General features: G+C 29.7%; 2 protein-coding genes across 2 annotated transcripts; one reads left to right on the top strand and one right to left on the bottom strand.

Annotated features, from left to right (window-relative positions):
- Positions 1-18,746: 18,746 nt before the first annotated feature.
- Positions 18,747-21,221, bottom strand: LOC113871459 (flavanone 3-dioxygenase 3). The gene is made up of 3 exons (XM_027508555.1): positions 20,985-21,221; positions 20,382-20,629; positions 18,747-19,326 (listed from the first exon to the last, which is right to left on the bottom strand). Exons 1-3 carry the CDS (start codon positions 21,219-21,221, stop codon positions 18,747-18,749), a joined length of 1,065 nt encoding a protein of 354 aa, XP_027364356.1.
- Positions 21,222-43,831: 22,610 nt separating this feature from the next.
- LOC113873044 (histone-lysine N-methyltransferase, H3 lysine-9 specific SUVH5-like) lies at positions 43,832-46,689 on the top strand. Its single transcript, XM_027511002.1, has 4 exons — positions 43,832-43,877; positions 44,624-46,027; positions 46,094-46,366; positions 46,646-46,689. The coding sequence occupies exons 2-3, from the start codon at positions 44,635-44,637 to the stop codon at positions 46,363-46,365; spliced, it is 1,665 nt and encodes a 554-aa protein (XP_027366803.1). The 5' UTR covers positions 43,832-43,877; positions 44,624-44,634; the 3' UTR covers position 46,366; positions 46,646-46,689.
- Positions 46,690-72,089: the final 25,400 nt, after the last annotated feature.

The following is a 72,089-nucleotide window of genomic DNA, read 5'->3' on the forward strand; positions in this document are numbered from 1 at the left end:
TTTTTCTTTAATTCTAATCTTTCAGTGTTACAGGCCTAGTTTATTTTTAAGTATGACAAAATAAACCAACACGATGATCGAATTTTCAATGCAAGTTATTCGATCGGGTGTTGTTGTAAATCAATTAAAATGACACTTAAAACATGACAAGAAAAACCTAATGAAAATATTTAGAGTGATGAATGAAAACGCACGAGAGGCATGTCAAAAAGGCTTCGTCTGCGCTTCCTCGTCTCATATGTGCCCATTCTGAGGAAATACTTTTGTGCATGACTAGCAACTTGCGTTGGAGTCTTTGTCCTAACATAGTTCCTTGAGATTTCCTTCCAATTCCCCTTTCCAAGATGCTTTAAACCACACAAGAAATCCCTGTGCTCTTCCTCAGTCCATGGTTTCCCTGGTGGAACATTATTCATAATTTTTATTTTCATTTGATTAATTGTAATTGAAAATAAAAAAATAATAATTTTGTATCATAAAGCTTGGGTCATGCATGATTTAGTCTCCGGAATATTATTTTCTTACAATTTAGTCTCTTGATATTTAAAATGTTTATGTGATCCCTAATGTTTTAAATGCAAATATTAAGATAATTTATTTCCATCTAACTAATTAGTGAGAAAAGGGTTATTTTGCACATTTTAAAAATGTTTGAAAACAAATACACTATTTTAAATTTTAAAGATTAATTAAATCACGTATAGTTCAAATTAAAGAGTCCTAAATGGCCAATTTTCAATGTGAACACAACTTTATGAGTGTGGAAGCACGGAGCTAGTAAATTGAAGAATGAATTCTAGAAATTTTAAGTTACATATATCAACATGTTCTAAATAATATGACAACCAAATTAGTCTCCAAGGTGTAAAATACAAGTAGAATAATTCTCTAAAAATTTTATTATCAAATTCACTACTAAAAAAACTCTAAAATACCATATACTTCTAAACTAAAAAAGGTTCAAAGAATTGCTTTTTCTTGTGAAAAAATTTTGGTAACTAAATTTTTTAACTGAACTATATTTTAGTCCTTTTGTTGAATTTCATCTACCTGAATTAAAAACCTAAATTCTTATTTTGTATTTAAAATTTTTATAATCTAAGTTTAATTTGATGGTTTATTAACATAAAAAAAATCATAAACACTACGCGAAAACGTATTCTTAAGATAGTAATTAACAACTCGATAATGAATTTACAGAGTGCAAATTGTGATGGCAATAGTAGAAACAGACAGAAACATACCCTTATTTCCCTTGTCATGGAAGACATGTCGCCTCTTATTTTGAATAAGGAGATCAGATAAATACCCAGAATTTCCTTTATTGTTATTCTCCTTCTCTCTATGGCAATGAGTGAGGTTTACCATACTTAAACACTTCTTCATGGGGTCATCAACATTGATAGGGTTCTTTGCAAGAAGGTTGACACCAAACAGCATCAAACATCCTTCACTGTTCTCATTGCATGCCCTTGATTCCTTCTCCATCTTTTCTCTGTTCCCTCTCTTTAAACCTCTCCAGTTTCACAAGCTCTTATACTTTTGTGATAAGGTTTTTTGGCTGTGTCTATATTTATATAAACCCTTTTGTAATTGATTTTTACTCATTGCATTGCTTTTCTTATCCCACACGTTTTTCCCTTTTTGCTAGTTTTGTGGGATGAAAAGGTCCATTTTAGAAAACAGTACGCGTTTTCATATCCTAATTATCAATATTATATCTATTATCTAGGGGAAAATATTTGGTCAAACATCTATTTTTGGCATCGAATTATTTGATTGTTTATTTGAAGGATCTTTTCTTCTTTTATTAATGTAACCGAAAAATTAAGGTATTTTGTATTTTGATTCTTTGTGTGGACTGGAGAGGATTCGTGGGATCTGATTTTTTTAAAACAATAAAGTCCTATTATCTATATATGTGTTATGAACTATATGTTGGGGAGCGAATAAAGGGTAAGGATCTGAACTTTTTATGAGGATGATTCAAATCATGTTAAGCACTTAGCTCGAGGCATGTCAACATCTAAGGATAAACCTGTGAAACTGTATGTGGATATGCTAACATTAACTTTGATCCTTCGACAAAAGTGAAACTCTGAAAAGGAAAAACGCATGCTAAATTGGTAACGTTATTTTTTGGCAATACTGTTACTCTTAGGTTTTAGGTGATGAGTAACTCAATCACTTATGGTAATCTCCTTTATAAAGATTAGATGGTATTTACTATATTTAGGTTAACGTACATTAATTCGTTTTCTTAGTCTGGTCAAAAGTGAGTTTTAATTATCACCTTTATGTCGAGTGTAAGAATTTATATGTTTTACCTTAATTTGACCCACAAAGCACACGAAGGATTACATATTTATCCCCACACCCTTGAGGTTATTTAAATAATGAGAATTATTCTAACCATGTTAAAATTCTTGTCAGATAAGAGAAAAAGATGAAAAATTTTTACTCTCTTTTTTATCATTAAAAAAAATCTTATATTATTAAGGCAGATTATTCTTCTAAACAAGATAAGATTCTTAAAATAGGTAATATTAGATAGTATGACGAATAAAAAAATAATTTTTAAAAATAATATAAATAATTGGTTTAATTATATTTTTGTTATTTAAAATTTAATATTTTAAAAAATATTTAAAGATTTTATATTATTTTAAATAATTAATAATTAATTCATGCTTTTGCGTATCTTTCTTCCTCTTAGGCAAACCCTAGTTCCCAGCTCAAAAGAAACAACACCCGTTAAATCATTGGAAAATATGTGGAACCCGATTGAAGCATTTCGTGGAGCACCACCTAATTTCAATAAAATCCTCAGCAATGTTACAAGTTCCTAAATTCTCCGGTGCATTGTAAAATAAGAGAGACTCTACCTTCGGTGGGGTTAATGATTTATTAAAAAAAAATGTAAATAATTTTTAATTTCTAATATAAAGAAATCATAACTTCTTTATGTCTAAAGAAAATATACGATGTTCCTTCAAATTTAAAAGTGCCATAACAAGCACATGATATATAAATTTTATGGTATTTTGTATAATGAGAAGGTATTTGATACTTTTTTATACAGATAATAAATATGACCGTTATTATTTTTAAAATTTGAAAATGTGTACATTAATTTTCTTGAAACTTTCACTTTATATCGAGTTACTCAACGTAAAAGTTTCTACCACATATATAATATTTTATAAAATAAGTATATGTGTTTATTTAATAAAGTTAAATATTTAACTTTGTTCATGCTAGAGAGTTACTGATCTTCGTGTTTTCTCTGATTCGAGACGACGTCCTTCCTTCTATTGTTGATTCTATCTGACGTAGGGAGGTGTACTTGCAAAAGGTACTCCGATGATGAAGTCATGTATCGGTTTAGGCAATAAATGCTATTTAATATTCATAAGTCAACCTCTTACTTACACTTCTTACCTTTCTTTTATATGCATTATTATGAACTAATAGGCTTTATGAATCAGTCCTAGTTTTGGCCCTTTAATTAAAGTAGATAATGGTCTAATTATTACCCTTAATTGGGTTAATTACCTTTTAACTTGACCGAGAGGGTATTCGGCTATTTAGGCCGAAGGGGTATTCAGTTTCCTTTTTCTATTAGTAGGACCGAGTAGTGTCTTATCCAGTACACTAGCCCCTCAAGCCCGAGGAGGTATGAGCAAGGACTTTAATATCATTTTAACCGATAGTAGTCGGATTACTAAATCTTTTAGCCCGTGAAGGTATTCAGTTTAGACCGAGAAGGTAGGACGCAAGGTATCTTAAAAGTTATGGCAGCGCCAAATTAGGGTTTCAAAATGAATTTTTTAGGGTTTCCTTGTGGTTCGAGCCTCTGAAACGAAAGGTTGTTCAACCTTATTCGTAGATCTTGAGAAAGATCTAACGGTCGAGAAGGGACGTGACCCTTCATATGCCCGACACCTCGAGTTCTATAAATACGTGGTGAACCAACCCTCCTCTTACGCTTTTTTCGCACTAGACTGAGGGGATACGCTGGTGTTTTCTCTTAAAAGCTCATTCTTCCTTTCTTCCGACCAGACTACTTCAAGGTACGCCTAGTTTAATCTCCATATGAGATTGACTACTGTTGTTGAAGTGGGGGTCCTTGGTGAGATCGAAGGGTCTGGAGAAGTTTCTTCAAGACCGACTAGTATTAGGGAGGGTCCTGAGTTGGCAGTGAGGGAATGTGAGGAGACCACTGAGTCACCTGTCGTAGGAACCGACGTGTCTGAGTCGACTAGTACATTGCCAAATGCTAGCCCCCAAGAGAAAGACCCAACTTCCCCCTTGCATGATCCCTGGATATGAATGGGTGAATGGTGAGGTGGCCGCCTACTTCTCCTATTGTCAACAGAATAAACAACTTCAAGCCTTTGTAGACCACTGTGATATATCACTATGGGAGGCTTTGGATCTATATCCGATATCTATTAGTGTTTGCCGAGGAGATGGTTTCGGTAATCCCAAACTAGTATTTTTAGGGGACAATGTTGAAATGGTGAATACTTTCTTTGTATATGAATATATGTTTAGAGAATTAGGAATAAAATTTCTCTTTGACGACTTCCAAATGGGGGTGTTGAAGACCTTAAACATCGCACCAACCCAACTTCATCCAAATGGATGGGCGGCGATGTAAGCCTTTAGGATTTTGTGTAGATTCTATTATATAGAACCTAGTGTAGGTTTATTTCTTCATTTTTTCTGTACTCGTCCATCTGACAAGGCAAGATGGGTATCCTTAATAAGGCAAGCCGAATTGCCTTTGGTCAAACCTTATGTTTCATCTTTCAAGGGTTTCAAGACCAAGTACTTTAAGGTAACCGTGAACTCTGTAGGTAGGAAATATTTTTTTGATAGTGAAGGTAAATCTCTTTTCCCTTTCCATTGGATCCGAATACCTCGTCGGTACGATATTTTCCCTGAGGAGATGTTATCGGCTGAAGAATTGTCGGCTCTATAGTATATAAAGACTATTCCTAGGGAGCTACCTGTTCGGTCTTTTATTTTGTTGTTGAAGTCTTCCCAACCTCGGTTGGATATGGATGGTATGTTTCGTATTTTTGCTTGTACTTTGAATATTGGTTTATATTGATTTGATTTCTTATTTTCATTGTAGGCATAATGGCACAAAGAGGATCCAGCTTGGGCTACCATAAAGGTCTTAAGCTGAAAGCTCCTGAGAGCACTTCTACTACTAATCACCAACACCCAGTCATAGATCGAATTCCGTCGATCACCGAAGCTCGTTCCCCTCCCCGAGATCTCTCCCTTGCTGAAGGTCGACCCAAGAAAAGGAAGTACAAGGGCAAGAAGAAGGAGTCCGAGAAGGAAAAAAAGGCACAAACATACTCGAGATGTTGGGTCAAGTCGTCCGGGGGACTCCTCGGTTCAAACTGTAGTACCACCGGCCGCTGTGTCTGAATCCTTCTTTGCCATGGGATTTCGGGTCAACAGAGTGGTTTGTCCTGATTCATTATCAGAGTTGGGACGGGCACTTGTAAATAACCAAAATCATCGGACTTGTTGACAGTGGTACTGCGACTTTCAGGCCCATGCCATGGTGATGGCGCACAACTTTGCCTTGGAACCTTTATAGGAACTGGAAAGGGTTTAAAGTCGACTCTCCACCTCCAACAGGCCTTAGCAGAGAGTGAAGAGGTTCGGTCAAACTTGTCCGAGACCAATAAGTTGTTCGAGGGAGAAGTTGCTCAAATGAAGAAGCACTTCCACATAATGAAGAGTCGAGTGCACGCGACTGAGGAGGCATAAAGGAAAAAAAACTTGGAATGGAAGCAAAAAGTTTGTAGCTGAAGCAAGAGAAGCAAAAGTTTGAAATCGAACTAAAAACTTTAACTGACGAGTGTAATATAAAACTCATAGTGGAGCATGAGGCCGGTTTCAAACATGCCATTCGCCAAGCTTTTGAATTCTGTCAAGTCCCTTCCCACTTCAACTTTGACCCGTCCAGGGACTTCTTTGGTGGGAAATTTCTACCATATGAAGAGGTGCATGAGGAAGTAGAGCCTGACGCCGAGGCCCCAAGCCAAGCACAAGGTGCCATTGAAGAGGATGCCCTTGTGAAGCAAGGTCCCAAAGGGGGATATTAGTTTTTTCTTTTCACTTTTTGTAATTCATAGGCCAATAGTGCCTAAATTTTGTACATCCTTCGGCATTAATATAAATTCGGTTTCTTCAATTCGTGTTGTGTATATTTTGCTTATATTCCCTGCTGTTATTCATAATATAATTGAAGCGATGTTAATGACTACTTTCAACCGAATAAGTGTAACTATTTCATAATATAATTGATTCATCTTTGACTGAGTAAGTGATGACAACCACAAACCGTGTCGCCGAATTAAACAATCTTGAATTGGATTTCACACAATAAAAACGAAATTATTACGGCACAAATAAGAATTGAAATAAGAAGAAAATTAATAAAAAGTAAAAATAGAATAGAGATGGAAAATGGCGCCACAATCGCAAGATTGATAAGCCAAGGAACGATCGCCACAAGAGTTTTGGCCTCTTGATAAGATCAAAGAAAATTGGCTCACTCAAGAACCTAGAGTCACACGCTCTCACAAGAGTGTTCAATCTCAAATTATATTCAAAACTAATTAAAAGTGTGTTTACAAGAGCTTATATATGCCTAATGCTTGTAAACTAATACTAACACAAACCCTAATGAGCTTCTTGTACCAACAAGCCTAAATTCAAATAAACTAAATAAAATAACAAGATTTTATCCTAAATAAAAACTCAAAATAAGTAATGACTAATATTAAAATAAATAAACTAAACATAATAATTAAATCCTAATAAAACTCGTTAGAGTTCAAATCCTCTAAACATATGTAATTGATTATTTTGGGCTTTTCTAACTCTAAATTGAGCTCCCTTTCAAATAAAACAGCAACAATCTTTTCTAAGTCTCTATTTATTCTTTTTGCCCTTGCTCTTGTCATTGGTCCTTGAAGCTCTTCCAATGCCTTCAAGTCTTTGTCTTCAATGGGCCTTCCTTGATTCTCATCAGTAAGGGTACTTGGAAGGGTATTTAATTGATTCATCATTGATCGAGTGGGGGGGTACTTGGGAAGGTATATAATTGATTCATCCTTAGCCAAGTAAGTGTACTTGGGAGGGTATGATATAATTCGTTCATCCTTGGCCAAGTAAGGGTACTTGGGAGGGTATTTAATTGATTCATCATTTACCGAATGGGGGTACTCAGGAAGGTATATAATTGATTCATCCTTAGCCAAGTAAGAGTACTTAGGAGGGTATTTAATTGATTCATCCTTAGCCAAGTAAGGGTACTTGGGAGGGTATTTAATTAATTCATTCTTAACCGAGTAGGAGTACTCATAAGGGTATTTAATTGATTCATCTTTGACCGAGTGGGAGTACTCGAGAGGGTATTTAATTGATTCATCCTTGACTGAGTGGGAGTACTCAGGAGGATAAAAGTGATAATTCAAAATAACCGAATAACTGTAAAAGAGGTATTTTTATTGATGATGTATGCCTCATTAAAAACCTTCCTTAGGAAAAATCTCTTTTCACGTTCTTTAAAGAGGACAAAACCTGATTGAGGAAAAGAGTGCACCAATTACATATTACATTTGACTACTTGAAATAATGCTTTAAATGTGTGATATTCCAAGTCCCCGATATTGCCTTCCCTTCGAGTGTTTCAAGCTTGTACAATCTGTTGTCTAGCCATGCTGTTATCCGAAAGAGTCATTCCCAATTAGCAGCAAGTTTTCCTTCTCGTCGGTCTCAGTGTGCTTCTCATGTTGCCCTCCATACCAAATCTTCAACATAAAATTGCCTTGGATTTATTTTTGAGTTGAACTTTTTGGCCATTATTCTTCTGCTAGCCTCGGCCATGATTGCTGCTTGACCACGTACTTTGTCTAATAAATCCAAGTTAACAGCTAGAGATTCATCATTAGCCTGTTCCTCAAAGTGTTGCCTTCGAAATGACGGTTTCCCGATTTCAACTGACACCATGGCGCCAGTACCATAGGTTAACCGGAAAGGTGTTTCTTCTGTGGCTGTTTGAGAGGTACATCGATAAGCCCATAAGATCTCGGGTAATTTTTTTGCCCATTCTCCTTTTGTTGACCCCAACCTTCTTTTTAATTCATGTAGGATGACCTTGTTTGCAGCCTCAGCTTGTCCGTTCGACTGAGGGTGCTCAACAGATGTAATCTGGTGTTTAATTTGCAATCCTTCTAGGAATTCGTTAAAACGCCTATCTGTGAATTGTAGCTCGTTGTCTGTGATCAAGGCGTGAGGGATGCCGAAACGTGTGATTATATTTTTCTAAGTAAACTTCTACACATTGTTGGATGTAATGGTGGCTAGCGGCTCTACTTTAATCCACTTAGTAAAATAATTCACTGTAATTATAAAAAAATTTGCATTGTCCTTTTGCCAAGGGAAAAGGTCCAAGAAGGTCCATTCCCCAGATGGCAAAGGGCTAAGGCAAAGAAATAAGGTGAAGATTATCAGCATGTTGATCTATATGTGGACCATGTTGTTGACAGGGGATACATTTTTTTAACAAAAATGTCACAATCCTTGGATAGTGTTGGCCAAAAGTATCCGGCTCTCAGGATTTTGGCCGCCATTGTTCGTCCACCTGAGTGGGTACCACAAATTCCCTCATGAACTTCCCTCATCACATAACTGGCTTGGTCCTTGTCTAGACATTTCAACATAGGAGTTGAAATTCTTCTTTTATATAATTCCTTGCCGAGAAGGGTGTATTTGGCTGCCCACATTCTTATCTTCTTAGCCAAGGTCAAATCATTAGGCAGACGGCTACTAGTTAGATAGTGGATATTAGGGTTATCCAGTTTTGAGACATATCATCAATCTCCATGCATTCTTGTTTAGCAATATTGGGTTTATGAATCTCTTGATGAATTACATTTCACAACTTTCCTGCTTTCCTCTGGCTAGCCAACCTAGCGAGTTTATTAGTCTGTTCGTTCATTGTCCTTGGTGTATACCGAACACATACCTCATCGAACTCACCCTCCACATTCTTAAATTCTTGATAATATTGTAACATGACCGAGTCCCTCACTCAATAAGTGCCGCTAACTTGTTCAACTACCACCTGAGTCACTCCAACAAGTGATGCTTCTAACCCCGATTTCTTTTGCCAGTCTAAGGCTGGCTAGCAACGCCTCATATTCAGCATGATTGTTGGATGCTTTAAACCCAAACCAAATAGATTGTTCAATCATTATTGAGTTCGGTCCTTCCAATATAATCCCTGCCCACAACCTTATTGGTTTGATGATTCGTCAACATATAAATCCCACATATTAGTGGTAGTCTTTTCGTGTGTAGTGAATTCATTGACAAAGTTTGCGAGCACTTGAGCTTTAAGAGGTCCCCGGCTTTCAAAACGAATATCAAACTGGGATAGTTCGATCACCCAAGTCATAAACTGACCTACTAACTCTGGTTTTCTCAAAATTTTGGTGATTGGGTAGTCTGTACATACTATGAACCGATAGCTTTGCCAAAATAGGAGGAGCTACCAATATATTTTTATATTGGAGAAAAGTGGTTTCACATTCATCTGTCCATTTGAATTTTTGTGATTTTCTGAGTAGATTAATGAAAGGCCGAGATCTTTCCGCTATTGTGGGTAAGAACCTAGCAAGGGCAGCAATCCGGCCAGCTAATCTCTAAACTTCCTTTATATTTTGAGGGCTAGTCATTTCGATAATGGCCTGACATTTGTCTGAATTTGCCTGAATCCCCCTTTCAGAAAGCATGAACCCCACGAATTTTCCCCCGGCTACTCCAAACGTACATTTCTCTGGGTTGAATCTCATGTCGTGCCGCCTTGCCTCACCGAACACCTCATTTAAATGAGCGATATGCTTATCAATGGAGACGAACTTGACCACTATATCGTCCACGTAGACTTCTATGCACTTCCCAATTTGTTTTTCAAAGATTTTGTTCATGAGTCTTTGATAAGTCGCCCCTACGTTTTTAAGGCCGAAAGACATTACTTTGTAACAATAATTCACCGAGTCTATGATAAATGTCGTCCTTTTCTCATCTGGGTGATACATTTGAATTTGATTATATCCTGAATATGCGTCCAAGAAACTTAGTATCTTGTGGCCGGCGGCACCGTCGACTAAGGTGTCAATATTTGGAAGGGGGTAGGCATCCTTAGGACATGCCTTGTTTAAATCTGTGAAGTCAGTGCACATTCTCCACTTTCCATTGGCCTTTTTTACCATGACCACATTAGCTAACCAGGTGGAATATTGTACCTTTCGGATAAATCTAACTTGTAATAATTTATTAGTCTCCTCCTTTACCGCCCTTGCTCTATCTCCTCCAATTTTTCTCTTTTTCTGCGCCACTAGTTTGGCCCCCTGTAGACCGTCAAGTGATGACACAAGAATTCAAGATCTATTCCTGGCATGTCAGAGATCGACCAAGCAAACAGGTTGACATTTCGTTTTAACACATTTTGAAGATTCTGCTGCTCCTCCCTGGACAAATGGGTTCCAAGATAAGTGACCTGCTCGGGTTGTTTTCCTAGTTGAAAAAACTGCTTATTTTCACTAGGTTCAGCCCGAAGTCCCTCATTAATTCTTGGATCTAGTTCGATATCCAAGTCTGCTCCTAACCAGGGAGATACAATGTTAATATCTCGTCTGTATCCTTGGAATGACTTTAGACACAGACTTGCAAAGTACCATTCTCTAGCTGTCTTCTGATCGGCATGAACAGTAACAATTCGGCCTTTCTCAGATGGGAACTTCATAGCCAAGTGAGGAGTGGACACTATGGCTTTCAATTTATTAAGGGATGATCGCCCAAGTAGTATGTTGTACGAAGTGTTTGCATGGACTACTAGATAAGTGACCTTAATGCGTTTTTCTTCGTCTTCAGGACCGAAGGATGTATATAAGTCGATACAGCCACGCGTCTCCACTTGTTCTCCAGAAAAACTGACAAGTAGCTCATGGTACTCCTTCAATTCCTCCTTCGGTATTCCAAGTTGCTTGAAGGTATTCCAGTAAAAGATGTTGACCGAGCTCCCTTGGTCAATTTTCAGACTGTGCAATTGAGGATATCTACACTTATGACCATAGGATCGTCCTGAACCGGATCCACTCCTTGAAAGTCTTCGTCAGTGAATGTAATAGGAGGATTCTGATTCTACTGCCCAATGATTTATTGTTGACAGAGTAAACTTGTCTCAAGTGCCTCCTTCTAGCTGAGTTAGTGGGTCCTCCACCTGCAAACCTACCAGCTATGGTGTTAATAACTCGCTTAGGATATTTTTCACGCTCACCATAACATTTGACAGGGGGCTCTCTTGACCGGCTACGTTTTCGTTCAGGCTTTATGTCATGGTATCTTCTTGATGGTTCAGGGTAACGATCTCTACCCCTTTCAGCTTGACTGATGGGGTTTGTTTGAATAAACCCCCGCAAATGTCCTTCTTTAATCAAATCATCGATACAATCTTTTAGGGTCGTGCACTCCTCTGTGATATGTCCTTTATTCCGGTGGTATCGACAAGATTTGGACTTGTTTGCCTGAGGGGGGTATTGGCACGCTTAGGCATAGTTAGTATCTCTGTTGCAAGAGCTTGGTCGAGCACCCTTGAGTGATTGATGTTGAGGGTTGTGTAGGAAGGATATTTAGGTTCTCTAGGCGGCCTATCAGCATCACTTCTTCGATCTTTGTTTTCTTGCCTAATCTTAAAAGATTCTTTTTTTTCAATTTCTTTTGAGTTGGAACCTTGCTCCATTCGTACTTGACTATGGTACTCAACCAACTCCTCCATATGCATATACTTAGCGGCCTGGCTTCATAGTTCATCTAGGTCCATGGGTGATTTTTTGCATATGCTATTGATAAAAGGTCATGGTATGAGAGTTGTTGTGAGATGATGCATAGCCACAGCCGGCTCCAAGTTGTGGATTAAGAGGGTCACTTTGCCAAAGCGCTCCATGAACGCTATAAGTGTCTCTCTTTTTTCCTGACGAATGTTAACAAGTGCTAAAGACGTCAGAGGATGAGGGTGGCTTGCGGCAAATTGTAGGCTGAATCTTCTAGTGAGGGTTGCAAACAAATCAATGGATGAGGGGAGTAACTTAGTAAACCAGTTGAGGGCTGGTCCTCGAAGTGAAGTGAAAAATATTCTGCATAATAAAGCATCATTTTCTGTGTATAAACCGACTTGGGTTGTAAAAATATCCAAGTGTTCCCCAGGGTCGGATGTTCCATCATACTTTTCTAATGTTAATTATCTCCAATTGTGGGGTAATTTAGCCTCTAAGATAGGCTGAACAAAAGGGCTTCGGCTTGCAGTATCGTCCCGATCAGTTTGAGTTCCAGGTTGCTGAACCACCGTTGGTTTTTCTTGTAGCGCTGAGGACTCTCCCTGTTCCTGGGCAAAAGATGTAGTTTGGAAGGGTATATAGGTTCTAATTTCCTGCCTCAAATTAGCATTTTTCCTTCTCAAAATTGACAGTTTAAGGGCATGTTTTCTCTTCTCTTTTGCATCTCTAGCATTTCAGCTTTTAGTTGCCTTACTACTGCAAAAAGGCTTTCATCTCCTTTGCTTTCTATTAGAATTTCAGGGATCAGTTGGTTAGGTGTGACATCCTCCTGCTGCCGAGAAGTTCCTCTTTGGTGGGTCTGTCCTTCATGCTGACTTCTAGTGAGTACCATGGTGGTTCTAAAAAATTGAGGCAAATTGAGCCCCACGGTGGGCGCCAAAATGTTTTTGCTAGGGAATCACTGGTCTTCGTGTCTCCTCTGATTCGAGATGACATCTTTCCTTCTACTGCTGATTCTACCTAACGTAGGGGGTGTACCTACAAAAGATACTCTGATGATGAAGTCAGGTATCAATTTAGGTAATAAATGTTATTTAATATTAAGAAGTCAACCCCTTACCTGTACCTCCTACCTTCCTTTTATATGCATTATTATGGGCTTTATGAGTAAACCCTGGTTTTGGCCCTTTAATTAAAGTAGATAATGGTCTAATTATTACCTTTAATTAGGTTAATTACCTTTTAACCTGACTGAGAGGGTATTCAGCTATTTAGGCTGAATGGGTATTCGATTTTCTTTTTCTATTAGTAGGACCGAGTAGTATCTTATTCAGTACAAACTTCATTAGAGAAAGTATGTATTTATTTGATTAATTTTATTTGACAGTCTTAGTTTTTTAGTCAATATTTTATTTATTTTTTTTATCTAAAATTATGATTTTAAAATAAATAAATAAATAAATCATAACTATACTAAAATGGTAGGTAATTTAAAATAAACAGAGAAATTAAGTTTCTCAAAACTTTTGTCGTGTGTATAGTATTTCGAAGTCTTTACTTATTTTTAAAATTTGAAAATGCATACATTAATTTTCTTGAAACTTTCAATTTGTATCGAGTTAATCAAAGTAAACGTTACTAAATATATATAATATTTCATAAAATAAGTAGATAATGCATTAAATTTTTCAAATTAAAACTTTTGTCCTATGTAATAACCTTTTTAAAGTTTTCTCTACATGTATTATATATTTTTAAATATCTTATATATTTATATATATATAAATATATTAACTTTCTTGTAAACTCCGTCACAATACAATATAAAAGGTAGTAAGATTTTTCTAATCACTCACACACAGAATTTACAACTTGGAAAAGAGAATGAGCATAATATCTGCAACCACAAGAGTTGGAGCGACAGAAGTGTTTATCTTCATTGTCGAAGGTAAGTGTTTATTTAATTTGATGTCATATTTCTTTTCTAAAATTATGATCATGGTCTATTGTATTTTTTTATTTTAAAGTAAATTGAATATTGCCAACGCTTTCTCTCTATCTTTATCATTTTTATTTCTCAACTATTAATTTTCGAGTTAGGCTCTTTTTAATTTTCTAAATCCTGAATTGTTTTTGTTTTATAAAATAGGAATACTAAATTTTTTATGTTGGTGGTAGATGTACAGTGGCAGATTCGTGAAGAACTTGAAGATTCAACTATAGGATACGACTTTAATTCAAAAAATCAGAATCAAACACCGTCTCACAATGTACCGACGACCATAATCGAAGGATCGTTATTGCAAAACATTGTAACCATGAGAAAAAAATAGAAAAGGTGCAACCACAAAACTCAAAATCCTGGTAACAAATTGTCAAAAATTTCTATGAGAGTTGAACTGAAATTGAACCAGATACGAATTTAATATTTGGTTCAAAAGAAGTAAGACTATAAATTGGTTTGGTTCTCAAGGATAATCATAATGGAAGATCTGCTGCAACCTCACCGTTACTCTTTACCTACCCTCTTCTAATTCAGCCATGTCAAGTGGAAGAAAGAGGGCTTGGAAGGAGTGTAAAGTAGGAAAGGCAGATCCAGATCCAGTGAGTAAGTGTTATCTCTTGTTTAACCATAAGCATATCGGTTTGGATCTTACTTCCTTCAAGTGTTCAACTTGGTTAACTCTGAATGTATCAATGGATGAATATTTCAAAATGGTCGTATAGGCGTGGTGTATCTGTATTCAACACCAATACACATACAACACACTTGCATTCATATTTGCTGCGAATCTCAGGTTTTGACATCAAAGAAGAACATTTAAGATTGATGAAAAATGTTATGATACAAGGAGGACTTGATCAATTTCTTTATTTTATTTTTTTTATATACTTTAAGGAAACATTTTCAATCTTAGTTTTAAAAGAATAATATTGTAAACTACTAGAGTTATAGCTATTGAAGTGTTTATCTTCTTTGAGAAGATGTGTAATTTAATTTTATGTCTTAGTTTATTTTAATCACTATTTTATTGTTTTTATCTAAATTTATGATCATGGTGTTATTTGTCATGACCATTTACATATACCTTGTAATCTCTAATCTTGAAAAAAATATTTATAACTCTATTACAATGGTAGATAATATAAAGTAAATAGATAAATTAAGTATATTAAACAAATTTATTTGAATAATAAATTATTCAAAACAAATATTAATTAAAATTATTTCAACTAATACATGCTTAATTTTCTTTAATTATTAGATAAAAATATTTATATTTATTATTGTTTTAAATCAATTACTGATGACAAAATAATTAATTTGCTATATAATTTATAACATTTTGTACAATCAATTTAATTAAGTAAACAATTTAACTTTTATGTAACCAGTTCAATATTTATTTCTAAATCAAACAAATAAAGAGTTTCATGGCCAAACAATTAAATATAAGTAAATTCTGTGATATCCATAAAAAAATTTTAGAATATTGTACATGAAAAATTTTAACTAATAATATTTAGACACGTATTTAAATAATAAATTTATTTAATAATAAATTATTATATTTGTTATATTTAAATAAATTAAAAATTATTTAAGTTAAAATTAAATAAATTAAAATTTAAAAATAAAATAATATTATATTAATATATTTTTTATATTTTTAATTTTATTATTATTAATATTTAATTATTAAATTAATATATTGTTTATAATTCTTTTCATTTATGATAAATAAAAATTACTTAAATATAAATTACATTTTATTTGAAACTAAAAATTTAAAAAAAATAAAAAAAATAAGATAAGAAATTTAATATACAATATATATATATATATATAATAAAATGATATAATAAATAATATAAATAATATAATTTTAAATAAATTATATCTAATAATATTTTTTAACTTGTCACGTTTCTTTTTTTATTAATATAAATATTTTGGATATAATATCTATAAAAAAAATTTAAGATACCACAGCACATACCAATATATAATTTTGTATTTATTTTATAATCCTTTAAATATTTTACAAACGTTAACCTAAAAAGTTTTGATCAAATATTTTTTTACATATTTTAATAATATTTTTTTATAAATACATTAAGTAACATATATTTAGTAAATGTAATTTTAACTATATTAAATATTAATATTCTTCTACATAATAAACTAATCAATAGAAAAAATAATAAATAATATAGCTTATCTCATAAATGAGTTATAGTTCTCAAAACCAGAAAGAATCTTAAATGCATATTTAAGATTGATTCACCTTTAAGTATTTATAAATTTGAAATTATGTGTAAAACTATACATTAAAAACATTAAAAGTTTAACATAATATATATATATATATATATATATATAAATTTTTAACACTAGTGTAATATCTATATCTTATATATTTTTATGAGTAAAAATTTTTGTATTTTTATTTTTATTTTATGACAGACAAATTTTTAAACATCTTTATCTACACCTTATTTTTATTTTTATATTTATAACTAATTTTTTTTCTTTTGAAAAACATATTGAACTTATTAAGGTCTTTAAAATTGACTTACAAGTATAAAATTTATTAAAAATGATATTTTGGTTAACAAAACTTTAATGAAAAACTTAAAATAAATTAAATTTTGAGGCATTTAAATATTTTAAGGAATGAAGTTATAATATTTTAAAATAGAAAAAAGACAGTGTAATATATGTATTCTTTAAAGGAAGAAAAGAGTAAGTTAGTCTTTAAATAATTTAATTTATTTTAATTAATTTTATATAATAAAAGCGAGTCTATTATTTGTAAAATAAAATATTAATGAAGTTCTTCTCTTTCCTAAGTTGTCATATAAATATTTTGAAATTAAATGAATTAAAAATGACATGTAAATTATATGGCTTCACTTTTTACTTTAATTTCGATCTAAATTTAAGAGATTAAAGTTGTTATTTTAATTTTTTTATTTTATATAAATTTTTATATTTTTTGTAAATATTTATTTTTATATTTATAAAAAATTTATTTTTTTAATTTAAATTTTATTTTCAAGATTCTTATCTCATAAATTTATGATTTTTAATATATATTAATTATTGATATATAATTATTATTTTACACTATACAATAAAAATATTATTTTAAATTATTTAATTCTATTAAATCTTTATTATTTTGATATATACTATTTATAGTTATAAAGTTAAGTTAAAATAATATTTTAAAAATTATATTTTTTAAAATAATTTTATCATATATAAAATTATTTACAAAATATAAATTTTTTTACTTTAATTATCAAATTATATATATATATATATTTTTTTTTTTTTATTTAAAAAAAATAAAATAAAATACTATTGCATTGTATCCGCCACTAAGCTAGATAATTGAATGCCCAACATTATGTTTAAGAACTTAAAAAAAAAAAATTATGTTAAATTTGGATGCAAATATTTTCTTTCACCAGACTTTATGAATTTTTATTTTAAATATGTATGCACAAAACATCTATAATTAGAATATTGGTCCTTGAAAAATCTAAACTAACAGGTGACAAAAAAAAATATCTTTATATTAAAATGCTCTAAATTTTCTAAAATTAAAAACATGCTATCATGATACTAAAAATGAATTAACAATTTAACATGTGACTTTCCTTAGATAATTTTATCAAAACAAATAGAAATATTGTAACTTACACGTCTTAAAGAGTCGAGAGATAGAGGAAGATTTTTTAGAGTTTTTTTTCTTAGAAAAGGAAAGCTTCAAATTTAGTTTTGATAAAAGAATTTGTAACATCATATTTTTTACTAATTATTTATTGAACTCAGAAAATTTTATTTGACGTTATAAAATTTTCTAAGAATGATTTTAAATGGAAATTACTTTTTGCATTATTTTTTTTTACTTTTTGCATCATTTTTATTTTTTAAGTAACTTTTTCGTCAAAATTGTCTACTATAATAAGAAAAACAAAGTTTTATTTATTTTTAGCATAATACACCCTTACATAATCTATTAAAATAAAAGCATTTCTACTTCAAACATCTGATTTATTCTTCTTATTATAAAAGCGGCTTCAGTTACACATTTGACAATTTTATTTTCATTATTAACTTTATTCTATTACATAAACCAATTGATAATAATATTTCTTTAAGGTTAGAATATTGAAAGAATAAAATCATTGTCTTCTTCAATAAATTATAGAGTTTGACTCATAATTGCGTTGTATAATGAACTTGAAATTGTTCATGTGCTTTCAAAAGTTTGGATAAGCAAACTCTAATATGAAGTCAATAAATTTAAAAGAACTCCAATATCACATTCATTATTTTTATTTAATTCGCCATTTTTACATCTATTTAGAAAATCCAATGGCGAAATTCTTTGGTTTCATTAACCTGTTGGCTTAACAACAAAAATAATTTCATTTAAGTTATCATTTACCTATTGCTTGTTGAAAGATGTAAAACTACTATAATTTTTATCGCTGGCCAAAAAGAATGTGATTTTGAGTATTAATGAAAATGACAACAAAGGCATTTTCTAATGTTACAAATCTGAGACCTTACACTTTTATCTACCAAATTTATTTAATATCCCAAAAGATCGCGTTTACATTATCTTCATGCTAGTGCATTTATAAAAGGAATTACAAATTATTCACTAGGAAGGGCACAAATAGGTACTTTATTGATATGTAAGAACACCAAACCAGTGAAGTTTATTACATCAACCAAACTACACCAAAAGCTAGATCACTTTTTATCTCAAGATGACTAATTCATGCACTTAAATTTATGGAGGTGGGAACCACTGCATTTTTTTCATATGTATTTTATTTAAAGGACCATTAGTTATAGTTGATCTTGAGCATGTCAATGAAATTCTTCCCTTCAGCAATGTCATTGGATGCCAGAAAGTTAAGAAAATCTCTGAAGCTGCTTTCCCTATAGTTCTTAGGATGCTTATCATCCACAAGCTCTTTAGCTGTCTCCATTTTATCATCCATCCCCAAACTGAACAAACTAGTAATTGAGATCCTGGTCCTGTCCTTGTTAAGGGTTGCTCTGTGCACAATACTCTTGTACAAACCATTGCTCAATACCTCAAAATGGTCACCAACATGCACTTGAAGGGCACCAGCAACGTGTGGCACTACTTTCCATGTACCATCCTCCAAATCCATTATCTCAAGCCCAGGGCAATTTTGGTGCAAAATGGTTAGGCAACTATAGTCAGAATGTGGTGGTAAACCAAGCGCAATCTCTGGCTCAGGGCAGGGTGGGTAGCAATTCACTGCCATGACTTGCATCCCATCTTCAATCTTTGTGGTTAGAAGTGTAGGATCTAATTCCAGACTCTCAATGAGTGCTGTCATCACCTCTAAGCCCACTTTCTTCACTTCTTCACAATATCTTCCCATTTTTCCCCTGTAAATTTTGAAGGGTAAAATTTAACTTCTCTGTTAGTGTAAAACTTTTTACATTATCATTCAATGTATTATCATATTGTTAAAAGAGTTTAATTACAACACCACAATTACTTGAGGCGTTAAACCCTTTTTGAAAATATAATAATGCATGTTTGATTGATAATGTAAAAAAATTTTACACTCAGAAATCACTAGTTAAAATTCAGTAAAGTACATCAATTTTCCAAATGAATGAATAGTGAACAATGAAATATTGTTAGGTATGTGACATGGAATTCACGAGCTTCGAATATAAAATTTGATGGTTGTAGGTATCCATACCTTTAGGATTAACTCGAGTAATTCATGGAAGTTTTTCTAACCAGAACAAAGAGTAAGGAAAAGCTTTCCAAAATATATAGAAAAATGTCTTACATTAGTTGTCTTATGCAGACAATTGCCTCCTTAATATTTGTTTTGACTATGTATATTTTCAATGTCTATGAATCAAATGTTAAAGCTTATCCTCAGTGTCCAGAAAAGACCAACAGATGAGTTAATGACATATATAACACAACAAAAGATTTGTCACAGCATTCAAAGACTTCAGATTATACGGCAACGTGGCCAACATCCCATTAAGGTTGGAAATTGAGTTCAAACTTTCAAGTGGAATAAATAATATAAAATAATGATTGTAAATAAAACAGGTATGACTATGAAAAGTGTCTAATAAATTAAGAAACATACTTCCTCCTGTATTTTACAATTATGAAAGGAATCATGAGTTTAATATCAAAATTTTGCTTGAACTAAATATTTCAGTTGCATGATCATTGTTGTTTGAAAATTGGATTGATGTGGTTTCCAAGGATTGTGGAAAGCTCCCTACATACCACTTACAAAGTTATTGAAGTGTTTGTTTCTCTATATGAAGCCAACATATATATAGGTCAACCAATCTATTCTTCAAAGTTTAATTTGTTAAAAATGCAAAATAATATAACTTTTGCACTCCAATTTCGCTGTGAATTATCTTACTCAACTAGTTTGACATAAAAAAAATGAAAAAACCTGTACTCGGGTGGATTTTCTGGCCACATGTGAATCCAATCCTTCAAAGGGTAAGCATAGTGTTTGAGAAAAACCCTCCAAAACTGGACCTTATCAATTCCATCTCTTAAGCTCGTCCCATACCTCACTGGCTTGTGCACATCATTTGACAACAACTTCACCTTCTCCTTTGTCGGCAAATCAAAGAATTTGGAAGCCACGGATATGGCCTCATTAAGCACTGATTCGTTCACTCCATGGTTCACAACCTGAAAGTTTCCAGGTTCCAACATGGGGCGAAAGCATATATAGTCGATTGTTCTATATACGATAATAGCTATAAATATCATCCAAATAAAAGGACAACTAGAACTTCGCTACATATATAACATGTTTGAGACTTTATTGACCAACCTAGTATTATATAATAGAAAACCCATTTCAAGTCATTTTCATAAAATTTAGGAAACAATGAAATACTAATTGTAAAATAAAAATTGTATTTTGCTTGTTTGTAATACTAATTGTAAAAGAAAACGTTTTAGATTAAAAGGTAATTACAATTTTAACTTTTTAAAAAAGCTACTTATATCCATTAAAAAAACCCTGAAATAAAAAACTTACTTGAAAGAAACCCAAACGACGACAAGCATCTCTAATTTGTTGAATAGCACGAGACCTTGTTGCTAAGCCATTCTTAAGCGCAGCCACGTCAATAACAGCAACATTAGCATATTCTTTGGGTGCTAAGTTAGACCTATGCAAGGTTGGAATCACATATTGTTGAGGGACACAAGAGAGATCCTTCTCTTGAGCACTTTCTAAGGTGGAGAATGAGCTTGTGCTCTCATCACGCCCCATTTTCATTGTTACCTTTATGTTGAAAGACCAAAATATATTACAATGAGTCGCTACAGCATATAGCATTTTATAGCTCGAGTTGAAGCCAAGACTTGGTGACTAAGTTAGTTCATGCCTTGAATTGAGACCCATACAAATTGGTATAATGAAGAGCAATGTGTTCGAGAATGCAAGGCACAGCTTTCATTTTTGATTTACCATTAAGAATCTGAACTTGGTCTAGTTTCGTGAATAAGATTAATTAGAACAATTTAAAACTAGATAGCATTCACGTTCAGCCAATTTTGCTGTTGTGTTGTATTCCCCTTTTTATATTAAGTGTATCCAACTATAAGGGGACAAAACGGCTCTAATGAGCAAGAGACAAAATGCTTATATGCACCAAATTAAATAATATTTGAGCCATTTATGCATGCAAAACGGGCCTGAATCAAGTGACATCAAGGAATTTAATGTCATATGTAGTTATGAAATGTTCCAAATGTGATGATGTTTGAATCGTAACACCGTTAAACAGTGTTCATGCTTATCCACAGATGTTTTTCTTTTTCTGCGTCTAGATAGTCCACCTCACTTCCAATTGTTTTTCTTTCGCAATAAAATCTTTTTAATTTCAGTTTAAAAATTAAATATTTGAAAAAATATCTTATTTTCTCCTTGAACAATAATGAGTTAAGAAAAATTTGTATTATATGGAAAGAATAGTGAAATTTGACCCAGATGAGGTCATGTTGTATTTTTCATTTGAGTTTATCTCTCTTTTGTCATTATTTATTTATCTGTGTTGCTCTCTTCCTTTAGTCCAATTTTGCACATTTTTCTTAAAACGGACTTTAAGCTTTTCACATTTTCAAAATTTATATTTTCTTGAAGAATAAAATTATTTCTTTTTTAAATTTATTTTTCTAAACTAAGGTATTTTTTAAATTAGAATTAATCATTCTAAAAACTTTTAACAGAACTGCATGATTTTGAATCTCTCGTTGCACCTCAAACATGTGTGAGAACCCTGTCAAGCTCAAAATAAAGTCTTTTTTAATTTAGGCTTTAATTATAAAACAATAAAAATCTCTTTTTTTGTGTAAATATTTTCTTAGCTAATTTTGAATTTAAAAATACCAAAAATTAATTTTAAAACTTTTTATTTTCTGAAATTAAAAGTGAAAAATGTTTTTTAATAATTTTTTACCTAATTTGAAATAAAAATATATATATATTTCAAAATGATTTTTTTAAAATCCCTTTCTTTTACCCCAAAATAAAAAAAGAAAACAATAATTCATATAAATAATTTATTTATTTAATCCAAACTTAAATTAACAAAAAGGAATTTAAAAAGAATCTTAGAGAAACTAAATTCTCATAAATCATCATGTACTTTAAATAAAAAAAATGAAAAAATACAAATTATTCTTTTTTTAGTGAAATATTTTTTGAAAGCTAAATTAATTTTATACAATTATAGATATTAATCCATTCTGATTTAGGTTTAATATCGATAAAAGCAAAACATCAATGAGAATTCAGTATATTTTCTCTTATTCAAATTTTGAAAAAGTTCTTTCCACATTCATTCCTTTTTATTTATATAATTTTTAGAGAACAGTACGCAACAAAGGGTGCAAATATGGATGCAGTTCACTCCGCCAAGCGAACCTGTAGTTGAATATGCACCTCTTCTCAGCGTCTTTGGCATAGGCCTTATCCAACACCTCAGAGAAACTTCATTGTTTTCTTCATTCTCTCCGAACCAAAAGCTAAAGAATTTCAAATTTTGATAACTTAACAATTTCATGTTCTCTTTCTTTGTCCCTCACATTGTGAAAGGAAAACGTGAAATTTTATTTTATTTTTTTACTATCCTTTCTCGTCACATTAGCCTTCATTTTTTAAAAGGTTAAATTATACATTTCATCCCTATACTTATACAAACTTACAAAACAGTCCCTCACCTGAAAAAAGTTACACTTAATTTCTATATACATGTAAAAAGTTACAAAATAATTTATGTCTCCCTTTCCTGTCTTCGCAGCATTAGAAGAAATATAACGTGGAGAATGTGGAGGACATGGAGGATTTACAACTTTGACTCAGCTTTAGGAATCCTAATTTCTTAGTTGCATCACCAGTTCATGGCAACTTATGCTTTTGAATGGATGATGGAAAACAAAGGAAGTGCTGTGAGTTGTAGCCGATGAGGGAAAATGGTAACGTATTGTAAATGTGAAGGTAGAGTAAAAATGTACACATACAAAATTACACAAAACTATAGAGGCATATTTTTAGGTGTCTAAACTATAAGGTATGTTTGCCTTGTTGATTTATGATTTTTTATTTTGAGTTGTTTGATACAAAAAGTGTTGTGGGTTTTTTCGATGGATGGACCAACTATATCTAAACAAGACACACAACTGAGACAAGAAGTAAAGAGTTATAGAAAATTTGAAAAAAAGAATTTGAGTTTTGAAGTTGTTGTTATGTTGTTCATGAAGATTGTTTTCGTTTCTTGTAATTTTTGATATAATGGTAGTAATATATTATGTAAAATTTGTAAACTAAATTTCACATATTTGGAGAAAATTGTTTTAGGAACCAATTGAGGGATGTTTGTCATTGTAATGGGAAATAGGTTTGGAAAATAAGTCTCAATGTCTAATATATCTTCAATCTACACTTTAATGAATGACATATCTTATTTTGTTAATGTATTGATTTATGAGTTATTTTATTTTAATGTTCATATTTAAATGTAGCATTTGAATAATGACTTAACGAGCTGTAAAAATAAAACAGTCCATAATTAGTTAATGAATAAAAGGAGACAAAAACACACATGTCAAATTAAAGTGGTTCAAACTAACATTATTTAAAATATAGGCATATAGGCCAATATGCAAGTACTTCTTTTTGCAAAACAAGTCAAAATAACAAAAATCAAAAGGTAGATTCAGTTCCTAAACTTCAAGTTTACTTCTCTCCTTCAAAAGGTGGTTTATTTTTCACAACTTGAGTAATAACATTCTACAATTGTTGTACAATTATGGCTAACTTTCCTTTCCACTTTTCCATGGTCCATTTGATTTGTAATTTAGGTCTGACAATTTTTTTTATAGCCTCAGCAAGTTTCTTCTTCAATCATGAAATGGTAGATGCGATCAACCTTGGTGCAATGGTACAAGGTTGTTCAGAAGGAACAAAAATTATAGTGTCATCGCAAAAGTAGAAAAAAGGGCTTTTTACATTGGTTTAAAAAGGCATTTTACGTCAGTTTCGCATCTACATCGGTTGTTAATAATCAATGTAAAATGTGTTAATTTCTTGTAATTGATATAAAAAGTGTATTTTTTACATCGATTATATACGCTCTTTATATCAGTTGTTCATAATAATCGATGTAGAAAATGTTCTTCATGTTCATGTTTGTCTTCTCAATGATGTTGATTTTTTGTCTCTGACAGTTTTAACGTTTGCATTTTTAATATTATCAATATATATTTGTCGTGTTCATCTTGTTCATTGTATTCGTCATTGTTCATCTTTGTTTGTATCTGTAACATAAAGAATATGTAGTGTTCATCAAATTGTTTAATGAAGAAGCAAATACAAAAAATGAAGCAAAATAAAACCATTGATATACCTGAAAAACTATTGTCAAGTTCGTTGTCCATGCATGTTCCTAATTAATAGAAACTTCAAAAACTTTAGAAAAGTCTTTGCACGTCTCCAATTTATGCTATTTCATTGGTGCATATTTGAAAATTTTAAATTTGAATTGGTTCTACACCAGTTCCTAGAAATAATAATGTAGAAAGAATATTTTACATTGTTTGTTTATTGAATCATGTAAAAAAATTTATAATTTTAAAAAGTTTAAAAGGCTATAACTTTCAATACAAAACTTTGATTTTTACTTATACACCTATTTTTGGGAAATGATAAAATAAAAAATAAAAAATTAGAAAAAAGAGAAAAAAAATATTAAAATTTTGAAAAATAGGTGGTCACAACCCCTTTAAGAAGTGGACAGATCTCAAAAAGTTATATAAAATTGACATAGAATTTGCATAAGTCAAAATCATTTACTAAAAATTATGCCTATTCAAAGTTTACAGTTATAAACATGAAAAATTGTAGTACTTTTTACATCATTATAAAAATAATTGATATAGAAAAGTTTACATAAATTTTAAAAATAATATCGTGTCTTTTTTTACCTTGGTTATTTTTAAAACTTAGTTAGAAATTGCTTTTTACATCACTTCCTTTGACAACTGACTTAGAATTTGTATAAATTTCAAAAATACTATCGCATCTTCTTCTAATTTAAGATTTTATTTATTTTAAAATTTAATTTACTTAATATAATATTATATTATAAGTTTTATATAAATTTATTTAATATAATATTACAAATTTTAAATTTTGATAAAAATTTAATATTTTTAAAGTTAACTTATTTTAACTTATTTAATTAATTAAATTTTTTAAAAATTTTAAATTAAACTTATTATTTAAACAAGTGAAACTAAACTAAGTTAAACCATACGGCTAGCCTTCCTATTAAGGAGGACAAAAAAGCATTAGAGAGAAAATTATAAAAAACATTAGAAGCAAACAAAATCATTATAATAAAATTATTAAAAATAAAATTAAATATTAAAAAATAATAAAATTTTAAAATAAGTTTTTAATATTTATTTGTAATAAAGTAATTAAAACACAACTACACTCTGATTTTTTATTTCTTTATTTTTTTGGTTTTTTCTCTCTCAGCTCTGACATAGAAGCACATTCCCTCACAACACTTGCTCACGGACGATACCCACAGAAGGGGCTAGAAAAGAAAAGGACTTGAAGATTCTTTTGCAAAGGGTATACAAGGCACACGAGATACCAACTCTTAATCAATTAAAACTATGTAGGAGTTGTAATTAAAACTCAACACATTTTATTATTTTTCTTGTAACCTCCTCTTTCTCCCAATTAACTGTAATGTTTTGCCCATGCCTTGTTTTGTTTGTTTCAACTGAAAACAAAACAAAGAAAGTATGTTTCTTTTGCGGTTAGGTGCAACGAACCTATTGTCTCATTAAGGACAGAATGTAGGGTCTATGGACGGGTACACTTCAAAAACAATATAAAAAAAATAAAAATACTGAAATGGACTTTTGCTATAAATATTTATCAAATTGAACCTTTTTATTGTTGAAGTACAGAATTTGTGTCCTCAGGAACCGAATTCTGATATTTTATTTTATGTGTTTGAGATAAATTTGTTGATGAAATTCGATTTTAGGAAACTGAATTTTAGAAAGAATTTTAATTTTTTTCATTTTAGTTTTTTGTTTTTATATAATAAAAAAATATTATGTAGTATTTTATGTTTATATAATTATATATTGTCAAATTTAATAATAAAAATATTGTTTTAAATAATAAAACAAATTTTATTATTTGAATTATATTTTTATTTTTATATTATGTGAAAATGTATATTTATATTATGTTAATTTGTATGAAATAATAATTATATATTTATATTATGTGAAATAATAAAGAATATTATATTGAATATATATTTAAATTTTAAAAAAATATTTGTATATCAAATTAATAAAAATAATAAAGAATATTTGGGTATATATTTATTTGAATATGTAAATGATAAAATATTTTTGAATCAGTATTTTATTAAATTAAAAAAATTTGTAAATAAGATGAATAAAAATAATAAAAAATATGATGTAGAAATTTAAAAGTATATTTAAAAGAAATTATAATTCATTAAATATTTAATAATAAAAATAACACATAACACAATATTGATAACAACATTCAATAGTGATTTTCAGTATCATTATCTCCGTAATGATGTCCAGTTCCACAACGAAGACGACGTCTGTTACATGTTGGGTTTCATCGTTGTGTTTGATGTTGTAGAAATTCAAGATGAACTTGTGGAGGATTATCAAGTTCTAGTTGTTGGAATGTAGCTGAAGAATTACCAGGTTCATTAGAAAAATATGGTTGGTAAAGAGACTACATGTAACTTTGTACTGAAGATGGAGTTGTAAAATCAACTCCAAATAAGTTTGTAAAAAAATCCTCTAAAGTTGTTGCAAACGAATGTCTTGTGTCCATTATGTTTGCATGTGGTGTGATATCTAGTGGAGGAATTAATGCAGTCTTGTGATACAAACGGTATGAAAGTTGTACCAGTGGCAAATGTTGTGGTAGTGTTTAGCGGTTGGTGGCTCCTCCTTGGATCTTGTAGTAGTGGTGGCACAGATTGAAAATAGATAGAATTGGCAATGTACCATTCCATGTAATCTTGTGTGTGACACAATGGGCCTGACATTAGATGACCCTTTAATGTCGTTAATGTCGGGTCACGTCTATTGTTCCACACATCAATCCATCGAGCATGTGTTATGATCCAATTTTCATCCTATTTTCCTCTCATGTCAATTATGCGGAGATCATGCAAATTATTGGGTGGACAAGGGACTTCTTGTAAGAGCTGAAACTGTAATTTCACTCTATCTGATTAGTGCCATTTAACAATTGCAAAAAAAGTCCACATTTAGACATCTCTGTAAGCTTTCATAGGCATTGATGTTTGTAATTCTTGATATGATACCCATAAAAACTACAAATAAAATTAACTTTGTTAAATAAGATAATATATAAAATAAAATAAAATAAGAAAAAATTAAAATTTTATTTATGAAGATTTACCTGATTAGGTTGAATATGGTCAAACATTGATCTGTACCTTACGACATCATTATGAGATTTATTCTGAAAGTTGAGGACTCTACCCTCGCTCCATCTGCACACTAGAGGGTATGTTGGTGGATTATTGGAAATTGGTGCAATATATGGCATGCGATACCATGCTTAGGATATTAACAGTGATGCACAACCACCTATTATTTTGCTCCTGACTTCTGTGGCCTTGCACATTTTCCTGTACAACATAGCTAAACAAGCAGACTCCCAACTATATCTTCTAGTTCTTCTAAGATTAGTTAATAAAGATAAATACATAGATAAATTTTGTTGCCGGTTTTGTCAGGCATCAAAACACCTCCAATCAAACCCAATATATATGCTCTAACATAAGTGTGAACCTATTGCTCAGATAGTTCATCTGGTAATGGCAACATATTGTCTCTCGGCCACTTTAACTTCACCATAGAGCCAATAAGTGTCTCTCCCTTGACTGGCACGATACCGAGATATAAGTCACACATATCCTCCCAGTCAAACATTGTTGGAGCAATGACTGGTAATCCATCAATACTTAGCCCCAGTTGAAGTGTAACATACTCCAGGGTTATGGTGCACTCCCCTGTTGGAAAATGGAACGTGTGAGTTTCAAGTATCTACCTCTCGACCAAAGTTGTTATCAATGCATGATCCACCTTAAGATGCCTTAGCTTTGCCACTCTAGCAAAACCAAGTTCTTCAAGTAAAGGAACATTTAAAGGATTGAGTTCTGGCATTGAATGACAGAAAGATGAAATCATGTTCTCAGTTTCCTGCAGTTATTAACAAATTAATAACATGATACGTAGATCTTGAAAATCATATTTATTAAAACTTATCGTTCTCCCAATGAAGGCAGACCTGTGTTCGTTTTGCTTCCACAACAACATTTTTAATAATGGGATTGAAGAACTTTTGAAACCTTTGAAGAAACGCATAACAAAGATGGATGCAGGTTTGAATGAAAACATATAGCCTTGATGAACATATTTATAAATAAACTTTGGTATGAGAGAGGTGCATGTGTGGTGTCATGGAGAAGTCACCACCACTCGTAAAACATTTTTGGCAGAGGAAAGAGTCATTACTTGGGATGAGAGAAAGCTTGTGCATGTGGTGTCATTGAGAGGTCACTCTCACTCGTAAAATGTGGTGAAACTTTGAATGAGAGAAAATCCAATGATACCATTATAAATAGTTATGTAGATTATTCATTTTCTTCATTCACTCTTCTAATCTTGTTGCTTGTTCTTGTGAACCTACTCCTTCTAAGTTTGTTCATCTTTCACTTGGTTCAATCTTGAAATGTCTTCAATCTATGTTATTGTTTACTCTGATGGTACCATTAACCAATGTCCTAATGAAGGAGTCACGTTCACTTCACCATCAGCCAAATTGGTACATCTAAAGAGAGGAGTGACTCTACAAAGGCTGAAGAAAGTCATCCACACCAAACTCCACCGAGACGAAAATGAAAGGTTGAAAACGATATATTTTTGCTACCCAATTAGACTTGCCCCGGGGGTTAGCAACTACACATATGTTCAGTTGAACGATGATGAGAACGTTGAGGCACTCTTCAACATCTATGATTCTAATCAACTTCAATCAGGTATAGAACTATATGTTACATTTGCCACAAACGTAACCCAGGTACCACAACTTTCACCTTACCAAACTTTTGAAACCTTTAATCCATCTTTTCTAACTTATAATATGAATTCTGACCTTCAGTCCTACACACAACTTCACACTGGCGGTTTCATGGACCTCAATGAAATACCCTCCCAAGCAATTGAAGTAGAGCCAATTGAAAAACATGCTATTGTGGGTCTCCCGACAGAAGTTTTTTATCCTTTTAGCGAGGACAAAGATAAAATCATGTCACAACAGCAGGATGATGATGAAGACTCCCTCCCAGTTCCAAATATTCCACCATCAGAATCATTACCATTATACAACCCACCTTCACATTTTCTGAACTTCTCTAATCAAATACATGAACATAACTCTGAGTTTGGCTATGTCCTTGATCGTGAAATAGTTGTGTATCCGCCTGGAACACTATTTGTTGGCCAGTACTTCCTGACAAAAGAACAGGTGCAAGACGCCATAAATAGATTTCACATTGTCAATCACTGCACTTACAAGATGAAGATGTCAAGCACAACTAGGCTTGTCGTGGAATGCGTTCACAACGACTGTGACTAGAAATGTCAAGCTATATTGCGCATTAAAGAGCAACACTGGAAAATAATAAAGCTTGAAAGATGCCATATATGTGTTTCCCCACTCATTTCACTGAATCATAACAAGTTAGGATCTTAAATGATTTCTCAAACTATTTGTGAAATTATTGAGGCTGATCCATCCACACTCATCACAACCATCATAGCTCACATCAAGTCCACTATGGGTTATACAATTAGCTACAAAAAGGGATAGTTGGAGAAACAACATGCTATTGAAAATATATTCAGAGATTGGGAGGAGTCATACCACAAGTTACCTAATATGTTGCAAGCAATACAACTGTATGCTCTGGGCTTCATCTAAAAATTGAGTACATAACTGACATATAAGGGTGGCTTATTGGACAAGGAAAATGTGTTCTTAAAGAGGTTGTTTTGGACCTTCAGGCCATGCATTGATGGTTTTGTCTTCTGCAAACCAATTGTTCAAGTTGATGGAATATTTTTGTACGAAAAATATAAAGGGACTTTATTGATGACAGTTGTGCAAGACAGCCGCAACAACTTAATTCTCATTACCTTTGCTGTGGTTGAAGGTAAAACCAGCGATGCATAGTTCTTTTTTTTAAAAAAAAAACTTAAGGAGGTACGTAACTCCGCAAGGGGGTTGTGCCTCATTTTCGAATTGTCACGAGGCCATAAGAAGTGCATACTCCAGAAGTGGAAGTGGTTGGATGGAAAACAATTTTGTCCATGTCTATTGCATTAGACACATTGCACAAAACTTTACGAGACGACTCAAAAATCCTGCACTTAAGAAAGATGTCGTCAATATGAGTAATTTTAATTTTGAGTATATGGGATGACTGAACCGAGATTCTTTTACTATTACAACATAGTAAAATATGATAATCCTGAAGCTACACAATAGTTAGACAATATCCAAAGGAAAAAATAGACGCTAGCATGGGACAACGAACAATGCTGGGGACACATGACAACAAACTTAGCGGAGTCAATTAATTCGATCTTAAAGAAAACTAGAAATCTGCCAATTTGCTCCATGGTCATGACGACATACACCCGTTGCAACAAGTTCTTCATTGAGAGAGGCAGAGAAGTAGATGCAATGATTAATGTTGGACATGTGTACTCGAAGGTTGCAACTAAAGCAATTCAAAATGCATAGTCAAAGGCGAACACTTATAGAGTCATCACCTTTAGCCAACCAAGCACTAGATTTTTAGTGGAAGAAACAGAACATCCGAGAGAAGTTCGACCCATAGGAAGATTTACTGTACGGTTAAATGAAATGTGGTATGATTGTGGCAAGTTTCAAAAAGTTTACATCCCATGTTCGCATGTACTTGTTTCATGCTTACACGCACACCACAACTTTGACATCTACATATCTCTCGTGTATTCCTTACAACAAGTTTATAAGGTATACGAAGGTCAGTTTGGAGAACTAAGACACGAAAACTATTGGCTAACTACATTGGCCCAACTTTGTGTTCAAATCCAGAACTGAAAAGAACTTCAAAGGGTCGACCCAAGTCCAGTAGAATAAGAACAGAGATGGACATTACAGAACAATAAAATCGTGCAAAAAATTGTTTCTATTGTCACACTCCTGGTCATACAAGGAAGACATGTCTAAACATTAGTCATGCATTTAGTTCCTGCCATTGATTTCTTTTTTTTGTACCGGGTTATAAAGAAAAAGGAAAGTTAACTTGAGAGGACGTTGTATTAATAAATGTCATAGTTTTACTTCTCACGCTACCGCCCTTTCAATCATTTTTGCATATTAATATTAAAATTTCTCTCGTTACATTTAAAATATCATATTAATATTCATAATTCATAACACATTTACATATTCAAATAAATATATACCCAAACATTCTTTATTATTTTTATTAATTTGATATACAAATATATTTTTTTAAATTCAAATACTTATTCAAAATAATATTTTCATATTAATATTAAAAATTCATAACACAAATTTACATATTCAATATAATATTCTTTATTATTTCACATAATATAAAATTAAAAATATAATTCAAATAATAAAATTTATTTTATTATTTAAAATAATATTTTTATTATTAAATTTGACAATATATAAATATATAAACATAAAATATTACATAATATTTTTTTATTATACAAAAACACAAAAAAAAAATTAAAACAGAAAAAAAATTATTCTGTCCGAAATTCGGTTGCTCTAAAACCAAATTATATCAACAAATTTATCCCAGGCACGTGAAATAAAAGGTCAACCTCAATAGTAAAAAAGTTCAATTTGATAAATATTTGTAGCAGAAGTTCATTTCAGTATTTTTTTAATATTATTTTCATAAAAATTTTGAAATTATTAGTCTACTTCACATTAATTTATTTTATTTTTATATTTACTAATTATGTCAACCCTCAAAAAGATTTAAATAAATAAGTAAAACATTTTAAAAATAAAAATTTAAATTATTTAAACTTGATATGAAATGAGGGTATGACTGAGCCTTTTTTGAGAAAATCAAAATAAATAAAAATCAAGAAAAATTATAAATAATGAAAAAAGTCAAAATTAAATTAAGAACTCTCAAAATAAAGAATTTTTACTTTTTTTTTCATATTAATTTTTTTTATTGTCTTTCCATATGTTTATTTCTTATTCTCTGTTTGTTCCAAAATTAAAGATTTAATTTTGTAATAAATTTTAAAATATTAAAAAATAATAATTTTCTAAGATTTGTTTGTTTTTGTTTTAATTTTAAAAATTTATATTTTAAAATAATTTAAAAAATAATTTTTAAGAAGAAAATTAAAATAGAAGTTATTTTAATAAACAAATTTTATTTATGTTTTACTCTTCAAAAGAAAAAATTCTATTTGAAAATAGAAAACAAATAATCAAAGAATAATTAATTTTTTTGGTTACTTTGTATTCCTTTATGTTCTTTCTTTTTTTTTTTCTACAAACCAAAAATTTAATATTGTGATAAATATTAAGAAAATAAAAAAATATTTTAGATACTTTTTATTCTCTTTTTATGTTCTTTCTTCTTCTATAAACCAAAATATAATCATATGATAAATTTTATAAACTAAAAAAATAATTTTTTTAGTTACTTACTGTACTGGATAGAGAACTGTTCGGTCCTATATATAGAGAAAGTAAACCGAATACCTATTCGGCCTAGTTTGGCCGAATACTTAGTTATCAAGATTACAAGATAATTAATCCAATTAAGAGTAATAATCAGAGTATTATCGACATTAACTAAAAGGCCAAAATCAAGGCTGACTCAGCAGGCTCATTAACCCATAACAATGCTTATAAAAGAAAGGTAAAAAGTACAAGTAAAGGGTGGACTTTTCATTATTAAATACCATTTATTACTTAGAACCGAATCCTGACTTCAGCATTGGAGCGCCTTTTGCAGGTACCCTCCCCACATCAGCGACATTCGAAGAACGTCATTCAGAGCAGAGACTTAAAGATTAATGTTTCTCTAGCAGGAACACTTATTATTTTTTTTTACAAACCAAAAATTTAATCTTGTGACAAACGCTAAAAAAATAAAAATAAGTAAATTTTTTAGTTACTTTTTATTCTTTTCTTTTTTTTATGAACTAAAAATATAATATTGTGATAAACCTTAAAAATAATAATTTTATAGTTATTTTTTATTTTCCTTTTTATTCTTTTTTTTACAAACAAAAAATCAAATACTATAATAAATTATAAAAAATATAAAAATATAACTTTTTTTAGTTAATTTGTATTCCCTTTTGTTCTTTATCTCTGTTAGCTAATGAAAATAGAAATAAAATAAAATATTGTAATAATTTATAAAGTTGTGCGCATTTATATTATGTTATTGGTGCATCTTTGTTATTGTTGTCATTCTTATACAAGGTTGTTTGTAAATAATATTTTTTTTACTATGTATAAAGAAAATAAAATAAAAATTCTCAAAAATTTAAAAAAATAATTTTAAAATTTTTTTAAATTCACATAATGATAAAATGATATTGATAAAATGATAAATTTACATTTAATGTCATATAATGAATCGTAAGAGTTTATTGAATAGTTACGTGTTAACTTAAATTGTATGCAAAAGTAAATATATATCTAACAATAAAAACATAATAAAAGTCTAAAATTATTTTATTCCCAAAATAGTTTTGAATTCACAATTATTTGATATTGATAGAATAATGAATATAATTTTAATGTCATTTGAATAGTAAGAATTTATTGAGTAGTTATATTTATTAATTTGAATCTTGTTTAATAATAAATTTATTTCAAAAATAATTTCTTTATGATAATCATTTTTCAATTTAAATTTAATTTTCTAAAATTTAAAATATTTCCTTTCATTGTTTAAACTAGATTATTTAAAAAAAATTATTTTCAAAATTTAAAATAAAAGACTAAAAAAATAACCTCTTTTGAAATAAAATTAATATTTTTAAAATTAAAATAATATATTTTATAAGTAAAAAATCACTTTTGTCATGTCATATGCAAAATTTTAAGAACCAATTATTTTAAAAAAATTTAAAAATTAATTTTTTTTCAAGAGGAAGTAACGAGAAGGAATCTTTGAAATTTATGTAAACTTGATTAAAAACAAAATTACGTGACTTTAAATTTTTGTTGCATTAAGAAAATACATAAAAGTGAGAACTTGATTCGTCAAGCTCAAAAAAAAATAATTTAATTTTGTCTTGATTCCAAAATACCAAATTGTTTTAGATAATTTTTTTATATAATTTTGAATTAAAAAAGAATAAAACATAATTTTAAAACCTTCTTCTTCAAAACAATGAATTTGTTTCTTTTTCTTAATTTCATTAAAAAAATAAAGTATTAAAACAAATTTTCAAATTTATTTATTTTATCCAAAATAAAAAGAATAGTTTTATAAGTATTTTTTTCTTTTAATTCAAATTAAAAAAAAAATTTCATTCTAAAATTATGTTTTTGATTAATTGTAAAACTAAAATTTCTTATAAAATTCTTAAAAAATTAAAATAAAACAATGATAATAGATTTTAAAAATATAAATTATTTTCTTTAGGAGTGAAATAAATATTTTTAAAGTTAAAATAATTTTATATAATTAATTAAAAAGTAACCATTTTAATCCCATGATGTCATAGGTACAAAGGTTTCAAAGATTTTTTTTTTTATTCAAAATTTTTCAATGTTTTCTTTAATAAACTAAACTTTAGTGATGATTCTTTATTATCAAGTTTTTTTAGTATCCGTTTGATGTATAGAATTGAGTATAGTAGTTAATAGATGTCATAAAATACTAATACATTGTAAATGACTCGTGCACTTAAACATGGTTTCAAAGATTTTTTTTATTAAATTTTTTTTAATATTTTCTTTAATAAACTTTTGTAACAATTCTTTGTCTTCAAGTTTTCTTAGTGCTTGTTTGGTGTATAAAATTGAGAATTAAATTGGACATTAAAATTAAAATTGAACTTTAAAATTTTAATTATCATATTTAGATGTCTATTTGAAATTAGAATTATAATTTCATGGACCAATTCTATGAAATTTTATGACAACTAATTTTGACCCACTTTAATTTCTAACCCCCATTCTAGGAATTTGAATTCCTAATATCATACAGATACACTCTTATGTATCGTGCTCCTTTGCGGGTTACATGTTCCTAGTCTATGTGGTTCCTAATCTATACAAGATTCTTGTTCTTCTCCTATATTTTATTTCTTCGCCAGTTACTTTCTTTCTCTTCTTATGTCCTTTTAATTCCATTTTTATGTTGATAACACTATTTCTTGTTCTATGTTCTCTTATTTTTCTCTATTCTTTTTCTCTTATTTCTTATTTTATATTTATTGTTAATAAAAGTAATTTTTCTCTATTCCTCTCCCTCTTGTTTTCTTCTTTTCATACATTTGTTTCCTATTCTTCGTTTACGCCTTTTTCTTGCTTTCTCTTTTTGACATTTGTTACATGTTTAATATGTTTACGTTAATTATTTTATATTAATTGTATAATAAATTGTTTAATAATTTTCTTAAATCGTTAGATGTGAAATATTAGAAATTAATCCAAAAACTATTGAGAGTATAAGAGAAACAAAAAAAAAAATAGTGTCAGATGCAACCGAGTGATGACACTATAAAAAGTATACTTTTGAGGCGATTATATTATGGGAGTGGTGAAAATTACTATAATGAATTTCGTTTGACTGAACAAACTTTCTTGAGCTTTACAACATTTTATATAAAAGAGGAGGACTGCGTGATATCTATCTATCTTATAAGTGTAGAATAATTTTTATTTAGTTTATCTCATGGTCTAAAAATAAAATTTTTCAAAAGCGCTTATATTTAATTTATATTTTAAATTTTAAGAATTAAAATATATTTACGAACATTTATACGAGAATGAATATGATAAAATAAATGAAATATAAATAAAAAGATAAATTTTATTCTATGAATAAACTTAAATTTTTTAGTTAAATTTTATATAATATCACATTATATATATATATATATATTATTTTTAAGACATTATTTATAATTAATTACAAATTTTATATAATTTTTTTAAAATAGAGCCACACGTTTTAATGAGTTTAGCTATATAATTATGTTACATTTATTTATTTAGTTTAATTTATTTACTTTTATATTTTTTATTATTTAAATATATCTTTATATTTAAATTATAATTACTTTGAATTATCATTAGACAAATCTTATGCTTAATTAGTTTTATACAGAGTAAGAACATTAATTAATGTTAGAAATTAAACTTGAAGACAAATTTAAATTAAATACTCTATTATTAAGAAGACAAATTCAAATTGAACTTTTCTTTATCTTAAAAGAAGACAAGTCCAAATTAAACTCTTCAATATCATAAAGGAAGACAAATTCAATTTGAAGTTATTTGCTTAACTATTAAGCAAGATGGCCTCCTCCAAACTCTATAAATAAGAGATGCTATGGAATAGAGAGTTTTATTGTGAAATAGTTTATTACTGAGCTTTTGTTGTGAGATATTTGTGTTTAAAAGAAACTCGAACGAGTTTTCTTGTAGTTTTTTAGTTTTTTTTTAGTGTGTAATTGGCTATTAGCAAGACAAAGTTCTATTGAATGTATTAATTTTCTAATAGGAAAATTATTCCTTGAGTGTTCATCTTTGTCACAGCAATGATATTTTAACTAGGCAATTTATTGTAATTGCCAACATCTGGTATCAGAGCTTTGTTTATCCAAAATGGCAGCAAGTTCAAGCACAAGAGAAAACCAAGTTCAATAAGCACAAGGAGTCATCTTCAAATTCAATGGTAGATCAAATTTTGCTATGTGGAAACACTTGATGGAGCTATGTCTAAAAACTAACAGTTATGGAGAAATTGTAGAAAAAGGCTATGTTGAACTAAAAGAAGAAGAACAATCAAAAGTTGATAAGCAACATGTAGAAAAAGATCGTCAACTCAATGAAAAAGCTTTGTTCTTAATATGTCAATCTGTGGAGTTGTTTGTTCTTAAGAAAATTATCCATGCTAAAATAACAAAAGAGGCATGGGAAATTTTGCTCAAAACAAATGAAGGTGTAACGTCCTGAATTTTGTAATGATATTTCATATATTAATATAAATTGTGAATTTCCACTTGAATGAGTATTTGATGAGTATGATAATGTGAATGTATGTGTATATGTGTGAATACATGTAGATGAATATATATATATATATATATATATATGTATGTATAATTGTGGATGTGGTTGGATTGAGTGAAAACATTGGCTAAATGTGTGCTAAAGGGTGTTCTCGCTATAGCGAGAAGGCCCTTGGCGAGAAGCGTGATTTTGTTGCATTCTCGCTGTAGCGAGAGGGCAACAAAGGATGTTGTATTTCTTAATGCAGTCTCGTTGTAGCAAGATTCTGTAGAAACTAGAGTGTAGTTTCCTCTGAGATGGCTCGTTGTAGCAAGAGTGTTAAGACCAAAAGGGTATTTAAGGGGTTTAGGGTTTGAAAAATCCATTTCTTATTCCTCTCTTCGAAATTCCTTCAATTCTCTCAACTCAAAACCCTATTTCATCGATTAAGTTGTCTCCAAAGTCGTTCGTGGGTTAGATTGAAGATTGGAATCATGTTTGAAATGCTTGGAGGTAAGTTTTATAGGTTAGGGTTTCAGTTTTTCATCCCTTTCTTTGATTTCTCAGTTTCTCATAGGGTTTTCCTTATATTTAGGATGAAAGTTCATATGGGAAGCACTTCATCATAGATTTCGTGTTAGGTCTTCATTCCGAGGTAAGGGAGACTTTACCCTATAATGTAATAATTTGATTGTGATAAGAACTTGATGTTTAAGTGTAATGTGAATGGATGTGGGCATACGTGCCATGTGTGAAATCGAATATCATGATGTGATTGAGTATGTGGTTGACTGCTTAGACATGCCATTGATTGATGATTGAATAATGTGAATGGTTGGAAATATGTGTGAATAACATGTTGGGTGTGATTGTGATGATGTTTGAAATGTTGGAAAACTATAAATGGTTTAATGATACACTGGGTGTGTGGAAGATGGGAGCGATAGAAATAATTTGGGGAAGAGAGGATGTTGGACTCGGCCTCTGACTAAATACCTTTGCTTAGGGGCCAGTACCGCACATGTGGTATTTGTGGAGTGGGGGTTATCCAACGACCATCCATGGGGTGAAATTGAGTAAGTCCCTGAGGTTGAAGGCATCAGAAATCTGTGATCACAGTGCCACAGTAAGCGTGGCTATATGCAGTGAGCACACACGTGTGTGGATTGTTCGATGGTGCAGTAAGCACACTTGTGTGTGGATTGGAATGGAATGTTGACATATGTTATTTTATGCCTGTTGGATGTATGATTTGAATATTGTTGGAAGGGTGTGTAATGTGTGAAGTGAGTCTCTGTGCTTGTGCGTGATAATGTAGAGTACTTACTCTTACATTTATTTTTCAGGTGAGCAAGACGATCAACACCGGACTCAGTGAAGGAATGAATGATACTGTTATAAGACTTAAATTATTTATTTTTGAAAATATGATGTATTTGAATTGGTCTTGTATCATTTGATAAAAACTTGTAATCCATTCTTATTTTGAAATACTTGATGGAATCATGTGTTGGGAATTATTTAAATGAAAATTTATTATTATTCCCAATTTTGTAAAAAAATTTTATTTGAAAAATTAAATTAAAATGTTACAGAATGAGTTGATCCAGTCAAATGAACAAGGTTGCAATGCTTGAAACACTAGTTTGAATTGATGGAGCAAAGTAGAGAAGAAAGCATTCGTGGTTATTTTTCACAAATGGATAAACTTGTCAACGAAATGAAAAAAAATAGTGATTATATAAAAGAGAAAGAAATCATGGAGAAAGTTCTACGTACGTTGTCCACTCATTTTGATTACGTAGTAACAACTATTGAAGAAGCAAAAGATCTTAACATAATGACTCTAAATGATTTGCAAGCATCTTTAAAGTCATGAGAGATACAGATGAACAAGAAATCAAGTGGCACGACTGAGCAAGAATTAAAGGCTCAAACAAATGTAAAGAGTGAGGGATTTGTGCAAAGAAAGGTAAACCAACATCAAAGAGGTCAAAACTTTAAAGGAAAAGGGATGAATCCTCAATTTAACTCAAGCTAAGGCGCACAAGGTAATGGTTCTTTTCAAAATAAATCTAATATTCAATGATATAAATGCAAGAAGTTCAGTCTCAATGCAAATCTCATTGGCAAGCTGGGAAGGTATATTATATTCAAGTTCTAACTGTAACGTCTTATATTTCTTTTCTCAATATATAATAAATTTTCATAAAAAGTTAAATAGTAGAGTAATTTTATTTTATTTTCTTTCAAAAACTCTCTAAATAGAAACAGACATGGAAATGATATAAGGTTCATAGAGTAAAATTTCATTAATTCATAAGTACTTTAGAAAAAACAAAGATTCTAGAATTTTCATCAGCAATAAAAAGAAATAGTAGTTTTACAACTGTTTCAAAAGAATGCTATAGAACTGAAAATATTCATTACATAACTCAAAATAACTAAGTACTATAGCAGTTCTCATCCATCCATGCACTGTGAGCCTGGTACTATTCGTCCTGATTTCCTAAAAAATGTTGTGTAAGGGTGAGTCTCTACCCTACCACTCATACATAACACATATTCATCACACACATCTTATCACGATTAAAGAAAACATCATGGTATTACATATCACAGTGTCATATATAGCATATTCTCATCTCAACACAGATTATATTCCATAGATTCACAATTTTTTTTACTTTCATCCGCGCTTACCGCGCCCTGTGGCCACAGTTATCCGATGCCTCTATCTCGAGGTCTTACACATCCATGTAAATAGTTGCTGGATGGCCCAATGCAATACGGATACAACACATGCAATAGACGGCCCCTTAGCAAAGGTAATGGTCAGGAGTCAAGTCGAGAAATGAGTGTGGCCATGTGGTGCATTCGAACACAATATTCCGTGCACAATCCCGAATGTCACTCACCACCCTGCATTTCCCCAAGATATCCCATATTGTCTCCATCTTCCACTTCCCTAGTGTATCTCTGTAACTATTTACATCATATCTTTTTCCATCTCATACTCTTTCGAGCATATTCACATGTTCACATATGCCATTTATCATGTTTACACATATTTTTCATTATATTTTCACATACTTTTCATCATATACATCAAACCATGGCATATTCACAATACACATCATTTTTACATAAAACACAATATATTCAAACATGAAACATCCATCTCTTCGTATATTTTATATCACAAAATCATAAAATCATATCAACCATTCTCAATATACCTTATCATGCCCTATTTGAACATAATATCACAATTTCACCATGTACTCATCATAAAATCACATAAACAGCTAATTATTCTCACTTTTCACTGATTATTTCTCATAAAACAGGGATTATTCCACATATAATCACATACATGACAAGATCTATGAGAATACAAGTAATAAACATAACAAAATGATAAAGTAGAGCCCCCTTACCTCAAAACAGAGCTTTTGCAAGGATTTAACCGAAGATTTTTACTCTAGAACGGAGTTTTTCCTAAGAACATCATGAATATCTATAAGAAAAAGAAGAAGAAGAGAAATGAATGGTAAATCTAACTTCAAACTTAGAGAAACTTACTTGAAATCCTTTAGAACGGACGTAGAATCACAGATATGAAGAGAAATTTAAGTTTAGGAGGTTTAGTATGGGAGAAAATGGCCAGATATGACCTTAGAACCTTCGAGAACCTTGGGTGGGAATGAAAATTTCATGTGAAGCCCCCTCTATTTATAGAATTTTTTTTGAAGATGTCAGCGTCAATGTGATGTAAGCGATGATGTCAGCATGATGCAAGCGATGACATTAGCATGATGTCAACGTGATGTAAGCGATGATGTAAGCGATGATATCAGCGTGAGATCACCGATGACATAAGCGATGATGTCAGCATGAGGTCAGTGATGATGTAAGCGATGATGTCACCGATGACATCAACGTTATGTCACTGTTGACATTAGGGGTTACTGTACATACACGGTTTCTTTCTGCTCATAAAGTACTACAGATTTTTCTCATTAATATACTACAGGCATGACACAAAGCATAGGATGTTACACTAACAAGCCGAAACTAATTGGATACATTGATAGTGATTGGGTTGGAGAAACTGAAACTCAAAAAAGCACTTTAGGTTATATATTTTATCTTGGTACAGGTGTATTTTCTTGGTCATCCAAAAAATAAAAAATTGTTGCTTTCTCAACGACAGAAGCAAAATATATTGCAGAAACAAATTATGCTACTCAAGCAATTTGGTTGCGAAAACTATTAAGTGAATTTCAACATCAACAAGATGGTCCAACAAAAATATTTTGTGACAATAAATCAATTGCATTGACAAAGAATCCAGTCTTTCATGGTCGCAGCAAACATATTGATATCAAGCATCATTACATTCGTGTCTTGATCAAAGATGGAGAAATTATGGTGAAATATTGTAATACAAAAAATCAAATTACAACTCAAAGTAAATTTGTTCTTAAAGTTAAAGAATATGCTTGGGATGATTAAGTCAAATTAAGGGAAGATGTTAGAAATTAAACTTGAAGACAAATCTAAATTAAACATTTCATTATTAAGAAGACAAATTTAAATTGAACTCTTCTTCATCTTAAAAGAAGATAAGTCCAAATTGAACTCTTTAACATCATAAAAGAAAATAAATTCAATTTTAAGTTGTTTGCTTAATTATTAAACAAGATGGCCTCTTCCAAACTCTACAAATAGGGGATACTATACAATATGAAGTTTCATTGTGAAATAGTTCATTACTTAGCTTTTGTTGTTTGAAAGAAATTTTAACGAGTTTTCTTGTAATTTTTAGTTTTTTTAGAGTATAATTAGCTATTAGCAAAGATAAAGTTCTATTGAATATATTAATTTTCTAATAAATAATTATTCCTTGAATATTCATTTTTGTCCTAACAATGATATTTTAACTAAATAATTTATTTTAATTGTCAATAATTAAATTTGCTTGAAACATGAACATGCCTTGAAAAAACAAGAATTTTTATTCCAAAATAGACACTAACAGAAATGGTGAGAATTTAGGCATAGTTTTATAAATATTATTCATGTTATTATTTAATTAAAATTTTATTTTAATAATAGATATTGATATTTAATATTAATATACTAAACTTTAATATTATTTTTTATCATATAAACTATTGAAATTAAAATAAAATTTTAATTCTAATTAAAATAACACTAACAAATACGATACTTATAATACTTCAGCTAATTTTTCATTTTCTTCTGCGGACTTTTCCCCCTCTAAATCCCCGTTTACAGTATCATAATGTATGATGTGACTTTGTTCTGACGCCGCAGCTCTACTTTACTGCAACTTAGCCTACAGATGCTGATCAATATTTTTAAAATATTAAGTAATAAATTATAAATAAAATTTTAATATTACATTTTTTATAATTATAATATTTAAAATTTTAAAAAACAATTACTATTAGTTAAAATGATTTAATATACATATATTCATGTAATGATAGTAATTATCTAGAAGTGACGTATAACTTTTATATATATATATATATATATATATATAATTATATCTTTAACAAGTAGCGGTAAGAAAAAAAATAGAAATTAGTTTTAAATTTTTTTAAAATTAAACTATATTTTTGAAAAAATTAAATTAATGAATCATAATTATAAAAATAGTAATAGAAATAAATATTAGTAATCATACACTTTTAACAGAAGTATTTTGTTTTGTTTTTTTTTGTCTGAGTTGTCGTTTCTCCTTCTTTTGTCAAAGGACCCTTATTTGTAAGGGTCAAAGGTAAAAATAGTCATTTTAATATTCTACTGTTTTCACGATTTCCCGTTTCCATTTCTTAATCTCTTTCTTTGGTTAAAAGACAAAACAACAGAAAGGGTCGTGACTACTGCAACTGTTCTACATCACACTTTCCTCTGTAGTGTTTATTTTTATTTTGTTTTTTGGGGTCTTCCCGGGCGGTTTCTTCTTCAAAGGTTTGCTCTTTTTTCATGCTGTTTCTGATTTTTCATCTTTGTTTAACTACACATCGAATGTTCCTTGGGAAAGTTTTGTCCTTTGAAAATGATCACTGTGCATGAAGTTTGCTGCAAGTACTGTGATTGTTTCTCAAACATCTCTTATTTCTAGCATTTTTTTTCTGTGATTGTTTAACTGCAAGCTTTTTCGGTTGCTTCTTACTTCTTTCTGAGTTCAAGTTATGTTAAAATACCTACCAATTTTTTTTTTTGTATTTTTTACTCTCTTTTTTCATTATATTATACTATCCTGTTACTTTTTCCTTTTCTATTTCTTAACCTCTCAAGTTAACACCACAACTATTTTCTTTGTACCACCCAGTTTTCGTCATTTTGAATGCTTGCCAGTTATGAATTTGTTGTCTTCATGCCATTCCATTATTCCTATTGATGTTGTTGTAGAGTTTTCTTTTTCTCTTTTATTGTTATTTACACTTCTGAGTCCCTAATTTTGAACTCTTCTTTTTGAATAGTATCCCTTCCATTTTACATTATTAAAAATACTTACCAGGCATGAAATCTGAAATCTTTGTTTTCATGGGTTTCCATTTTATTTTACTTTTTCTTTTTAAAATTTTGTATAGTATGTTAGTGTGATTTCTTTTTAATTTATACCACTTACTTTCTACGTTGTATACACTTTTTGATACACTAGTCATTGTACCGTTGAAAGGTATTGCTAAATCGACACTATTTGTATGTAGGATGTTTAGAAATGGATGCTTCAAAATCCTTTGGAAAAAAGCATGAAGAATGGTCCCCTGCTGCACCATCCATTATTTGTCATGAGCCACCTTCTTCATCCTCTTCATATGGCAAGAAATGGAAGGAAGTCCTTGTGAAACGCAGGAAGGTGAAAAAAGCATTGGAGACATTTCATAGTTTGTTTTGCAAACTAATGTGTAAACATAAAGAAGACCAAACTGGGGATTTGAAAGCAAATACAAAAATGCTGATGGAAGCAGCAATGTTGATGAAAAGCAAGCATCAATGGGAGAACACTCAAAAGCGTGTGGGGCATGTAATAGGAATTGATATTGGCGATCAGTTTCAATACAGGGCTGAACTCAATGTCATTGGCCTCCATAGGCAGTTTTCAAGTGGTATTGATTATATGGGAATAGGAAGGAACTCATTGGCCACGAGCATTGTCGTGACTAATCGTTACGATAATGCTAGAAAGTCTAATGGTTCCTTGGTCTACATTGGCCATGGGGGAAATCCTAATGTAAGCAATACTGTTTTGCTTCAAGATCAAAAATTGGAAGGGGGGAATTTGGCTTTGAAGAATAGCATGGATGCTAAAAGTCCTGTGAGGGTTATATTGAAAGTCTGTGGAAAATCTGAGGATATGGTCACTATGGTTAAAAGCAGTTCTCACTGCTCATTTTTTTATGATGGATTGTATTTAGTGGAGAAGATGACACAAGAAAGAGGAAAATTTGGAAAACTTGTGTTCAAGTTTACATTGAATAGAATTTTGGAACAACCTAGAACTTGTGTTGCCATTAAGGATGATATTACGGATGATGATAACAATTCAGGACAATATGCTTGTTTTACTGCAAGAAAGGGACAAAAACCTAGGGCTTGTGGTGTCCAAAAGGATGTTGTTCGGATGAATGATGTTTCAAAAGGGAAAGAAAAGTTTCCTATTCGGATGGTGACATCAATGGATTGTGTTCAGATACCCTCACACTTTGATTACATAGTCAATAACATTTATTCAGAGGGTTTCAAGCAGCCAATTCTATGTGGCTGCGATTGTACAAATGGATGTGTGGACTATGAGAAATGTCCTTGCATTGTTAGGAATGGTGGAAGAATGCCGTATGACTGTAATAAAAGATTTGCTTCTCCTATGAAGTCATCCCTTATATATGAGTGTGGCCCTTCTTGCAACTGTTCCTCATCTTGCATCAACCGTGTCAGTCAGCATGGTATTCAGTTTCAACTAGAAATCTTCATGACAGAATCGAAAGGTTGGGGTGTTAGAACACGCTCTTTCATTTCCTCTGGAAGCTTTGTTTGTGAGTACATTGGAGAAGTCCATAACAATAGAGAAGCTGGATCAAGGCCAGATGTTGATGAACACATATTTAAGATGGGTATGTTTATGACGGATATCTTCTTGTGTTTGGACTTCATTTAACAGTTGCAAGTTTGTTTTTCAGGTTTTGGCAAGGGCTTCATTGATGCAACAAGGCGTGGAAACATTGGAAGATTTATAAATCATAGTTGTTCTCCTAATCTCTGTGTCAAAGATGTTATGTATGATCACAATGATAAGAGCCTTCCACACAAAATACTTTTTGCTGTGAAGGACATACCTGCTGGTAGAGAGCTGAGCTATGATTATAATGGCTGCAAGGGAAAATTTATCAAGGTTAGGAGCAATATTTGCCACTGTGGATCACGGGAATGCAATGGACAGATCTATGTTTGAGGTATATATTTTAAATTGTTTGAAGATTTAGTCCTTTTTGCTTATTGTGATAGTTTGGCTATAACTGCAGTATAGTGCATTGTGAAAAATAACGTTTTGAGGCAGGTACTATATTATATGCATTCAAATCATTATTTGGCTATAACCTAAAGTTGTGATAGTTTTGCTTACACTATGATATCTAATTTGAAGATTGTTGATAATTTCTTCCCATGTATAACTGTTATTGAAATAGTGAGAGTCATATCTTGACAGATCTATTATCTTAACAATTTTTCAGTGCAGCGAAATGAAACGAGCTGACTGAGGAATTTGGAATCTTAAAAATTGACGTCTGGCAAAATTTGATTTGTGTAGGATGTGAATCTCCTTTAAATTTTGTAATTGTTTTTGTTAGGGATGGGTATCTTTTTGACAGGGTCTTGCATTGCATCACATTTCATTGACTCTAACTCTTCTATAAGGATTAATTTAATCCTTGTAGAAGACTATATAGCTAGATATGATGATGTACTTATTTGCAAGAATCATTTTTCTAGCAAGTATTCGGCCGTTCAATCAAGTGTAACCTTAGGACTCAAAAGATGTTTAGAGACGGTATTGTTGGGTCTTATCCAACATTGTTAAAAAGATTTTTAATTCACTTGATAGTGGTTTTTTTTTTGGTATGTTATGTTATATTGATTGTTTTAAATTTTATATTTTAATGTCATTATATTGGCTTTTAATGTTTATAGAGAGAGAGAGAGAGAGAGAGAGACAAGTTTGAATTAGCTTTTATTTTGATGTACATTCTCATTGTAATTTTTTTTAATATCATTTGAGCTTGGTTTGATATCTTGTCTTTATGAGTATGACTATTAATAATTTTGTGAGACAATTTTTAATATTGGGTGTGTTTGGATAAATATTTATTTAAGCACTTATTTATTAATTTAACAAGGAAATTTATTGGATTGAGCTTAAAAATAACTTATTTTGATAAGCTATACTGAGAATTTTATTGTATACGAGTTAGAAGTTGTTTTTCATATATTCATAAAATTTTTCAAATAGGCCTATTAAATTGAAATTTTTACTTTTGAGAGTGAATACTTCTTTTATTTACTATTTTAAAATATTATTACTTGTATTGAATATGTATTTGAGTAAATATTGAGTAAATAACTTTAATAACGTTTATTCAACAAGTTTTTATCACATGAAGATTTATGAAATAAATTTTATCTTGAAATTTATTATAATGAGTTAAGAGTTTAATAAAATAAATTAAAAAGAGCTTATAAATATTTCTTTAGTCAATTTTAATTTATTTGATTGACAATTCTGAAATTTTTCTTACATAAAAAATTTAAGCTTCTCAATTATTTTCTCAAATTTTCGTCATTTTTAAAAGTATTATAAAAATGTTATGACATATTACTGGTGGTTATGGGTTGTGATAATCTTAAATAATCTTGAGTCTTGTGTCTTATTTTCGCACAAGGGTTCAAGTTACTGATGTAAATTTATTTACAGCATTGGAACACAGTTGACAGCACTCAGGTTATTGGCTCGATCTCTTGTCACGGGGGCACCCGAGAAACAAGATTTCATGGTTTGAATTTTTTGTTTACTATGGTATGTTTGGGAATTGAATTTTGGAAAAGAGGGGAGGGAAATATTTTATTTTTTTAATTTAAGAGTTATATAGTGTTTGTAAAAAGTAAATAAAAGATTAACACATTAAATTATGTTAATATATTATTTTATTTTTTATTTATAAAAATTATAAAATTAAAGAATGTTAATTAGAAAAAAAAAATCCCATTCACTTTTGGAATATGAAGCAAATAGAAAAAGGCTGAGGAAAGAACTTGTGATTTTAAAATTTAAGATAAACCCTGAATTTTATTCTCTCTCATTGTATGTGTCTGTGATGTGGCTAGGTTCTTCTACCGCAGGTTCTACTCTACTACTCTAGTGCTTTTAACCTTAGCCTGTCACAATAGTGAAAGTTTTTAAGATGTTAAATAATTGCTAACTTGACTATTATATGTCTAACAAATTAAAGCTATGTCATGTGTACTAACTAAGATCATATATATTCAAAAAGTTTTACACAAACAACGTAAAATAAGATTTTCATGAGGGTGTTAAATTAAATATTATTTTCATATCTCTCCCAAGTCAATTGTTGATGTACTTTTTCGATTACGTGTATAATGAGTTGGTACATGTAGCAAAATTTAGGTAGATTTATATCTCTTAATCAAGTACTCAATTACCTAATGATAAATTAACGACAAAGAATAAAAAAGAAGCCAAAGTTTCAAAAAATTGAGTGTATATATATATAAGATTTTACAGGAAGTAAAAATAAAAATTGCTATATTTGAGTCTTTTATAAGCATTTACTTAATTTCTTAAGTAATTGTATGATTTCTTAAATATTTCTTAAAACACAATTGGTCTTCCGACTAGAAAAACAGAGTACGAATTATTAACTTGTTGGGCTTAACTCAGAACTTAAGGATGTTTGTAGTTTTTGTTTAAAATTGTTTGAAATAATATTAAAATTAAAGCAAACCAAATTAATCTTTTTTCAGTTTGAATTAAATGATCTTTTAATTTTTGTCTTATTATTTTATATTTTAAGAGACAACATTTCTTAAATAAAAAAATTAAATATATAATAAGTTTGAAAAAATTAGTAAAAGTATTAATTCTCATTATAAATCACAATTTAGTCAAAATTACAAATCATGTGTTAAAATAATTTCAACTTTCTTTTAGAAGAAAAATATTTAATAAAGTATATTTTAGGTTAAGATAATAGAAAAATAAAAGAAATTTATATCTTTTCCCAAAACTCTTCTCAAATAATTCTTGAGAGCACTTTATGCATCAAAACGTTACTTTTCCTGTGATTCACTTGTTCCATAGGAGCTCAACAGGAGGGAGCGAGTTTCTTTCTTTCTTGCGATGTTTCTACTCCAGAACTAGGTCTATAAGAAAGGTATAAGAGGGGAAATTTTTTTAACTATAACTATTTTTATGCATTCCATTAATTTAGCCTGTGGGAGAGAGGAGGTTGTCTAAGTAACTAGCAACATAAGTATCTTATATGGCACTTAACATCACACATAAACAAGTTTGTTAATGTTAATGTTAACGTTAGTGTTATGTAACTGATGTTAAGATGGAGAACAAAATCACTTGTAGAATACACTTTTAGATATATCAATTTTTTTTTTGTTAGGGGATTAAAATGAGGATCCTTTGACACTCTTTAGGAGCTTCAATGTCGATTTTCTGATCACATAAATAAATGGCACTTAACGTGTTAAGTGAGAAAATCCATTAATCTTAAACAATTAATATTAATATTAGGACCAAAATAATTAATAAAGTAAATTTTTAGAAATATTTTTATAAATTTATTTTTTTAAGAATTAAAACGATTGATCTATAGCTTTTAGATTGTGTTTGGATAGGATATTTTAAAGTTCCTATAATTTATGTATTTGGATTGTAAAAAAAAATAATTTTAAAATAGTACAGAATTTTAATTAAATAATTTTTATGTCAAATTGAAATAATTTTAATTGACTTGCTTAAAGAGAGAATTTAAAATTCTCAATATTATACTTAACTCTCATTTTAAGTATTTTTAATTATTGTTTTGATGCAAACCTGTAAAAATAAGCAAGGAAAAGAGGAAAAGAAGCTGATATTACTTGATATAAAAAGAAAAAGATAAGTAGAATGAGTACTACTGTTCAGAGCTATGCTCCTACGGAGAGCTAATATCCTCCCTCCATAACTAATTTTTTAATTTTCAGACAAGATACCCTTTTACACACCAACCCCACTACTATAATGGACTCCCTCCTTAGCCGCTTGCTCTCTCTCTGCCATGTGACACCCTCTTTGTCTATACATTTCTTCTTTCTTTTAGTGTAAACCCTCCATAATGTGGGCTCTGTCCCATTTGAGCCCATATCCTTACCCGTAGCCCTAACATTGCCTCCTGCTTAAAATACAAACTTGTCCTTAAGTTTAAATTCAAGAAATTGACTATTTATAGAAAACTCTTCCTCCCATGTAAGCTTCATCAACATGCTTTACCTTCCATTGAATCAACATTTGACTAACAGATTCTCCATCTTTGTCCACTGTTCTAGTTGCTAGGACCGCTTGGGCTCTTGTCGGTTTTCCGTATCACTCTCCATACCTTGAGGCAGCTCTTCCTCCACCTTATAATTGCCAACAACTTTCTTCGACAAGGAAACATGGAAAACTGGATGAGTTCTAGTTGATTCTAGTAAGTGGAGTTTGTAAGCCATAGCTCCTACCTTGTCCACTACTTGAAACATATCATAATATCGAGGGGCCAATTTAGGATTGATTTTAGCCGTTACTGTTAGTTGCCCATGTGGTCGAAGTTTTAGAAAAAACCACTCTCCTATCTCAAAATTGTGCTCTGTTTGTTTATGATCGGCTTGAGCCTTCATTTGACATTGAGCTCTTTGCAAATGGTACTTCAGTTGTTTGAGAGCTTCATCCCTATCCATCAAATCACATTGCACTGCCTCAACACGTATTTCTCCTGGAAAAAAATGGATAATTGTAGGTGGGGATCTTCCATATACAATTTCAAATGGTGTAGTCCCTGTGGTGGCATGAAATATTGTATTATACAAGTATTCAGCCCATGGTAGCCAATGCACCCAGGTCTTTGGTTGATTAGCAATGAAACATTGTAAAAAAGTTTCCAAGCATCGATTGATAATTTCTGTTTCACCATTTGTTTGTGGGTGGTAAGTCGTGCTCATTTTAAGATGAGTTCCTTGCAACTTGAATAACTCTCCAAAAGTTACTAACAAAAATTGGGTCTCTATCAGTAATGATAGAAGTTGGAACCCTGTGTACCACTTCTTTAGTGAAATTCTCAGCTAACACTCTCGCTGTGTACGGATGTTTCAGGGCAATGAAGTGGCTGTATTTTGACAGCCTATCAATAATTACCCAAATAGTTTCAAAACCCTTAAACTTCGGAAGGTCGGTAATGAAATTCATGGAAATATCTTCCCAAATTCTATCAGGTATAGGCAGAGGTTGTAATAAACCACCAGGAGCTGCAGCTAAATACTTCTGTTGTTGGCAAATGTCACACTCTTTCACAAACTGTTGGATACATCCCTTCATCTCAAACCAATACAAATTGGCTGCTACATGCCTACATGTCCTGAAAAATCCCGAATGAACTCCTTAAGGAGTGGAATGAAACTCCCTTAATAGTTCTAGAATCCAGGGAGAATTTTCAGAAATAACCAATCTCCCATTGTAGAGCAACACCCCTTTGTTATAGGAAAATCCTTGTTTTGCTTCCCTTCCTTGCTGTAAATTCATCAATGATTCCCTTCAACTTTGTATCTTTGTGAACTTATCAATCACCCTACATCCTATCTAGCTTAGGTAGTGAATCAAAGTAGTCAACTCTCCTTCATCATGCATGCAGGATAAGCATAAGCACCCTTGTTTTCTAGTCCCGGCTTATATATGATGTCAAATTTATACCCCAAAAGTTTGGCAGCCCAATTTTGTTGATTCATTGTAGTCACTCTTTGTAGTAATAATTGTTTCAAGCTCTTTTGGTCAGCGCATACAGTGAACTTTTTGCCCAACAAGTATGGCCTCCGGTGCTGAATAGCTAAAGCTATAGCCATTAGCTCATTTTCATAGGCAGACTTAGCTAAGTTTTTATCCTTGAGAGCTTTGCTGAAATAAGCCACGTCTCCCTTTCTGCATTAAGATGACACCCAGACCTTGCCCTGATGCATCACTTTCAATGATAAACTCCTTATTGTAGTCTGGCAAGATTAAAATTGGTGCAGTTGTGATCTTCTTCTTAAGCGGATCAAAAGCTTCTTGTACTTGGAAATTCCATTTAAACCCTTCTTTCTTTGTCAATTCAGTCAATGATTTTGCTATTTTACCATAACCCTTGATAAATTTTCGATAATATCCGGTCAAACCCAAAAAACCCTCACCCCCTTCACATTCTTGGGTGCAGGCCATTGCAACAATGCTAAACTTTATTGGCGTCCATGGTTACTCCTTCTTGAGAAATGATGTGCCTAAGATATTCTATGGAAAATTGAGCAAAATGACAATTCCTACGGTTAGCAAATAATTGCTGTTTCCTCAAAATTTTCGAACAAGTGAAACATGTGGGACTGCCAATCCAAACTGTACACCAAAATGCCATCAAAGAATACCGCACAAACCTTCTAAGAATAGGCTTGAATACCTCATTCATCAATGATTGAAATGTAGAGGGTGCATTCATTAACCCGAATTGCATTACCAAGTATTTGTAGTGCCCTTCATATGTTCTAAAAGTTGTTTTGGGTATGTCACTTTCCTTAACTCTGACTTGGTGATATCCTGATTTAAGATCAATCTTTGAAAAATATTTGGCTTTATGGACCTCATCCAACAATTCATCTATGACTGGAATTAAAAATTTAGCAGCTACAGTAACTTTGTTGAGAGCCCTATAGTCAACACACATCTCCCAGCTATTGTCCTTTTTTTTAAACAAGAATCACTAGGCTAGAATATGCACTATGACTGTGGCGTATGAAACCCAATTGCATAAGCTCCTGCACCTATTTCTCAATTTCGTTTTGTGATGGTGAGGATACCTGTAAGGCCGAACATTCACAGGTCCTTGGCCCTCCCACAAAGTGATTGGGTCCTTCTTGCTCCTCTTAGGTGGTACTCCTTAGGTTCATCAAACACCACATCAAATTGGTTTAATAATTTATCCAATTCTTGCTGCTGATTTGAACTTAAAACATACTCCTTGCTTGGACCTTGCACTTGCTATACATATTGTAACTCTGCCAACCTAGGTATCATATCCATCATTCTTTTAGGTTTCACACATAAACTCTGAAAAGCCATGGAAGTTTGGGGGTGGACACCATCCCTTTGTATCTCAACCACCTTTCCTTCGCACTCGAAATTCATGATTTGCTTCATCCAATCAATCAACATAGTTCCCAATGAAGACAACCAATGCATACCCGACAAAATATCAATACCCTCCAACTCAAATAGAAATGCATCTATTATGAAGTTAGCTCCATTCAACTCCAATTTTACATTCTTACAAAAGCCTTTTGTCACCACTCTATGCCCATCACCTTAGCGAATTATCATCATTTTGGTATCTTTTACTGGCCATTTCATACTCGTCACTAGCCTTCGTGATATAAAGTTATGTGTTGTCCCACTATCAACTAATATCAAGATTGGTACTCCCTTCATCATGCCATGAAGTTTTAAGGTTTGTTGCTTGATTTCTTGGTTCATGAGCAAACTTCCAAGATTTATGATGCTGCACTCACCTTCGACGTCGTCTTCTTCCCCAACCTCTACTGCCCACATATTTCCAGCTTCCTCCTCGTCCCCATTATTGTCCATTACCATAACTCTAAGTTGTTTATCAGGACATTGGTGGAGAGGATGAAATGGTCCTCCACATTTATAGAAAAATCCTTTCTGTTTGCGCTCTATAAGCTCGTGATAGGATAAATGTTGTACTCCTATATTCTTCAGAAAATTTTTGCCCCTATCCTCCTTGTCCTATATTGTATTGGGTCTTAGCCCATAGGACCCCCCTTTGTTAACATTTTTGACATAGACCTAATCTTTCTCCTCACCACTCTTTCTTGTTAGGCTTGAAAAAAAACTTGGGCTTGCCTTTGGCCAGTCGGGCCCAAAACATCTCTGGCCTTTGCTCTGTCGCCTAGGATACGTGCTTGTGTCCTCTTTCCAGACCTCTTTTTCCATTGCTCGAGCTAATTTCATTAACCGAGAACGTGGGATGGGACCCAATGCTTTAAGACTACACCTATGCAAGAAGTACCCGTAATGCTGGTTATTGGGTAATTTCTTCACCTGTGCTGTAAGACGCTCAAACTCTTGTACTTCCATAAATAAACAAGGAAAAGAGGAAAAGAAGTTGATATAATTGATATAAAAAGAAAAAGATCAGTATAATGAGTACTATTGCCTAGAACTATGCTTCTATAGAGAGCTAATGCCCTCGCTCCATAACTGATTTTTTAATTTTTTGACAAGATACCCTCTTACACACCAACTCCACTACTATAACATACTCCCTTTTTCGCCACTTATATTCTCTCTGCCATGTCACCTTCTTTGCCTATACATTTCTTCTTTCTTCTAGTATAAACCCTCCATAACGTGGGCTCTGCCTTAGATAGCATATTTTAATTAGTTTCACATCATGCAGCATGCAATTTATTGGATGGTGGATTGACCCTCCAAGAATAAATGTTGAGGAAATTCATTTGATAAGAGTATTGGATTGCATAACACTACAACACTCCGTAAAGTATGTCCAAGCTCAAAACTACTACTACAGATCAGAGTAGGCATCATATGGTGCCTAAATTCCGCCTAACCATGTTTTCTTCTACTTGAGAGTCCATCTAACAACCTATGAACAGCACCTTTCTAGGCTTTGAATTCAGATTTGGCAATGGACATCTAACAACATTCTGAGTTATCTTAGTACTGCCAATAATCTAAAAAGTTAGAGAATTTGGGTTTTATTTTAAAAAATGAGCTTATTTCCATTTTTACAAATAAGACAAATGGCAATACCAAAGAATAGATTTGTGATGGCAGTTATCAATAGTATCAAGTATCCTTATCCCTGGTAATATTCATCGAAATCCAATTACTAGGACCATTACTGAAAAAAGGAACCCAATAAAGTCAATAAAGAGAGTCCAAAACTTCTGAATAACAGCACAATCCCATAGAGCATGCATGATTGTTTCAGGTACTTCATTACAGCGGGGACATGTATCAGTGACAACCATGCCACGCCTAGTCCTCTCTTGATTTGTTAACAAAGAACCATGAACTACTCTCCAAATGAAAAGTCTTGACTCTCTGAGGGCCACGATACTCCCAGATCTTAACAAAATTATTATCACCATCAGACTCCACATATTTGGATAAAACTTCATGGGCTAACTTTAGGGAGAATTGACCATCCACACTCCATCTCCATGAAGGGACATCATCCTGCTCACATTCACTAGGAGGCAAAAAAAGCAGCAATTTTATTACATATTCCAAGAGGCTGAGAAATTCTGTCAATCCCAAGAATCACTTTTAATATAAGAATGAATATGAAATTTTTTTTTTCCCTAAGCTCACTGTTATGAAACACGATCACTAAACTTGCCAATATTAGGGATCCAAAATTCCAAATATCTAACTAGAAACAGGCACTCTTCCCATTACCGATTATCTAAGAAATGCTATTCTTAAGGCTTTGCTTGGAAGTTACTTTTTGGGAGGGAAGGGAGGGAAGGGAAAGGTTTATGTGATGATTATCCTTATTTAAAAGTTTTTAAAACTAAAGAGAGGGTTAATAAACCTTCTAAAATTCTCATATTCTCTCATGTTTTAAATTTCCTCCGATTTGGGAGGTTTTTTATATTAATCCTTCTTTTTCCCTTGGCCTTTCTTTCCTTACCCTTCAAATACTTTCCTTCTCTCTTCCTCCAAATTTTCAAACAAAGCCTAACATACTGCCGAACTTTAGTAATTGCTTGCCAAATTCTTGAAGCTCGAGGAACAAGATCCACACAAGGAATACTGTCTAAACTCTAAACCACAATGATACTTATGTTTAAGAATCTGAATCCATAATCTTTGAGGCTGAGATACTAGTTTCCAACCAAGATTCATTATGTATGCTAAGTTTACGACCCCAAGGCCTTTTAAAACCAATTCCTCCCATAGACTTACGCTTACAATTTTTCTCCCGCAAAATCATGTGACAGTTTCTCTTGTTAGCAGTAAGTAGTACCCCAAATAAAGCTTTTGCAAATCTTTTCAACTTCATCTACAACAGAGACAGGAAGAATTTGAAACTGCATATAATTACCAGGAATGCTGAATAAGGAGGCTTGGGCCAACCTGACTCTTCCAGCAAAAGAAAGGTTACAAGCTTTCCAACCAGATAATTTCTTACTGACTTTATGAATAGTAAAAGCAAATGAATCTTTCCTAGGAACAGATTGATAAAAAGGAATTCCAAGATAATGACCAAAGTTATTAGTTGGCTTAATATTCAGATAGGAAGAGAAATCTCATTAACATTTTTTGAAAAGATAACAGATGATTTCTGATTGTTAGTAGTCTGACCACAAGTGGCACAAAATTTACTTATGATAACGGAAATTAACTTAGGTTGCTCAACAGATGCTTTTGAAACAAGGACAATGCTATAACCGTTGAGATTTACAAAAAAATTGCATGGTAGAAAGGGTTTTTCTGATTTCTTCCAGGAAAATTGGCTTGATAATATCCTCAATTACTTTAGGACTACGAAGAGGAAAAGTAGTATTTGTTTCAAAAGGAATAGTTGAAGGTTTAGCCCCAGAATAAAGGTTTCTAAAATACCTGAAGAACAAATTGAGAATTTCCCCGGGATCATATACCCAATTTCTGTGATCATCAAGAACAGCTTCAATTCTGTTATGTTGTTTATCCCTTAAAGCATTGCAATCTTTCCTGGCATAATCCCAATAGATTTCGTCCTGGTGAAGGATTATTTCATACCCATCCCACAAATTCTTCCTAATAACTCTAAGATGATCAATTAGATTATTCTTAGCCTCTTTGGATGCCAACTAAACTGTTAAAAGTTCTTTTGTTTTTCCTCTTAAAGATATTTCCAAAAATCTCCAAATTCCAGATCCTAATGTTTTCAGTAAACCTGTCAAAGAGTTGTTGTTGCTCTTTCGCATCCTGCTTGCTTAATTTGTCAAACATACTAAGCGTGTCTAATTTTTTTTTAAATTAGGCCTTAGACAAAATTATTAGAAAAAAAAAATTAAAATAGTAAAATTATCATTTTTTATATATTTTTTAATTGAGGAATTGTAAAAAAATATTTTTATTAGATTACACTTATAACAATTGTTATTGTCCAGGATGTATTAAATTATTTTTTTATAAATTTTTAAACGAGTAATAAAATATTTTAAATAATTAATATCTATATACATATTTTTAAATAAAATTTTGAACATATGCTTAAAAATACATAACAAGGACTTATATATATATATATATATATATATATATATCATTTTTATTAAAAATTACAGTGTAGAATATGTTGATAACATCGTATACTAAAATATTTAATAAAAACTTATTACTTAAATTCTGTATGTGTTCTTAAACATACATTGAAAATATAATTTTGAAACTATAAATAATAAAATTTTACAACAAATTTATAATATAATAATTTAAATCAACAGTATTTTAAAAATATAAAAACTATTTGAAAACAATTAGGACTAAAGCCTCACCGCCGCCTTCCAGATGTGCTAAAGCTCAGTTTCATGACTTATAAGGAAGTCTTTAACAAAAAAATTAATATAAAAAATAAAAAAAACATTTTTTATAAATTATAAATAATTTATTTTTTGTTTAGTTTATTTAAAATTTTAAAAAATAAATTATTTCTAACTTATAAAAGAAACTTTATTTATTTTTTATTCTGACTTTTTTCTCTTATAACAACTATAAAATTTACTCAAATTAAGTTTAGATAAACATATTCATTAAAAGTTAATATTATAATTTTTAGGTCGTATAAATAGATGAAATCCTTTTTTGACTTAATGTATTCCAATTTTATAGTCAAAGTAAACGGAGACTGAAATTTGTTGGGTCGTTACATAAAAAGTATATAATAAGTACTTAATCCATTTTTAGGACAAAAGAAAAGGATTTCATTACATATTGGGATGTTAAAGGTACATAAACTTAAGAGAAAAATTTTAGTGATTGCTATAGCGTAAATTATAAGAAACAAAAAACAAATTTATAAGTCCAACAACTATTTTTAATATTAAGAAATTATTGCTCTTTAAACACCCAAAATTAAAAATTTTAAAAAATGTCTTATTTACCCATGTTAATTTTGTTCGTTATCGTTATGTTGATCCCAACAATGGCAACCTCAAGTACAAAAGCCAGTGTCACGAGAGACAGTGTTTTCTCTTTTATTTTAACAAAATGAAAAGAAAGTCAAGTTTATAGACTTAATTCCTCAATCGATTTTTTAGAAAATAGTTTTCCATATCTAACAATATATTCTTGGCTTTGGATAACATAACATCGATAACTAATAAAAATAAATAATTTAAGTGATCAAGAAATATTTATATTAAAAGAAAATATTTGACTCACTCAACAATTCCTCCCTTAAATTGTACGCTCTTTACAGCGTTTTATTTCAGAACTCTCAAGCTAATATTATTAATACACTTTTATTATAATTTTTAGTAAAAAATTATTTCTTAATTTTTAATAAATAAATAACCTTAAGCTTGACCTATATTGCAGAGTTTGATGGGATTGATCAACGTGGAAGCAAAAGAAAAGGCATATGTTAGTTGAATGCAAGAGGCAGGAGAGTCAAGTGAACTTTGAAGAGTCTCTTACAATTACACATCACTACTCTTACCAACTAGATTGAAATTGTGTTGAGAAAATCATTCATGTGAATCCTGAGGTTATTTCTCTTGTTACTATGAGCAAAAGGTTATTTCTCATGCATCAAGCATATTTATTTTTCACCACCTTTATTATAGCAACATCAAAATAGAGTAACTTTGTCATCTTTAATTCTAACAAACTTTTATGAACTATTTCACCACATATTTGAATTGTAAAACATAACCAAAATAGATCCTATGTTAATTTTTTATTTATTTGAAGGTAAATTATTTTAAGATAATTGTTGTTTTCTTTCATATTACAATAATGTATTTAATTAAATTAACTTATTCTTTTATAGTGATTTGATAGTTTCTCAAAAAATCTATCCAATCTGAGGTTCAATTTTAAATTTGTAATGGTAAAATTTACTTTCTATTAGTTCTTCCTTTGATATCTTGCAAATTTTAACTCTTAAAAAAGTTTTCAAGTAAAAAACAAGTGTATCTGTCAATTATAGTAAAAGGAACATTTAAAACTCTTTTAATATCGTTCTTGTAGAGATTAGCTTTGGACTTTAGTTTATTCCTTGTGAGTATTTATATGTTATTCAATTCTATTCAATTATGTTAAAGTAATTATTAGACCCAATGATCGCGTAATAATGTTAGTATTTTTATTTTTATGTTACCTTAATAATTATAAAAAGCATCAAAATAAATACGAATATTAAAAAATATTAAATTTGTTAAACTCAATTAATTAATTAAAAATCTAGATGATAGATTAATCATCTTAATCTTTAAATTTAAATTATTTTTTCATTAATTTATTAATGGTACAATTACCTACAATTGATTAATTATAATTTATACTTGAGTGGCTAATTTAAAAATAAAAATAACATAAAAAAGACAATTTTAATTGATAAACAATATTAATATCATAAAATCAAAATAGAGTATAAAAGAGTTTATATCACAAGAATCTATTTCAGTTAGAAGTATTTAATTACACAATCATAAAGATGAAAGTTAAGGTAACTAAACATAAATATTCATAATTATAAATAATAAAGAAAAAAAAACTGATCGATCTATTTTATCTGAAAATTTATTATTATAGTGTATAAAGAGAAAGATACGTCTAATGCAAGTGTGAGTGACTTCATTAGATAGATTGAGACCTTTACGTAAAGCGTATAGAATTTGAAAAGATATGATTTAAACTATTAAAAAAAAAGATATAATTTTCCTTTAATAAGTTTTTAAAATTCAAATTCAAAATTTAAATCTAAATTCACTCATTCTTTATTCATTTCAACCATCTTTTTTATGATTTATTCTATTTTAATTAAGTTGCATTATTATTACTTTATACAAAAAAAAGTTAACTAGTTTAAAAGATAAAATAACAATTTTATTAAAAAAATATTTTAAAATTTCATAAATAAAATGATAGAATAACAATTTATAATATCTAAAATTATGTAAATAAAGGATTCAACAAATTTATAACCACATAACATTAAAAATTAAGTCATATATACTATGTTTATTTAATTTAATTTCTAGGAATTTTATTTTAAATAAGTGATCATAATTTTTTTTAAGATTATGTTTTGAAGAGAGTTTTTGGTGGAAAAAACATATTTTTTAATTATTATATTTTTAAAAAATAAATTTTAAATATATTTATTTAAAATAAAAAATTTACCTTCCGTCATAAACTTCTATTCTCAAACAACTCCTTAAAAAAATATCATTTTTTTAACAAAAATTTTATTTTTAACCTAAGTTGTCTCCATTTGTTAAAATTAAAATTTATTACTATTTTATTTAAATTTTAGCATAAAATTAAATATTTATTAAATAGTAAATTAATAAAAATTATAAATAAACCAACGAGTTTAGGTGAAGTTTCAAAATTTTTAATCCAACTAAGGCTTAACTTTTATTTCTTATTAAATTTTTTAATTAAAATTAATTTATTTAATATATTGATAATATTAAATATTATATTTTAATAAAAGTTATCACTTATTTAATTCTTTTTTGTGTATCGATAAACATTCATTAAAAATTAATAAAAAATACGATAAATTTATGGTATTATAATTTAAATTAATAATAGTATTCCAATTGCAATTGAAAGTAAATGAAGTAGAAAATTCCAATTCCAAGACGCATAATAAGTGCTTAATCCATCTATTCCAATTGACTCTATTGTTGCTCTTATTTACACCCAAACTTAGAAAAAGTTGTGAGCACACAAATAGTATAAAAGCAAGTTTGTTATGCTATTGATGATGTGTGTGTTTCATCACAATCAAAAAGCATAAATGACATCCTATATGCTTATGCTGATCATGTTCCTTGCAGTTGTCATGCTAACTGGGGCATTCAATGACGAGTAACACAAACAATTAATGAGTCACATAAACTCATTAAAGAAAAAATGTATTTATTTCAAATTAAATACATTTTTATACATTAAATTTTAAAAATATTGTAACATTAGTCAATTATAATTTGTATTTATTTTTAAATCTTAACTCATTATATCAATAAATAAAATATTAATTGAGAAAGGGTTGTTCTAGTTTAAGGCATAGATAATACCAATAATTTTAAAAAAATTATGTGTCTTGGTTTAAATATTTTATGTTCATTTTTTCAAAAGTTTAAAGTTTTATCTCTTCTATTTATTCTTACTTGATATAACATTTTATTCATTTTCAATAAAAAAAATATACAATAATATATTTTTCTTGAACCTTCACAATTTATTTTGAGATTTATTAAATAATAAAAATAAATAATTTATTTTGAAATCAATCTTTTAGTTGAGGAGTATGTCAACAAAATACATTGACAAACAAAAATATTTTAATTTTTAACTTTTACAATTTTACCTTAAATTAACATATTTTAAAAAAAAATCAAATGTCAGCATCGATAATAAACTATATAAATTGCTCTATTATTATAAATAGAAACATGTAATAATAGTGACATAATAATAAGAGATGACAAAGAAATAAAGAAGATAAAAATAAGAACTAATTAAAAGATAAAAAAAATTATTTAGTTTCTTTTGCTATTTAACTATTTTTTTAAAAATAAATTAAAAAAATTATTATATACTAGAAGAAAGTTATTACTTATTAAATGTTATTTGTATAGCAATAAAAAGTTAACAGTCACTTAAATTATTTTAACTAAAAATTATTTTTTAAATATAATTTTAATTTTTTTTAACTTTTTAGAAGTATACTACTACTGATTTCTTTTTGGGGCCCAAAATCTTTGCCTTAGGTGCCTGATCATTAGGATGACTTTGAATATAGTTTTAAGTATATATTAAATGAGATTTTTACACTAGTGATATGACTAAATAGTCAGTAGAAACCATACTATTTATAAGATGATGAAAGATCATATCAAACAATTTACATTATGTGTAAGATGATGGTCAAAAAGACATTTAATCTATAAAGACTTATTTAAAGGAATCAAAGCAAGTTCGTTTAAGCAAAAAAATTACATGTGCACGGATTAAAGAATTCAAAATCAAAGAAATGCTAAAATCTAAGAGTTACCTTGAGCATAGAATTTTCATTAAGAAAAACCTTTTATTAGAGATAAGTCTTCATACACATTAGAAATGTAACACCCTCTTTTTTATTATTCAGAAAGTTATGTTTTGTTTGATATTAAATAGTATTAGGATGTGTTTAGGAGTGAATTAAGAAGAGTTTTAGAAGAACTAATGCATAGAATCTTGCTGAAGCGAGATGATTCACGCTCAAGCGAGACTGGATAGAATTAGTTCAACTGTCACATCGCCTAGGCGGGAGTGATCTCGCTCAGGCGAACTGAGATCTCGCCCAAGCGAGATGAGTCGCTCAGGCAAGGACTCACAGGAAAAAATATCACGTTCTCTAGATGTCGTCTCGCTTAGGCGAGATGAAGCTCGCTTAAGCGAGCATACTAGAAAAATGTTGGAAAATTATTGCTTGTATATCTCGCTCAGGTGACAGACCCATCGCTCAAGTGAGATGTCCGTCGATCAAGCGAGCTGCTCCTCGTTCAAGCGAGAGTGCACATAGTTGAGGAGTATTTAATATATTTTCAGCATAAAAATTTTATTTTATTTTTAAAACCTACGTTCCTCTATCATTTCCTTTAAACTCTCTTCCATATCACAGATAAAAGCTTTAGAAACTTTGAAACTTCATTGAATCTGAGCTCAAACCTCAACTCTACAGAATCATCGGTGAGTATCTCAAAGCTCAAACTTCTCGTTTTCACCACTATCTTCTCTGTTTCTTTTTTACTCAAATGATACTCTTTTCTATAAGGAGTAGGACTACCTTGGTTTGTAAACCATCATTTTCTCACTTTCTCATCACCAAACTTGTCTTTTAAGGTAAGGAGAGCTCTACTTAGTTACTAAGAAAGTGGTATGCTTGTATTTATGAAATGTTGTAATGAAATGTATGATTTTAAGTGTATGTTGGATGAGAACATGTTGTGTTATGCTTGAAGCATGCTTTGTGATGTTGACGAAGTGTATGATTCTTGATTTGAGTATACATGCATGTATGTGATGGACTGAGTTCAAGGGGACCAACTCTCTGAATGATTGATTTATGTATAATGTACTAATGAACTAGAGTAAAATATAGAGAAATGGGATAGAAATATGAAAAGAAAAATGAAATAAGAAAGGAATATGATAAAGACGAGTACGGATAATTTAGAGGTATACTAGGAGTGTAAAAGATGGGGATGACTGAGAAGTCTTGAAAAATGAGGATGGAGGATGCTCCTCTTGAATTGTGCAAGACAAATGAAAGTAGGAGCACCACAGGCCTCACACTCGCTACCTGACAAATACTCCTGACCATGCTTTTGCTAAAAAGGGCTAGGTCAGCATATGTTGTATCCATGTAGCTGCAGCTATCCAACAACTATCTATGCTAAGAAAGATCTTGAAAGATTCCAGGGGTAGTGAAAATGAGAATTGAAAGTTTAAAGTAATAAGGAACCTAAATAGAATAAGTTAGATAATTAATGATCTTATTATATGATGATTGTATGACTTCTTTATCTGTATCATAGATTTATTTGTGATTGTATGCTTGGTAATATGAATAGATATTCATCCTTACCTAAACATTTCAAGGAAGCAAGATGACAGTACCCAGAGAGAGAATTAGACTTGTAGATAGTTCTGTAATAAATAGACTTAATTATGTATTTAACGAGTATCAGAGACTATGTTACTTTAGGATCGCTATACATGTTAATGACGTGCCTAGGGATATATTATAATGATGGAAATGGAATTAGCCTATAGTGTCCCTTTTGATTTTCTTGTAAGCAGAATCCATCACACTCTTTGTATACATATTTCTTGGCACCATGAGGACTCTAGTAGCCTTGACCTATATGTTTACGTACCATGATCACGATCATCTTAGAAGACCATTCTGATAAACGTTTGAGCAGATTACTGGTACCTAGGTTACCGCAGACTCAGGTGATTTGTAGTTTGGGTCAGATGATGATCTCGATTCTGACGATATTGCGATGATAGGGGGATGGCACGGAGATAACTAGTGTCTCTTCAGTCTTTTGGTGGACAGGCTGCTCATTAAGACTTATTATATTTTGCAGTTTGTAAATATTGGAAAAGAGTACTAATGTATTCTAATGAATATTTTGTAAATGTTAACATCTTCTATGTTATAAGGACAATGAATGTTCATGTTATTTTAATATTTTCTCTTAAAATTTGTTAAATTACTATTACTTTATCATTTAAGTTCATATAAATTTGAGTAAGATAAACGAAATATTTTATGATTCCACTGATTGTATTCAATCATTAAATATATTTAACAAATTTTTTTTATTTCCAAAATTATATTCTTATTGTTTTGAATAAAATAAGGATGTTACAAGAAAAACCTTTTAATAGAAAAATCAGTTAAGTCTAATGAACATATTATAACATCTAATATAAATCTTGGGCGAGTCTACTATAAAATTGAAACACCTCTATGCAAAAACAAAGGTATCAAATGGGTCAATCTTAACTAATATATGGATTAGGACTAAAAGACTAACCATATAAAAAGCCTATAAAGCCAAAAAGTTATAGAGGTTAAATGGGCTAGAGCTAACTCATGGGTCAACTACTTTTAAAATTTTTTATTAAAATTCATTAAAAATATTTATTTTCTATAACAATTTTTACTATAAAATTAAAAATAAAATTACTTAAAAATAAATGACAATTTAAATTTGCATAGTTTTAAATATTTTTATGATGAATTATTGTTATAAATAATATCAAATAAAATATAATAATTTATTATAAAATTACGTTACATATTTATCTAATATTTATCTATATTCTTGATAATTATTAAATCATAGTAATATTTTTATTTATCCAATTTTATAATAATTTCTTAACATATTATTTTATAATTTTATTTAATTATCAACCATACAATTTTTCATGTTTTAAAATTGTTGTATTATTATTTTTATTTATTTATTTTTATAAAATTATCTTAGAAATATCACATGTTTAATTAATATTTTTAAAGTCATAATAAGACATATTTGAATATGAGAAACAACTTTAACTAACTTTCTTATATCATTTGTTATTAATATTTTTTAAATGATTTATTTAAAGAAATTTAATGTGTAAAATAAATAAATATAACAACATCATTATAAAAATGGTATATATATGATATTTAATATTATAAAATTTATGTATGCAAAAAAGTAACTTGTGTTAGGAAAAATTAATGAATGTTTAAAAATTTAACTTTTAACTCATATTAATTTGATAGAATTTATTTTTAAAGTGAAATAACTTGATTTGATATAATTGATAGAACTTTTGGTTTTTAAAATATATTTTTATATTTAAAATAGAATTTTTAATTAATTTTAAATAAAATAATTTAATACATGATAAACAAAAAATGTCTTTTACTAAAAAAAATAATATAATGTTTATTAGTTAATCTCTAAAAAACGTGTTGATAAGTCTGTAATTAGGCATATCTTTTACAGCTTATATATTGATGTTTAACCTTTATTTTATTTGAGTTTTATGTTGATTTATTTGTATATTGTGCATTTTAATATAAAAAGAACACAACTAGGTTTAAGATGTATTTTGAGCCTTAATTAGTTAGAAAATAGAGCTTTACAGTAGTCAGTAGGCCCATATTCTATCATTAAACACGAGAGTGCTTTGAGCCTATACACGGTCGTATATGAGCACAGTCATAAATGGTCGTACTTACGACCATTTATGACTGTGCTCATATGCGGCAAGCTCAATTACTGTATAACTTTTATGATTTTTAAACCCTATTAAAGAGATACATTTTTACATCTTGTCTTTTGCTCCTAAATGCACCTTTCATCTTGTCTTTTTTGTACGGGATCTTTGGCATACTCTTGACGGGACTTGGAGCTTCGAGCTACTGTGCTTAAAGATCGGGAACTTATCTTATTCTAGTTTGCTTTTCTTTATGACTTTTTTTATGAATGTTTTAATTCTTTCTTTTTGCATGAGTAACTAAGTTTATAGTTAAGGTTATGAGAACCATTATTCATGATTTTATGAAATTTATTTAATTTTTGTTCGTGATTAGCTTTTATCCTATCATGCATAATTGAATAATCTTAATTAATTATATCGTCAGACTATCATACTTCGATTAGTTAATAGATCTATAGGATAAAACAAGATAAAGGATTAAGTAAACCAAATTAATCTTTCTCGTTCAATCGTTATTAAATTAATAAGTTCATAGGAGCTTTATGCTTTCTTGAATTAATATTGCATGACCATTGGTATTAATAGTAATTGTATGAATGATTGTTAATCACAAGAAAATCAAACATAGAATTGAACGGAAAGATAACATAAAGGATTGAATGAAAAAATTCATATGCCCTAGGTTCTTCTCTGATAAGTTCAACCAAGACGTGCATTGTATTCTTACTCTTAGTTCTATAATTGATTTTATAAATTCTTATTTTAATTAATCTCATATTTATTCTTAATTGATATAATATCATATTTACTATCAATAATAAAAATGTTATAATCTATTGGATTTTTATTTATAAATTTTATATATTTACAAAATATCCAAGTAATACACGTTAAATTTGCTAGTTACATTGGTAACATTTTCAATTAGATTCCTACTTACATTGTATATCTAATGATTCTTTTCCTTCAAACACAGCAAGTATACCGAATCTGTTGCAAGTAATAACCGGTAGAGTACCGGAGTATCGTCCTCAGAGAGCAATTCAAATGTACTAATTAATAAGATACAAATTAATTGAACTTATATACAATAGAATTGATAGATGATTTTCATGAAATATTGAGTAACAATTAAAATGTAAAGCACTAATGTAAAATATGATAAAAATTCAAGTTAAAAAACTGAGATTGAATTTCATCTATCTCTCCCTTTATATTCTAGTAATTCAGTGATAAATATAGCCACCATTTCCAAAGAATTTGATGCAAAATACAAAAGTGTTATATTTCAATTCCTTGAAAATATATTCCTAAGATAATTTCTCAAATGTTGATTCCTTAAACAGTTAACAAACTATTCAGTATTAAAATCAGGATTTAAAAGCAATTAATAATTTGAAATATATTCCTAGAGCAACTAGTTATTGAGTAATCTCAATCAGATATAGATCTAAGTAGTATTTTTCCAAATATTACTCAGATTTGAAGTCCAAAAACCATCAAGTAGCTAGATTTAACCATTACAACGGATTGAAATCACCAAATCAATAGAAATGAAGAAGAAACAGCTATATTTATATAAATTACTAAGAAAACATCGGGTTTAAAGACTTACATTTAATCCTATACAAGATTTAACTGCTCATGGCAACCATAGCAACAAGAATTGAGATACAAATGGAATAGAACATCAAAAATTGAGTATTCCTACTCTTTTTCTATGCCTTGCGCCGCTTTAGACCTTTGGAAATGGTTCTGGAACAGTAACATCTCTCTTGAACATAAAAGTCACATTTTATACTGGTTTGCTCGAACTTCTCTCGATACAACAAAAACTCCTCACTGAAGCGAGACATGGATATAGAAATTAGGTTATTCTGTTTACTTCTCGCTACAACTATATTTCTCTCTACAGCGACACAAAGGTCTCTCACTATAGCGAAAGTGTTCTCGCTGTAGCGAGAGGAGCACAAATTCACCTTCTTCTCAGTAAGCATTCTCGCTACAGTGAGAAACCTCCAGAAGCTAACTTTTATGCAACTTCATGCTTCACGTACTCCTTCTCTGACTTTTTCTAATCTTCTTTAACTTTAAATGATGTTTCTCTTTTGATTCTAGCTACAGAATAAATCAAAAAGGAATCAAAATACTACAATTGCATTCTTTTCTTGAAATATACAAGTATTTATAAAAATTCTAAGTTTAAGGAGAATTTAACAAAATAATCCAACTTATAACATAAAAAGTGCTCAAATCATTATCTCTAATAACTTATTTTATACAATTATCAATATCTTTTTTAATATTTTGTAAAAAATAATTATTTAAAAAAAATATAATTTTAAGATATTTTATAAAAATATTATATGAACATTTTTTAATAAAAAAAAGTTACAAAATATGTTTTGTGATAACTGAACATTTATTTATTTTTATTTCTAATCCTTTTAACTATCAATTTCTCCTAATTTTGCAAATAATTTTTTTATCTAATTAATTTTATGATAATTGAACATTTATTTTTTTTATTTCTAACTTTTTGTTACTTTTAAACACTATGTCTTAAATTTAGTTTTAATCATAATTTGATTTAAAATTAAAATTTGATACACTATACCAAATGAAAAATATCTTTTTATAAAAATATCTAAAATGATTTTAATATAAATATTTTTTAATTTGAATTTGATTTTAAATTTTGACAAGCTTTATCAATAAAGATGACGTGTTATGAATTAAATATTTTTTTAATAATTGTTTTCATTTAAAAATTTTATCTCTTTTTGGTGTACCGATTTTATTTACTTTTTATTTAATATATTATATTATTTTTAGTGTAGATTACAAATAAATTTTACTGAAAACTAAATATATAATACTATTTACTACTATTAATAAAAATATTTAATATTTTTTTAGTTTTTTATTTATATTTAGAAAATAGCCGTACAATACACAAAAGATAAACGTATTAGTTACACTTTAATGCCTGCTATACTATATATACTGATAATGGCTCCAATGAGTTAGCGTTATAAATAAGTTAACAAAATAACCTAAAGCCTGCTATATTGATGATGACTAATGTGAGTTACTGTATCATATAACTCATAAATAAATTATTAAAATAACTTACCATAATAGATTTTAAAAGTTATAGTATTTTATAATTTAATTTGTAATAAATTTACAAGATAAATGTAAGAAATCTAAGTATTATATATTTAAAACAAGTTCTTTAAAAGTAATTTTTTTAAAACAAATATTTTTAAAAATAAAATTATAATATTTATGAAATTAAAAATATATTTATTTTCTATTTTAAAAACATTTTTTAGTTTTTTTAAAATAAAATGTAGTATAAATTTATACTACGTTTTATTTTAAAACTAAAAACTATTTTTAAAATGGAGAACAAACATACTTTAAGTTTTTTTTTTTCATTTACATAACACTCAACCCTATTCTTTAAAAATCACTCCCTTTTACCTTTGTTTCTTAAGTTAGTTTAAATTTTTTTTTTTATGTTTCTAACAACTAGTTTAAAAAAGATAGTGGCTGTGGTTAAAATTTAAGTGATAAAAGTTTAAAAAGGATATCTAAGACATAAAATTGAATGGAATCAAGTATTCCCTACTTGAAATAGTGTTATAGAAGTTTTGTTTAATTTTTCTTTATCCTACTTCAATTCCTTCTTATTTTTGCTTCCAAATAAGAAGCAAAATGATTTTGAAAATGGAAAATTTTTGAAAAAATTGATTTTACTTCTCAAAAACAGCAGCCTGCATTACACATGTTTATACCCCAAAATTAAAAACCAGTTTAGAACATGAAAATAGAAAAAATTCAAGACCTTTGGCATTTTGCAAAAGCCCTAAATATATCCAATATAAAATCTCAAGTAAAAGAAGGAAAGGGAGTTCTTTTTTTTTTTTTTGAGAAAGAAAGTTAAAAATATTTAAAGAAAAAGGATATGAGAAGGAGAATTTTTTCATAAAAAAGAGAGGAGAACCATCTTTTATAGAGAAAGAGAAAGCAAAATTTTTAAGAAGAAAAAATAAATTTTAATAAAGATAAAAAAATTAAGAGAACATTTTTTTAAAGAAGATCTAAAGTAGAGGAAGGATAAGAAGAGAAAAACCGTATCTACCATTTTACTATATTCTACTTTATATTGCCGGGTACTAACTTCTCCTCTTAACATAAGATTTATATCTACTTGTTACTGCAAACCTTAATTTTTTGCTATGTGTGAATACGAAAAGTGCAATAAAGAGATGCTCGATGCAACTATGTAATAGCTTTGTTTATTTATTTGTTTAAAAGTTATAACATGACGTTACAAAAAGAAAAGTAAATGTGAGGCTCGATGCTCTACAGCATCTCACTTCAATTGCCATATTCCTTACGCCCTGCAACCATCAAATCATATTTAATTTGCTTTACGGTGTTTTTTTTTCCCTAAATGATTTAATAACAAGAATTAAATAAAGGTTAAAAATAGAAAGTATTAATTGAAGGTGGCTGACTACACTTTGTACAGTTATTTACTTACTATCATTATTATCGGATATTTTTATTATTATTTTTAGTTCAAGTTACTATTACTGTTTTTCTTTAAAAAATAAGATTCCTATTCCTTATATTTATATATTTTATCTTAAATGCAGTATTTTATTATTTATTTATTTTTATTGTTTGATTTTTTTTCTTCTTTTTATTTTATTATTTATTTATTTATTTACCTCATTTATTATTATTATTATTATTATTCATTATTTTTTATTTTTAATCATAATTAGCATAATAATAAGGAATAATTATAATTGACCTAACCTTAATATATATTATTTATTTATTTTGCTATTTCATTGTTTGCATCTTAATTTGTTTGTTTATTTATTTATGTATTTGTTTTTATTATCATTCATTGTATTATATAATTTTGAATATTTGATGATAAATAAATAATTTTTTTAATTTAATAAGTAAATAATATAACATAATATTTGCATCAATTTATAGCATTAGCATGTAACTTCTCCACCGTTGTATGTTATAAATTGACAAAGTTTACGTGTACCTACATTACCGAAACTTTAGGCAATATTAATTTATCATATGTCATCTTTAATAATTATAAAATTATCTTAATATTCAATCAAAATTCATTTTCCTATAATCAGTATTTTACTAATCAATCAATTTAAATATAAATTATTTTGCTAACGAAATAATTTATAATGCTAATGTATAACGACTCTACCTTTATGCGTTATAAATTATTAAAAACATATGTGTACTAACGTTTTCTTAGGTTTTATATAATATAAATCTATCAAATGAAATTTTTAATCTTTTTATTAAATGAATATCTTCTTTAATCAATTCAAATAAATTTATTATTTTTTTATTAAAATGAAATTAATTTCATATTTTAAAATTTCTTGAATCGTATTTCTAATTTTGATAAATTAAATAACCAATTATTTCTCTATTTTTATTTTATTATACAAATTTTTGCAATATCGTTGTGAGATTTACATTGCCTTTGATTGTCTAAAAATTATAAGAGATTAATGTATAGCTTACGCTATCTTAAATTTTCTTTCAACATTAATCATAATCAAAATTAAAATTCAAATACTTAATTTACGAATAAAATATTTTTAATGATTTGCAATATAATTATGTGATCTTTCTTCACTTTCTGTATTGTTTCTCGTAGGGTACATGTATAATTGTGTTATCTTGTATCCTAAACATTATAATTTTACGAAAATAATTTTAATTTCAAAATAAATTTTCTTTTACTAAACTTAATAATAATAAACTAATTTCAT

This window comes from Abrus precatorius, unplaced genomic scaffold, assembly GCF_003935025.1.
Source record: "Abrus precatorius isolate BTA unplaced genomic scaffold, Abrus_2018 Scaffold7, whole genome shotgun sequence".
In the NCBI taxonomy this organism is placed as follows: Eukaryota; Viridiplantae; Streptophyta; class Magnoliopsida; order Fabales; family Fabaceae; genus Abrus; species Abrus precatorius.

What these genes read in the sequence shown, in the direction of transcription:
- LOC113871459 (XM_027508555.1), bottom strand. Translation starts at nt 21,221, where the DNA reads ATGGGGCGTGATGAGAGCACAAGCTCATTCTCCACCTTAGAAAGTGCT. An exon ending in GTCGTTTGGGTTTCTTTCAA is followed by an intron (nt 20,630 to 20,984) that starts GTAAGTTTTTTA and finishes GGAAACTTTCAG; the next exon opens with GTTGTGAACCATGGAGTGAA. An exon ending in GAAAATCCACCCGAGTACAG is followed by an intron (nt 19,327 to 20,381) that starts GTTTTTTCATTT and finishes CAAAATTTACAG; the next exon opens with GGGAAAAATGGGAAGATATT.
- LOC113873044 (XM_027511002.1), top strand. Translation starts at nt 44,635, where the DNA reads ATGGATGCTTCAAAATCCTTTGGAAAAAAGCATGAAGAATGGTCCCCT. An exon ending in TGAACACATATTTAAGATGG is followed by an intron (nt 46,028 to 46,093) that starts GTATGTTTATGA and finishes TTTGTTTTTCAG; the next exon opens with GTTTTGGCAAGGGCTTCATT.